This window comes from Mauremys mutica, chromosome 2 (genome assembly GCF_020497125.1).
Source record: "Mauremys mutica isolate MM-2020 ecotype Southern chromosome 2, ASM2049712v1, whole genome shotgun sequence".
Lineage (NCBI taxonomy): Eukaryota > Metazoa > Chordata > Testudines > Geoemydidae > Mauremys > Mauremys mutica.
In genome coordinates, this window is record NC_059073.1 from 166,630,316 (window position 1) to 166,701,793 (window position 71,478).

The following is a 71,478-nucleotide window of genomic DNA, read 5'->3' on the forward strand; positions in this document are numbered from 1 at the left end:
AATGCTTTTAAAGCCTCTGCAGAGATAACTAAAAACAAACCAAGTAACAAACCACTCCAACTCAGGCAAATTAAAAATATTGCAATTAACAAAATTATCATTATGTGCAATGCTCCATTTTTTTAAATGCTGCTTTTGTATGTAGAGGGGAAGTTCCTTTGCAAATCCAACAATTGCTTAAATGGAGACTAAGGGTATGTCTACACTACGGGATTGTTCCGAATTTACATAAACCGGTTTAGCAAAACAGATTGTATAAAATCGAGTGCGCGCGGCCACACTAAACACATTAAATCGGTGGTGTGCGTCCATGGTCCGAGGCTAGCGTCGATTTCTGGAGCGTTGCACTGTGGGTAGCTATTCCGTAGTTATCCCATAGTTCCCACAGCCTCCCCCGCCCCTTGGAATTTCCGGGTTGAGATCCCAGTTCCTGATGGGGCAAAAATCATTGTCGCGGGTGGTTCTGGGTAAATGTCGTCAGTCACTCCTTCCTCTGGGAAAGCAACGGCAGACAAGCATTTCGCGCCTTTTTTCCCTGGATTGCCCTGGCAGACGCCATAGCATGGCAATCATGGAGCCTGTTTTGCCTTTTGTGACTGTCACCGTATGTGTACTAGATGCCGTTGACAGAGGCGATTCAGCAGCGCTACACAGCAGCATGCATTTGCTTTTGCATGACAGCAGAGATGGTTATCAGCCATACTGTACCATCTACCATGCCATAAATTGGCAATAAGATGATCATGGTTACCAGTCCTTTTGCACTGCACCATCTGCTGCTGTCATAAGTGCCCCTTGGCTGAGATCAGCCGGGGGCGCAAAAGCCAAAATTGGGAATGACTCCCTGAGTCAATCCCTCCTTTTTGGTATCTAAAAATAGAATCAGTCCTGCCTAGAATATGGGGCAAGTGTACTAGAGAACCAGTGTATCATAGAACCAGAGAGCACAGCTGCTCTGTGTCAGATCCAGCAGAAATTATGAGCTGTATGCTATTCACCGGGGGTGCTCCTGCAACAACCCCACCTGTTGATTCCGTTCTCCCCCAGCCTTCCTGGGCTACCATAGCAGTGTCCCCCCACTTGTGTGATGAAGTAATAAAGAATGCAGGAATAAGACACAGTGACTTGTTAGTGAGAAATGAGTGGAAGGCAGCCTCCAGCTGCTATGATAGTCCAGACAGGACATTAAGCAGTGTGGGGGAGAGGAGCCCAGCATCCAGCTGCTAGTCCAGGGACAATTGAATCTTTTCTTTACACATGAAGGGCGGGGGCTGATGGAGCTCAGCTCCCTGTTGCTATGATGAAGACGGTTACCAGCCATACTGCACCATCTACCAGGAAAAATCAGGAGTTTTTTACACAGGCGCCCATGGTTGACCTCACTGGATGCTAGTCAGCATGGTTACCAGTCCTTTTGCACTGCACCATGTGCCAAAAGGCTGATGATGACGGTGGATATCAGCCATATTGCACCATCAGCCACCCATGGCAGGAGGGGGGGGAGCGAGAATGTTGGTGTTGACTGCAGCAGCATCGCGTCTATCTGCAGCATTCAGTAAAGATAGGGTGACATGTAAAAGAGTCGAGAGGATTGTTTTCCCTTTCACTTCTCGGGGGGAGGCGTAAATTGCCGAGCTATGCCCTGAACCACCGCGGACACTGTGTTTGACCCTAGAAGCATTTGGAGCTCAGCCAAGAATGCAAATGCTTTTCGGAGACTGCGGGGACTGTGGGATAGCTGGAGTCTTCCAGTCCCTGCTCCCTTCCTCCATGAGCGTCCATTTGATTCTTTGGCTTTCCGTAACGCTTGTCACGCAGCAGTGCGCTGAGTCCCTGCTATGGACTGCTATTCTGTCTGGAGATTTTTTAAAAATGATTTTGAATTTCGTCTTCTGTAACGGAGCACTGATAGAACAGATTTGCCTGCCCTTACAGCAATCACATCCGCATGGTCCATGCTGGAGCTCTTTTTTTATTTTGATTTTTAACTGCCTCGCCACACGTGCTGATCGGAGCTCCACACTGAGCAAACAGGAAATATTCAAAAGTTCGCGGGGCTTTTCCTGTCTACCTGGCCACTGCATCCGAGTTCAGATTGCTGTCCAGAGCGGTCAGTGGTGCACTGTGGGAAACCACCCGGAGGCCAATACCGTCGATCTGCGGCCACACTAACCCTAATCCGATATGGTAATTCTGATACTAGCGCTACTCCTCTCGTTAGGGAGGAGTACAGAAATCGATTTAAAGAGCCCTTTATATCGATATAAAGGACGTCTTAGTGTGGACGGGTGTGGCATTAAATCGGTTTTACGCTCCTAAAACCAGTTTAAACGCGTAGTGTAGACTAGGCCTAAGAAGCAAAAGAAATTCTAAATGATAAAAGTAGATTTCAGTAGTCCCATCATTACTATACGAATGTGGCATATTGTGCATTGACTGTTGTAAACACAACATAATCAGAATATCCAGTAAAACCCTTTTCCTTAATAAAAACTACATGAGCCATACTACATTAAAAGGATTAAAGATATTTGAGATGTCACAATATCATGCTGCACTTAGAAGTGAGCTGAGATTTTTATTTTAAGTATCCATTTTCAGGAATTTACACTGTATTGTAACTTTCGTAAAATTATTATTTTGAGTTAAAATTTCTCATTGTTGTTTTTAGCCTAGAAGTTAAAGGTTTGTTTGAGATATTGTTTGTGAAGGTGATGTTTTTATTGATTATTTATTTGTGGGCAGATGTGTGCCTAGAAAGTTTATGTAAAATTAATTTCACTGTTCTGGAGTTATCCAACAGTGATAAATAACACCTTACAACTGAAGAATCCAGTAAAGCCCTTTTCTTTAACAAAAAGTATATGAAGTATATTAAACACTGAAAGCTCATGTCCAGGTGATTATCCTCGATGACTCCCAAATCTTTTTCAGAGTCACTGCTTCCCAAGACAGAGTCTCCCAACCTGAAAATATCATAGAATCATAGAAGATTAGGGTTGGAAGAGACCTCAGGAGGTCATCTAGTACAATCCCCTGCTCAAAGCAGGACCAACCCTAACTAAATCATCCCAGCCAGGGCTTTGTCAAGCCAGGCCTCTAAGAATGGAGATTCCACCACCTCCTTAGGTAAGCCATTCCAGTACTTTCACCTGGTGAAAAAGTTTTTCCTAACATCCAACCTAAACCTCCCCCACTGCAACTTGAGACCATTACTCCTTGTTCTGTCATCTGCCACCACTGAGAGCAACCAAGCTCCATCCTCTTTAGAACCCCCTTCAGAAGGCTGCTATCAAATCCCCCCTCACTCTTCTCTTCTGCAGACTAAACAAGCTCAATTCCCTCAGCCTCTCTTCAGAAGTCATGTGCCCCAGTCCCCTGATCATTTTTGTTGCCCTCTGCTGGACTCTCTCCAATTTGTCCACAGCCTTCTTGTAGTGGTAGGCCCAAAACTGGATGCAATACTTCAGATGTGGTCTCCCCAGTGCTGAATAGAGGGGAATCACTTCCCTCAATCTGCCGGCAATGCTCCTACTAATGCAGCCCAATATGCCATTAGTCTTCTTGGCAACAAGGGCACACCGTTGTCTCATATCCAGCTTCTCGTCCACTGTAATCCCAAAGTCCTTTTCTGCAGAACTGCTGCCTAGCCAGTCGGTCCCTAGTCTGTAACAGTGAATGGGATTCTTCTGTCCTAAGTGCAGGACTCTGCACTTGTCCTCGTTGAACCTCATCAGGTTTCTTTTGGCCCAATCCTCTAATTTGTCTAGGTCCTCTGTATCCTATCCCTACTCCTCGAGCATATCTACCACTCCTCCCAGTTTAGTGTTATCTGTAAACTTGCTGAGAGTGCAGTCCACACAATCCTCCAGATCATTAATGAAGATATTGAACAAAACCGGTCCCAGGACCGACCCTTGGGGCACTCTGCTTGATACTGGCTGCCAATTAGACATGGAGCCGTTGATCACAGTCCGTTGAGCCCGAGAATCTAGCCAGCTTTCTATCTACCCTATAGTCCATTCATCCAATCCAAGAATACTGTGGGAGACCAAATCAAAAGCTTTGCTAAAGTCAAGATATATCACGTCCACTGCTTTCACCATATCCACAGAGCCAGTTATCTCCTCATAGAAGGCAATCAAGTTGGTCAGGCATGACTTGTCCTTGGTGAATCCATTTCAACTGTTCCTGACCGCATTCTCTTCTCCAAGTGCTTCAAAATGGTTTCCTCAAGGACCTGCTCCATGATTTTGTGAGGGACTGAGGTGACGCTGACTAGTCTGTAGTTCCCTGGGTTCTCCTCCTTCCGTTTTTAAAAGATGGGCACTATATTTGCCTTTTTCCAGTCGTCCAGGATCTCCCCCAATCGCCACGAGTTTTCAAAGATAATGGCCAATGGCTCTGCAATCACATCAGCATTAGATCTGGACCCATGGACTTGTGCATGTCCAGCTTTTCTAAATAGTCCTTAACCTGTTCTTTCAACACTGAGGGCTGCTCACCTCCTCCCCCATACTGTGTTGCTCAGGACAGCAGTGTGGGAGCTGACCTTGTCTGTGAAGACTGAGGCAAAAAAAGCATCGAGTACTTCAGCTTTTTCCACATCATCTGTCACTAGGTTGCCTCCTCCATTCATTAAGGGTCCCACACTTTCCCTGACTTTTTTCTTGTTGCTAACATATCTGTTAGCAACATGAAAAATATTAGCAATGTGGCCTACATTCTTTGTTCTTAGATGTATATGTGATGCTTTATGAAGAGGGAAATGACCATTTATATCACAGTTGCACAGCTGCACCAAAACAGAAACAAAATATGTCATTTAAGGTATCAATGGAAAAGTTGTAATCTGCTAAGTGTGATTATCCTGTTTATATGTATGTATCATCTTTGTATCTGAAGTTATCAGTGTTTGATAATTGGGCTTTGAATCAGGACTCCATGCTATTCAAAAGTTTAAAATTTGATATTCAGAGTTTTAAGGGTTAAAGAATTCTGACAATGGGTGAAGCGCTGTCATATGCAGATTGTGACTCAAAGAAGCTTAAACAATTATGTAAAGAAAGAAAAATAACCCTTAAAATGGGGACATCGCAGATCAGAAAATGAGAGATTTGCTCGTGGACTATGATCAAAGAGCAGAAGCCAATGAAGCTGATAGGACCCTGGATACGTCTACACTATGGGATTATTCTGATTTTACATAAATGGGTTTAGCAAAACAGATTGTATAAAATCGAGTGCGCGCAGCCACACTAAACACATTAAATCGGTGGTGTGCCTCCACGGTCCGAGGCTAGCGTCGATTTCTGGAGCGTTGCCCTGTGGGTAGCTATCCTGTAGCTATCCCATAGTTCCCACAGCCTCCCCCACCCCTTGGAATTTCCGGCTTGAGATCCCAGTGCCTGATGGGGCAAAAATCATTGTCGCGGGTGGTTCTGGGTACAGCCTCACCCCTCCCTCCCTGAAAGCAGCAGACAACCATTTCGCGCCTTTTTTGCTTGGTGAACTGTGCAGACGCCATAACACAGCAAGCATGGACCCTGCTCAGCTCAATACCGCAATCGTGGATGTTTTAAACACCTCGCGCACTCTCGTGCAGTATATGGTGAACCAGGACCTTCAAACCGAGGCGAGGAGGAGGCAGATACGGCAGCGCGGCGATGACAGTGATGAGGACGTAGACACAGAATTCTCTCAAACCGCGGGCCCCTGCGCTTTGGAGATCCTGATGGTAATGGGGCCGATTCTATCCATTGAACGCCGATTTTGGGCCCGGGAAACAAGCACTGACTGGTGGGACTGCATTGTGTTGCAGGTGTGGGATGATTCCCAGTGGCTGCGAAACTTTCGCATGCGTAAGGGCACTTTCATGGAACTTTGTGACTTGCTTGCCCCTGCCCTGAAACGCCATAATTCCAAGATGAGAGCAGCCCTCACAGTAGAGAAGCGAGTGGCGATAGCCCTGTGGAAGCTTGCAATGCCAGACAGCTACCGGTCAGTCGGGAATCAATTTGGAATTGGAAAATCTATTGTGGGGGCTGCTGTGATGCAAGTAGCCAGAGCAATCACTAAGCTGCTGCTACGAAAGGTTGTGACTCTGGGAAACGTGCAGGCCATAGTGGATGGCTTTGCTGCACTGGGATTCCCTAACTGTGGGGGGGGGGCGATAGATGGAACCCATATCCCTATCTTGGCACTGGAGCACCAGGGCACCCAGTACGTAAACCGCAAGGGGTACTTTTCAATGGTGCTGCAAGCACTGGTGGATCACAAGGGACGTTTCACCAACATCCACGTGGGATGACCAGGGAGGGTTCATGACTCTCGCATATTCAGAAGCACTACTCTGTTTAAACGGCTGCAGCAAGGGAATTACTTCCCAGACCAGAAATTAACAGTTGGGGATGTTGAAATGCCTGTCGTTATCCTGGGGGACCCAGCCTACCCCTTGATGCCATGGCTCATGAAGCCATACACAGGCAGCCTGTACAGTGGTCAGGAGCTGTTACACAGGCTGAGCAAGTGCAGAATGGTGGTGGAATGTGCATTTGGCCGTTTAAAGGCGCGCTGGCGCACATTACTGACTCGCTCAGACCTCAGCCAAACCAATGTCCCTTATGTTATTGCTGCTTGCTGTATTCTCCACAATCTCTGTGAGAGTAAGGGTGAGACCTTTATGGCGGGGTGGGAGGCTGAGGCAAATCACCTGGCCGCTGATTACGCGCAGCCAGACACCAGGGAGATTAGAAGAGCACACCTGGAAGCGGTGCGCATCAGAGAAGCTTTGAAAACGAGCTTCATCAATGGCCAGGGTACAGTGTGACTGCTGTGTTTGTTGATGAACACCCCCACCCTTGATTGACTCATTCCCTGTAAGCAACTCACCCTCCCCCTTCGAGTACAGCTTACTTATGCAAATAAAGGCACTATATTTTAAAAATCATGATTTATTTATTAATTCATTATAAAAAGAGGGAGAGAAGTAAGGGTGTGGTTTGGGAGGAGGATAGGAGGGATGGAGAAGGGCAGTAAAAAAATTTCACAGTAACGACAGCCTTCTGGTTGGGCTGTCCATGGGGGTGGAGTGGGCGGCTGCAGGGAGCCTCCCCCCACGCATTCTTACACGTCTGGGTGAGGAGGATGTGGAACATGGTGAGGGTTGAGGGTGGTTATACCGGGGCTGCAGCGGCACTCTGTGATCCTGCTGCCGTGCCTGAAGCTCCACCAGAGGCCGGAGCATGTCAGTTTGATCACGCAGCAGCCCCAGAGTTGCATCCCACCACCTCTGATTTTCCTGCCGGTCTTCCTGCCGTCACCTCTCATCTCGGGTGTCTCTCCTGTCCTCACGTTCACTGGCATCTTTCCTGTAATTTGATACCACGTCCTTCCACTCATTCAGATGAGCTCTTTCCTTGCGTGTAACTTCCATAATATCCGAGAACATTTCATCTCGCGTCTTCTTTTTCCTCCGCCTTATCTGGGCTAGCCTTTGGGATGGAGTAGGGAGGCTTGAAAAATTTGCAGCTGCCTGAGGGAGAGAAGTATTTAAAGAGATACATTTTACAGAACAATGGTTATACTCTTTCACAGTGAACAGCACTATTCACCTTACATAGCACATGTGATTTCCCTACAAGGTCGCATTTTTCATCTTAATACTGAGTGCCTGCAGCTCTGGGGTTACAGATCTCACAGACACAGGTCCAGGCATCAGAATTCAGCTTGCATGCGGCCATGGTAAGCCACTGTCTTTCGGCTTCTGCAGTGATTTACCCCTCCCCCCAACGCATGGCTAATACCATGCTAGCTCCCTGCTAATCAACACCCTTCCCCCCCTCCACTGCCTGTCTGGTAGCTTGGGGAAGATCCCCACTGACCAAACACGAAAAAGATCATCGGCATTTCACTCCTCCCCTCCCCCCGCTTGGCTATGAGCAGGAAAGGGTTTTCTTTTAAGGTGCTGCAGTCCACGAACCCAGTAGGAAAATGGCCATCCCCCTTACTTAAATTCCTGATTTTCAACCAGGTTACCCTGAACGATATCACTTTGCTGAGGATAACACAGCGAGATAAAGAACGGATGCTTCTTGAATGCCAGCAATCACCGGGACCACACGCAGCTATACTTTGCCATGCACTGATACCTGATTACTTGCTACATGCATGGCGTGGTAAAGTGTCCTACCATGGTGGACGGAACAAGGCTGCCTTGCCCAGAAACCTTCTGCAAAGGCTTCTGGAGTACCTCCAAGAGCGCTTCATCGAGATGTCCCTGGAGGATTTCCGCTCAATCCCCAGACATGTTAACAAACTTTTCTAATTAATTATACTGTCAGCGAATGCATCCCAAGTCCTCAGGGCAAATCAATCATTACAAAACGCTTGCTTAAAAAACAATCTTTGATATTTGCAGATACACTCACCAGAGGTCCCTTCCATGGCTTCATTGTCTGGGGTAGTGGGTTGGGAGGGTAATTCCATCAGGGTGAGAAAAAGCTCCTGGCTGTTGGGGCTCACGGAGTGCTGTGTGCTCTCTGCAAGGTCGTCCTCCTCACCTTCTTCATCGTCATCTTCCCCGTCCACATAATCCTCAGCCTCGGCAGAGATTACAACCCCCACCTCAGAATCCACGGACAGGGGTGGGGTACTTGTGGCGCAGCCCCCTAAAATAGCATGCAGCTCAGCGTAGAAGCGGCATGTTTTTGGCCCTGCCCCGGACCTTCCGTTTGCTTCTTTGGTTTTCTGGTAGGCTTGTCTGAGCTCCTTGACTCTCACTCTGCACTGCAGTGAGTCCCTGGTGTGGCCTTTATCTGTCATAGACCTTGCAATTCTTTCAAATACTTTTTCATTTCGTCTTTTTGAACGCAGTTCTATTAGCACTGAATCCTCTCCCCAGATAGCGATCAGATCCTGTACCTCCCGTGCAGTCCATGCTGGGGCTCTTTTTCGATTCTCAGGAGACTGCATTGTTACCTGTGCAGATGAGCTGTGCGTGGTCACCTGTGCTGATGAGCTCTCCACGCTGGGGAAGCAGGAAATGAATTTCAAAACTTCGCGGGGCTTTTCCTGTTTATCTGGCCAGTGCATCAGAGTTCAGAATGCTGTCCAGAGCGGTCACAGTGGTGCACTGTGGGATACCGCCTGGAGGCCAATACCGTCGATTTGTAGCCACACTAACCCTATTCCGATATGTTAATCCCGATATTAGCGCTACTCCTCTCGTCGGATTTAAAGAGCCATTACAATCGATATAAGGGGCCTCTTAGTGTGGACGGGTGTGGCGTTAAATCGGTTTAACGTTCCTAAAACCGGTTTAAATGCGTAGTGTAGACCAGGCCTAAGTGCTATTCGGATGCACTGTTGTACATTTGGTAGAGATCCTTTTGTGAAAATTGCTAAACATGAAGCATTCCTTCAAGATTATTGAGAGGGATTAATTTCTCCAAGGCTCTTCCTCCAACTGTCATTCTGATTCACTACGGACAATTTGAACGAGATTGTGAAAATAGCTAAACATGCGAGATTCATTCCGAATCACTTGTAGGCAGGAATTTATCCTGGGACCATCCTACAATTGCTATTCGGATGCACTTCTGGCCATTTGACAAAGATCTTTTCGTGAAAATAGCTCTATAACTTTTTATAAATTTATAAACTTTATAAGTTTTTGGAGGGGATGGTATGATAAGACTGCGTATAATGGCATGTAGCCAATCTGTGACTGCTAGCAGCAAATGTCTCCAACAGGCGGTAATGGAATACAAGATGGAATACAAGATGGGGAGGGCACTGAGTTATTGCAGAGAATTATTTCCCAGATAGCTGGCTGGTGGGTCTTGCCCATATGCTCAGGGCCATATTTGGGACTGGGAAATAATTTTTCCCTGGGTCAGATTGACAGAGACCCTAAGGGAGTTTTCACCTTTCTTTGCAGCCTGTAGCCTTGGTCCCTTGCAGGTTTAAGCTAGTGGAAATGGTGCCTTCTCTGTAACTGTAAGTCTTTAACCCAATATCTGAGTATTTCACTAACGAACCAGAAATTAGGGGTGTATTTCAGGAGGTCGGGGTGAGGTTCTGTTGCTGGGATGTGCAGGAGGTCAGACTAGATCATCACGATGGTCATTCATGGGCTATGTGACCGTGGTGCCTGGAGGGGCCATGCTCAGTCAGGGCAAACTGCAAACTATGGGGTACACGATTCCCAAAACTGGTAGTTTATTATAATAATTAGCTTCACCAAACCAGCAAGAGCTAAGTCAAATATGTTCATCATATATAAAGTTCTGCCAGTCCCAAGAGATCAGGTGCATCACTCACCAGATCCATGAATATTTCTGATCTTACCCACACTTATGGCCGAGTCTTATAAACTAAATAAAGACTTACCTAAAAAGAGAAGAGAGAGAGTACTGTTGTTAAAAGATTGTTATATATACAGATATGGAGAAAGTGTTTAGGTCAGTTTCACAACAGCAATGGTGAGATTACTTGTAGAAAGTATTAACAGAATCAATTCCATAGGTTATAGTCCAATAGACAATCCATGTGTAGAGTTTGTTGAAATACTTCCACAAGAATTTCCATGGACAGTCCAGGGTACCTGGAGGCCTTGGTCTTGTGACTTAACCTTCCCCTGACTAAGTTTAAGCAGATCTGAGATGAAAAAAGGATCAGGTCCCAAAGTTCTTTTATAGGTTTCTTGGAGATTAGGATTCCCTCTTAACAGCAGGTAACAACAGGTATCACTTGGAGGAAAAATGGGTAATACACAGTATGGCTTTTGAAGCAATATTCCTGTTTCCTGTGTATGCACAGGTTATTAGTTACATCCATTAGCATAAGCCATTTTATCATTCAAATATTCACAGGTATTTTAATATCAACTTCAAAGAGTAACCCAAGTTACACCCAAGTTTCACCTAATTGCTAATATTCCCTTTTTATCTCTGAATCAATAGACTATAGTAATGAAATATTACAGCCAGGAACTGAAGCTTAGCATCTTTTACTGTTTTATCAAGTGGAGTACCCCAAGAGTTGGCCCTGGGGTTTGTTTTGTTCAATATCTTCATTAATGATCTGGAAGATGGCATGGACTGCACCCTCATCAACTTTGCATATGACATTAAACGGGGAGGAGTGGTAGATACGCTAGAGGGTAGGGCTAGAATACAGAAGGACCTAGACAAATTAGAGGACTGGGCCAAAAGAAACCTGATGAGGTTCAACAAGGACAAGTGCAGAGCACTGCACTTAGGACTGAAGAATCCCCTTCACTGCTACAGACTAGGGACCGAATGGCTGGGCAGCAGTTCTGCAGAAAGAGACCTAGGGGTTACGGTGGACGAAAAGCTGAATATGAGTCAACAGTGTGCTCTTGTTGCCAAGAAGACTAACGGCATTTTGGGTTGTATAAGTAATGGCATTTCCAGCAGATCAAGGAATGTGATCATTCCCTATTCCACACTCGTGAGGCCTCATCTGGAGTACTGTGTCCAGTTTTGGGCCCCACACTACAAGAAGGATATGGAAAAATTGGAAAGATTCCAGCGGAGGGCAACAAAAATGATTAGGGGGCTGGAGCACATGACTTATGAGGAGAGGCTGAGGGAACTGGGATTGTTTAGTCTTCAGAAGAGACGAACGAGGGGGGATTTGATAGCTGCTTTCAACTACGTGAAAGGGGGTTCCAAAGAGGATGGATCTAGAGTATTCTCAGTGGTAGAAGATGACAGAACAAGGAGTAATGGTCTCAAGTTTCAGAGGGGGAGGTTTAAGTTGGATATAAGGAAAAAATGTTTTCACTAGAAGGGTGGTGAAGCACTGGAATTGGTTATCTAGGGAGGTGGTGGAATCTCCTTCCTTAGAGGTTTTCAAGGTCAGGCTTGACAAAGCCCTGGCTAGGATGATTTAGTTGGGAATTGGTCCTGCTTTGAGCAGGGGGTTGGACTAGATGACCTCCTGAGGGCCCTTCCAACCCTGATAGTCTATGATTCTATGATCTACATGCTAATTAGATACAGTAGCATAGCTGGCGGGGTTCAGTGGAAGCAGCCGCTTCCCCTCAAGCTGGCAGGCGTGGGGGCGGCAGGCCGGCGTGGAAAATGCACCTCCTGGCTGGCGCTGCCCACCACACAGCCAGAGGAGCCGCGGGGTGGCAGTCTGGCGCGGAAGCTGTGCCTGCCGACCAGTGAAGGCACAGCTGAGCACTGGGACAGGAGCCTGGGACAGGAGGCAGCGCAGAAAGGAAGGTGAGTGGGGGGAGGGAGTCCGGTCTGGGGGCATGGCCAGAGGCAGAGCCAAGGGGGCGCCTTTTTTAAGTTTTTTGCTCCCCCTACACTGAAAACCTAGCTACGCCACTGATTAGATAACATATAGAGAAACATAGAGAAATATAATTAGTATTAACTTCTAATTATCTGATTAGATAGATTTGCATTTCAAAGGATTTAATCTACTTACATGGCTTTGATAACGATCTACAAGAAATGGCCCTGGTGACCATTTCATTACTTCTCCAATATGTTTTCAAAGGTTGATCTTGGGTCACTTAGCCTGCTGGTTGTTTAACTCTGGCTGGCCCAGGGTCACAGGCTATGAAAACAAAATGCCAGAATTGTGTGCACTGGATCTCACCAGCGAACTGGTTTTAATACTTGTTCAATCTAATTAATTACTGTATTTAGTTTCTCTTGCATAGGAATTAAATGATATTCTGTTTCCTTGTCACAACAGAGGTTAGGTGCAAATTTAATTTAGCAATAGATACTGCAAACTTAGAGAGCAACTACAGAGAACCAAACCTTGGCCAACTTTTTATTGCTACTATTTCAATACATTTAGGTACAGTTCTGATTTAGTATAATTTCACATTTACTGGCAAAAAACAAAAAAACAGTTGAATTGTTCCCCAGCAGCATATTGCTCCATTTTGTTCTGCAGTAATGTGGGGAGAATTATTTGAGTGCTTATGTTCCCTGGCTGAGAGAGCTGTGAAGTGAGAATGCTCAACCCCTGCAGGGCAGCGAGGGCTAGATCAAAAATAGGATATTGGCTCAGCATTGCACCACCTAGCTGTTAAGTGCCCTGCTGCCCAGTGGGAACCTCAGCCCTGTGTGAGCTGCCCAGAGTCCCTACTCAATGCAGGGGGAGAGACAGGCACGTAGGAATGGGATCCACAAAAGCCAGCAAGCTGAGTGGGGAGCTAGCTAGGCTACCAGGAGGAAGTGCTGAGGAGAGGGGATGGTCAAAGCCCCTCACTCAAAGGTAGTTAGGTGGCTTAACTCCAGGGTGCAGGGAGGCTCCTATCTCCATTTGGGATGCTGAGTTGTCAACTCTCACCTAGTGCTGGGTCCTTAAGGCAGCTTTTCCACAAAAAAACACAGAGGAGCAGGCCAATAGTCCAATGATTAGAGCACTCAGTGGGGTTGAGGGATGCTAACGTTCAAGTTCCCACCTTGTGTGATTTGTAGTAGAGATGTGAACCCCGGTAACTGCCCCCACCAGTGTTCTACTGCATATTCTAGAGCGGGGCTCTCTTGTTGAAACTGTGCCACTTTGGATGAAACAATTAAATATTCACTGAGCCAGTGAGACACTGACTCTATAGCCTTGTGGTTAGCCCATTCCCCAGGGAGATTCTGAACTGCCTGGCACAATTATATATATGCTCAGTGTGTATTTGTGTGTGTGTGTGTCAAGACACTGTGCCTAATCCTGTTCTTGTGAAGTCAGTAGTAAAGCTCCCTTTAAACTCACTAGGTTCTTTCTATAACATTCTCTTTATGTTCTTGCTAATGTTTGAAGCTGTTATCTAAACTTTGGCCTGGTCTACACTGGGGGGGGGGGTGTCGAACTAAGGTACGCGACTTCAGCTACGCGAATAGCATAGCTGAAGTCGAACTACCTTAGTTCGAACTTCTTACCTGTCCAGACGCTGCGGGATCGAAGTCCGCGGCTCCCCTGTCGACTCCGCCACTGCCGTTAGCGGTGGTGGAGTTCCGGAGTCGACGGGAGCACGTTCGGAGTTCGAACTATCGCGTCTAGATTAGACGCGATAGTTCGAACTCCGAGAAGTCGAACGCTACCCGTCGACCTGGATGGTAAGTATAGACCTACCCTTATTGTTCTCATTTTATGGTTTGCATTTCTGACTGAAGGAGGCCGACCCAAGATCTCACCCTGGAAGTTGCACCCTTGATTTCCCTGCTGGTATTTTGAAAGCCACTTTCCCAGCTCCTGCTCAGTGATGAATTCCTTATTTCCTTCAGTGACAACTATTCAGATACTGATTTTTCTACAAATATGCCACCAACTACAGATAATGAGAATTCTGTGTCAGACAAATATTAAGAGTCAATTAATCATTACATAGGAACAGAGAAAATCACTAGCACCAAAAGATATGGATTTGAGATCTGGAAAACACACCGTACAATGAGTGACTTCAGAAGCTCAATCTATTTCGCTTTATGAAAAAAGGGTTAAGAAGTTACTTGACCATGATCCATAAGTATCTAAGTAGCACAGGGAGATTTGTGATAGCAAGAGGCTTTTTAGTATTCAAAGGCAGCCATAGAGTTTTCATTAATACCTTTAGCTTCCCTTATCAATTGTCTGTGTTTCATAATTGCTGATTAATAGTCTTTACTTCCCCCTTTTTCCTTTCATTGTGTGGGTGTGGGTGTAAAATGTATTTCTTATTGCTGCCTTCACTTCCCTACTTAACCAGGATGGATCAAAGAACCCAACCTTTGTGACTGAAGAATTGTGTTTACTTTTTAATTACCTCCTGCCTCTCTAAAACACCTGCTACAATTTTGATCAGACTTAGGATTCTCTTCACTTGCTGTATTGAATGTCTGTGCCATGTTTCTCTGCCCTCTTAATGAGCTCCAGGGGTTGATGATGTTTCTCTGCCCTCTTAATGAGCTCAGTGGAGGGTGACATGGCCCTACAGATGCCGTAGCAGTAGCTGTATGTGAACCCTTTGGGACTTCACTGTCAGAGAGGCACTGTCATCACTCAGTCATTTGTAGTAAAATGAACTGAAGAGAGTCTCTATTCACATGTTGTGTTGGCAAGTTTATCTATTTCAGAGCCTGCTCAGCTCCAGCTGGTGAATGGCCCACATCGCTGTGCAGGGAGAGTTGAGGTGTTCCTGAGCCAGCAGTGGGGAACCATGTGTGATGATGACTGGGACTTTCTTGATGCCAGAATTGTGTGCCGGCAGCTGGGCTGTGGGATGGCGTCATTAGCACCACGTGACGCTCACTTTGAACAAGGATCTCACCTCATCTGGCTGGACCATGTTAACTGCACAGGGACAGAAGCTGCCCTCTCTGAATGCAGGGCTAGTCCTTGGGGAGTGCATGACTGTAGCCACAGAGAAGATGCCAGTGTTGTGTCACCCGGGCCTCCTGGGTAAGCGGGGGGACGGTGTGCTCAGGTAACCCTCATCCATGACACATATGGCACTGGGTGACAGGTACTGTGCTGCAGGGAATAGAACAGCATGTGTTACTCAACAGGGGTCATTCTCCCCTCTGAAATAGCCCTGACTCTGATGTCCCAGACTGGCCTGAGCTGGGTCTTTCCTGCTAAGAGCTAAAACTGAGGCCCTGCCCATTCTTTCTCTCTTGGCACTTTCCCAGCGGTCCGGGAGTTAATGCTGGGTCTGAATTCCAGGTGGGGTGAATCCATTTGCCTTCATTCAGCCTGAAATCCTGGCATGTGCTTTCAGCTGGACACAGGATTCTCCTCATTTCCTGGCCCAAAGTTCTTTTTTCCTTCATTCCCCAATGTCGAAGGGAATACTAATGCTGAGAGACGCTGAGCAGGTCCTACATGGTGTTGAGATGTGGAAACCCCCGAGGACTCAGCTACCAGGGATGACGGGGGAACCCTCAAGCTCGTGGGCAGCAGTGGTGGGGGAACACCAAAGCTCCAAGCCTCCAGGCACCCCTGAGCTGCGGGTGGCAGGGGTACCCCACAGCCCAACAGCTGCTGCAGGCAGCTCCTAATCCCTGCACAGTTGCCCTGCATCAGGCAGTCAGGGGACCCGCAGATCCCCATTATGTCACAATATTTTTATTAAAAGTCACGGACAGGTCACAGTTCTGTGAATTTTTCTTTTTTCCTGTGACCTGCCTGTGACTTTTACTAAAAATATCCGTGACAAAATCTTAGCCTTAGTTATAACCTATGGCACAGACCTACCTCTGTCTTTCCTCCCACGCCCCAGGGCCTGCTATGTCCCTTGGAGTCTGGCTTCTCCGCACTGCCCTGGTTCTGCTCTTGTTGGGATCTGCCCCGATCATCAACTGCATCCTGGAGAAAGGAGCCCCCGCCCTCCCTGAGCCCCTGAGAACTGGCAATGGCAGCAAGGGGCAGGCTGGAGAGGACCCAGCGATGGGAGAGGAGTCGGTTATATACGCCAGTGAGTAACTGTCATTTATGGGTGGTTCTGCTCAGATATTCAGCTGGTTAATTCTGGCAGCAATGTCTCTGGTCAGCCTGAAAGCATAAGTCTGAGTTCACGCCCCAGAGTCAAGGACACAAACAAAGCTTGGACATCTTTCATTATTTGTATCCACTTCCTTGAAATTGTCAAGATATGTACCGTAACTCTAAGACAGCATGAGCCATTCTCTTCAGACTTTGCACAATACAATCCTTTCTTTCCCTTTGAGGTGAATCTGCCCATTGGCTGGACTCACTGATTTTCCCAGGCAAAGCAATGGGCTGGGGGCATGAGATATATAGTTACATGGAAATAGGATGCCTGGATTGCAGCATGGTTCAGCTGCAAGGAGGGGGTTTTGGAATCTAAAACCAGACCTTAAATCTCCCCTGGCCCAGAGCAGACAGCAGACAGCGTAAAATCTGGCCTGTTTAAACCTGGGTCTACTTTTGTGGCTCTGGCCTGTCGCTCTTCGAGAGCCACTGTCAAACTGTCCCACCTCTGGGAATCAGAAATGATGCTTCTGAAGGCCCTGCTGTTGCTGTAGGATTTGTCCAGTATTTTCAGGGCTGAGATTCCTCTGCCACCCAGATGCTTCCCTGTGCCACAGGGCAAAGTGTACTCCTCAGCTGCTGAGATGTCTGGGGGAATTATCAGAGGAAGTGGTTAGAGGGTGAGCAGGACTCCATGCCTCTGCGGGTGGGGGGGTTGCCAGGAGGATTATTGCTGTAATGATTTAGCTCATTCCATGGTGTCCTTGGCTCAGCTCCATTTGCTTCTCAATCTCTATCCTCACTCCCCTTCATATTGTTTCAGTCACAGATGTCCCAAGTCTTTTGGGCACCCAGAGACCTCAGCAAGAGATGTACTGACTAGGAGGATGCCAGCAACACAGGGCTGCGGGGAAGCCTGGCCTGGATTGGGGAGATGTCAGCTTCACCTCCTAGTGTCCAAACGTTCCACCCTCCATGTCTCTTGCACTAGTGCATGCAAGGGGCACATCCCACATTGCTGCTTCTACCTCCAGCAAGGGGATGGCCATGCTTGCAGCATATGTCCTGACAGGCCTTTAATGGCAGGGCACATTCTGAACAGGACAATGAGCTCATTGTTAATAAATGTAGGAAACACCTGGAATAGCGTCTTTTATGAGCTGCGTCACCCCATTGTGGTATAGTTGTGAGCTGGCCTGTGTGCAACATGGGGAGAGACTCAGGGCATCTCAGCTGTGGGCCTTAAACCCAACCCTGGGAGTGGCTCTTCCTTTAGCTCAGGGAGTTGGGCTGTGATCCTGGGCCAGACTGCTCTGACTTCTGGTCGTCCTGGCTCCATGAAGGCAGAACAGTGCTGGAGTCCCATCGGAGGTGCCTGTTGACATACTCCTGAGCTCTCACATGAGTTTGAGCAATTGGACTGTGGTAAGGGAAGGGAGCACGCTGTCGGGCATCTGGAGCTGTGCGAGGACTGAGGGGTCACCTGGAACGGTTTTTAACCATAACCACCATTAAATTCTGTTGGCTCCTCATGGAGACCACTAGACATATAAAATGATGGGGTCTAAATTAGCTCTTACCACTCAGGAAAGAGATCTTGGAGTCACTGTGAATAGTTCTCTGAAAATATCCACTCAATGTGCAGCGGCAGTCAAAAAAAGCAAACAGAATTTTGGGGACCATTAAGAAAGGGATAGATAATGAGACAGAAAATATCATATTGCCTCTATATACATCCCTGGTACGCCCACATCTTAAATACTGCACGCAAATGTGGCTGCCCCATCTCAAAAATGATATGTTGAAATTGGAAAAGTTTCTGACAAGAACAACAAACATGATTAACGGTATGGAACAGCTTCCATGTGAGGAGAGATTAATAAGACTGGGACTTTTCAGCTTGAAAAAGAGACAACTAAGGGGGGATATGGTAGACATCTATAAAATCATGACTGGTGTGGAAAAAGTAAATAAGGAATTTATATTTACTCCTCATAACACAAGAACTAGGGGTCACCAAATGAAATTACTAGGAAGGAGGTTTAAAACAGCAAAAGGAAGTATTTCTTCACACAACACACAATCAGTCTGAGGAACAATTTTCCAAAGGATGGTGTGAAGGCCAAAAACTATAACAGGGTTCAAAAAAGAACTAGATAAATTCATGGACTATAGGTCCATCAATGGCTATTAGCCAGGATGGGCAGGGATGGCGTCCCTAATCTCTGTTTGCCAGAAGCTGGGAATGGGTGACAGAATCATAGAATCATAGAATCTCAGGGTTGGAAGGGACCTCAGGAGGTCATCCAGTCCAATCCCCTGCTCAAAGCAGGACCAAACCCAACTAAATCATCCCAGCCAGGGCTTTGTCAAGCCTGACCTTAAAGACCTCTAAGGAAGGAGATTCCACCACCTCCCTAGGTAACGCATTCCAGTTCCTCACCACCCTACTAGTGAAAAAGTTTTTCCTAATGTCCAACCTAAACCGCCCCCTCTGCAACTTGAGACCATTACTCCCTGTTCTGTCATCTTCTACCACTGAGAGCAGTCTAGATCCATCCACCTTGGAACCCCCTTTCAGGTAGTTGAAAGCAGCTATCAAATCCCCCCTCATTCTTCTCTTCTGCAGGCTAAACAATCCCAGTTCCCTCAGCCTCTCCTCATAAGTCATGTGCTCCAGCCCCCTAATCATTTTTGTTGCCCTCCGCTGGACTCTCTCCAATTTATCCACATCCTTCTTGTAGTGTGGGGCCCAAAACTGGACACAGTACTCCAAATGAGGCCTCACCAGTGCTGAGTAGAGGGGAATGATCACATCCCTCGATCTGCTGGAAATGCCCCTACTTATACAACTCAAAATGCCATTAGCCTTCTTGGCAACAAGGGCACACTGCTGACTCATATTCAGCTTTTCGTCCACCGTAACCCCTAGGTCCTTTTCTGCAGAACTGCTGCCCAGCCATTCGGTCCCTAGTCTGTAGCAGTACATGGGATTCTGCCGTCCTAAGTGCAGGACTCTGCACTTGTCCTTGTTGAACCTCATCATATTTCTTTTGGCCCAATCCTCTAATTTGTCTAGGTCCCTCTGTATCCTATCCCTACCCTCCAGCGTATCAACCACTCCTCCCAGTTTAGTGTCATCTGCAAACTTGTTAAGGGTGCAGTCCACACCATCCTCCAGATCGTTAATGAAGATATTGAACAAAACCGGCCCCAGCACCGACCCTTGGGGCACTCCACTTGATACCGGCTGCCAACTAGACATGGAACCATTTATCACTACCCATTGAGCCCGACCATCTAGCCAGTTTTCTATCCACCTTACCGTCCATTCATCCAGCCCATACTTCTTTAACTTGCTGGCAAGAATACTGTGGGAGACTGTATCAAAAGCTTTGCTAAAGTCCAGAAATAGCACATCCACTGCTTTCCCCTCATCCACAGAGCCGGTTATCTCATCATAGAAGGCAATTAGGTTAGTCAGGCATGACTTGCCCTTGGTGAATCCATGCTGACTGTTCCTGATCACTTTCCCCTCCTTTAAGTGGTTCAAAATTGATTCCTTGAGGACCTGCTCCATGATTTTTCCAGGGACTGAGGTGAGACTGACTGGCCTGTAGTTCCCTGGATCTTCCTTCTTCCCTTTTTTAAAGATGGGCACTACATTAGCTTTTTTCCAGTCATCCGGGACCTCCCCCGATCGCCATGATTTTTCAAAGATAATGGCCAATGGCTCTGCAATCTCATTGGCCAACTCCTTTAGCACGCTCGGATGCAGTGCATCCGGCCACATGGATTTGTGCTCGTCCAGCTTTTCTAAATAGTCCCGAACTACTTCTTTCTCCACAGAGAGCTGGTCACCTCCTCTCCATACCGTACTGCAGAGTGCAGCTGTCTGGGAGCTGACCTTGTCTGTGAAGACAGAGGCAAAAAAAGCATTGAGTACACTAGCTTTCTCCACATCCTCTGTCACTAGGTTCCCTCCCTCATTCAGCAAGGGGCCCACACTTTCCTTGACTTTCTTCCTATTGCTAACATACCTGAAGAAACCCTTCTTGTTACTCCTAACATCTCTGGCTAGCTGCAACTCGAAGTGTGATTTGGCCTTCCTAATTTCACTCCTGCCTGCCTGAGCAATACTTTTATACTCCTCCCTGGTTATTTGTCCAGTCTTCCACTTCTTGTAAGCTGTTTTTTTGTGTTTAAGACGAGCAAGGATTTCACTGTTAAGCCAAGCTGGGCGCCTGCCATATTTACTTTTCTTCCTACACATCAGGATGGTTTGTTCCTGCAACCTCAATAAGGATTCTTTAAAATACAGCCAGCTTTCCTCGACTCCTTTCCCCATCATGTTATTCTCCCAGGGGACCTTGCCCATCAGTTCCCTGAGGGAGTCGAAGTCTGCTTTTCTGCAGTCCAGAGTCTCTGTTCTACTGCTCTCCTTTCTTCCTTGTGTCAGGATCCTGAACTTGACCATCTCATGGTCCCTGCCTCCCAGGTTCCCATCCACTATTGCTTCCTCTACTATTTCTTCCCTGTTTGTGAGCAGCAGGTCAAGAAGAGCTTTTCCCCTAGTTGGTTCCTCCAGCACTTGCACCAGGAAATTGTCCCCTACACTTTCCAGAAACTTCCTGGATTGTCTGTGCACCGCTGTATTGCTCTTCCAGCAGATATCGGGGTGATTAAAGTCACCCATGAGAACCAGAGCCTGTGATCTAGCAACTTCTGTTAGTTGTCAGAAGAAAGCCTCGTCCACCTCATCCCCCTGGTCTGGTGGTCTGTAGCAGACTCCCACCACGACATTACCCTTGTTGTTCATACTTCTAAATTTAATCCAGAGACTCTCAGGTTTTTCTGTAGTTTCATACTGGAGCTCTGAGCAGTCATACTGCTCTCTTACATACAACGCAGCTCCCCCACCTTTTCTGCCCTGCCTGTCCTTCCTGAACAGTTTATATCCATCCATGACAGTACTCCAATCATGTGAGTTATCCCACCAAGTCTCTGTTATTCCAATTACATCATAATTCCTTGACTGTGCCAGGACTTCTAGTTCACCCTGCTTGTTCCCCAGGCTTCTTGCATGTGTGTATAGGCATGTAAGATAACTCACTGATCGTCCTGGTGTCCCAGTATGGGGCAGGAGCCCTCCTCTCTTGCACTCACCTACTTGTGCTTTCTCCCGATATCCCACTTCCCCATTTACCTCGGGGCTTTGGTCTCCTTCCCCCGGTGAACCTAGTTTAAAGCCCTCCTCACTAGGTTAGCCAGCCTGCTTGCAAAGATGCTCTTCCCTCTCTTCGTGAGGTGGAGCCCGTCTCTGTCTAGCAATCCTTCTTCTTGGAAGACCATCCCATGGTCAAAGAATCCAAACCCTTCTCTCCGACACCATCTGCGTAGCCATTTGTTGATTTCCACGATTCGACGGTCTCTACCCTGGCCTTTTCCTGCCACAGGGAGGACAGACGAGAACACCACTTGCGCCTCAAACTCCTTTATCCTTCTTCCCAGGGGATGGATCACTTGATTATTACCTATTCTGTTAATTCCTTTTGAGGCACCTGGCATTGATCACTGTCGGAAGCCATGATACTGTGCTAGATGGGCCTTTGCTGTGACCCAGTATGGCTGTTCTTGTGTTCTTAGATTGAGCACCCCATTGCCACCCTTACTTCCGTGCTGTTGCTGGCAGCGGTGCTGCCATCAGAGCTGGGTGGCCAGAGAGTGGCGGTTACTGGCCGGGCACCCAGCTCTGAAGGCAGCGCCACTGCCAGCAGCAGTGCAGAACTGCAGAAGTAAGGGTGGCAATGCTACACCAAGCTACCTGCACTTCCGCATAATGTTCGACCTTTGCACTAGAAGGGATGACTATGGAAGGGAGGGCTAAGACAAATTTTGCGGTGGCGATAGCTCCCACCAATGCCTCCCCACTTGGGTGTCTGAATGTGAAATTATAAATTGCTTTTTGGGGGGAGGCAGTCTCAACATTCTGATTTGTCTGCGGTTTAATGCAGCTCTTCAGCTACTGAACGGTCGAGCCATCTAACGTTGTCTCAGTCCCACCTTTTCGATCTCAAGACAACAAACCTGCATGCACAATACTACAATCCCCAATTTCCTTACAGTGGTGATAATACAAATACATATTTCATTTAGGAACAAGGATCACTGCATAATACATCTACAATATGTTTGAAGTAAATGGACTACCTTGCGACGGAAAGGTGTGTGTAATTGTTCTAATATGCTAGATTTAAATAATATATTTTATAGCAGTTGCTCTCTGTTTCGCCCATGTACTCACAACCCCCACAAAATAACCTCATGACCCCTTCAGGAGTTGTGATCCCCAGTTTGAGAACCGCTGGCATAGGCACCCCTAGGGGATCAGCAGACAAACCTGCTCTGCCAAAGGGATCAGTTTTGCCTGGTTTGGGGTTACAATTCACTTTCATATTGAATGTTGAAATGTTCTTTCCTTATTCCATGAGTAACGGGCAGTAAAGGAATTTAGTCTGCCCTGATTAAGCGAGGTCCCCTTACACTCAACATCACTTGCTAACCATGAGGTAGGGATGTCAAATCCCTGTAAAAGGGAGGGGAGGGGTTGTTTTGTGTTGTCTGCAACAGAGCTGATTGGGTTCAGTGGCGAGTTCTTGTTTCTGGTTGCTAGAGCATAAGTCACTGGTGAGTAGGTCGAGGGGTGAGGCCTGAGACCCGGTGTGGGGACAGTGCTGCAGTGAAAGACGATGAAGAGGCTCTTAGTGAAATCATTGAGAGCAGGGCTAGGTGGGTGGGAGCCCTTGGACCGTGGCGCTGTAGACGGGGTAGTAAGCAGCAGCAGTAATAGCAGCAGTAGAGCTGAATGGTGACAGAGAGAACAGCGATTGTAGCAGAGTACGGTGGCAGAGTTAGCAGCAGCCGTGAGGCAGCTGCCGAGGTGCATGGCTGCAGCATGATGCTCAACGACCCCTCCCACACTTTCAGGGGTGGGAGCTGAACCCACGTGAACACATCTCTGAACTCTAGTCCTCCCTGACCAAGGACAGCCAACTGTGAATGGAGTGCAGCAGAGGGCAAGGGCATGAGCATTTTAAAGGGACATTGGCTCCACAGACACTGCAAGGTGGGAAACTGAGGCAAAGGACACTGCCCAATGTACTGTTACTCACACACTCTCTAGAGCACCCATCTTTACCCAGTTCCCAGGGCTCAAGGCATAACCCAGTTTATTTAAGTACCCATCTGTCACAGAGTTCCTAGGTGCTTTGGAACATCTCCCCACAAAGCCAGTCAGGACTCTGGGGAGCCTCCTCTCCTTAAGCAGATTATCTTTACGGCAAGAAGTTCACACGACTTCACCTTCGTGGGTCTGACCTTGGAGCATTCAGCATCCTCTGCCCCTCCGTGCGCTTCCCACAGCGAGTCCCCAACTTTGCAGTCAGATGTGACTCTTAGCCAGCCAGTAAAATAGAGGTTTATTAAATGACAGGAACACCGCCTAAAACAGAGCTTGTAGGTACAGAGAATGGGACCCTTTAGCCGGGTCCATTCTGGGGTCCAGCCTGCCAGACAACCCCGTCTGCACTCACTTCCCATCCCCAGCCAGCTCCAAAACTGAAACTCCCACCAGCCATCTCATTCAGCCTCCTCCCGGCTCTTCCCCCAACCTTTGTCCAGTTTCCCAGGGAGAAGTGTCTCCTGCCCCTCAACCCCATTCCTGGGTTCTCATGTTACATGCTCAGGTATCCTCCCTCAAGGAAAGTCTCCTGTCCCCAAGACAGACAGTCCCAGCAAAACTCCCCTGCAAACTTCACCAGATGAATACTCCCCACTCAGTATTCAGAGGAAATATTAAGAACAGTCCCACTTTGTCACACCACCATTACCCAGTTTCCAGGGCTCGGGGCATACGCTTTTTAAAAAACCACAAGAAGTCTGGTGGCACCTTAAAGACTGTGGAAGAATTAACTGTGGAAAGACTGTGGAAAGAATTAACAAGGATTTGAAGGGGATTTTAATGCATGTCAGTCAGTTAGCAAGAGTCAGGCCACACTGTAACCCTAATGACGTGAGACTTGCAGAAGCGAGGATGGTGTGAGGCGAGAGGCAAAGAACTGTGTAAAAAGTTATTACGACCTTGCAACTTGTAACCAAATATGCAGACTGGTGTCTTCTAGGAGTGAGAAAAATAAGATAACAGGATGGCTTATGTAGAAACAAAATGCAGTTGTTGCTCATTATCGTCTGTATTATTGCTAGTTATTGTCTGTTACAAAGGTATAAATGCTTGCTGTAATTGTTTACCAGTTGAGAGACCTGTCCGGGACTGGGGCGACACTGTGTCCTAGGACACTCCCTCCCTCCATTGTAATTACTGGAGAAATAATAAAGTATTTGATTTTGCTGCACCCAAACAAAAAAGCGAGAACTGAGTTTTTCTCCGACAAGACTAACAGATTTATTTGGGCATAAGCTTTCATGGGTAAAAAAACCTAACTTCTTCAGATGCATGGAGTGCAAGTTACAAATGGAGGCATTATATACTGACACATGAAGAGAAGGGAGTTACTTCACAAGTGGAGAGGTACCCTCACGTCTACTAATGTTATATATGCCATCATGTGCCAGCAATGCCCCTCTGCCACGTACATTGGCCAAACCAAACAGTCCCTATGTAAAAGAATAAATGGACACAAATCGGACATCAGGAATGGTAACATACAAAAGCCAATAGGTGAACACTTCAATCTCCCTTGACATTGTGTAACAGATTTGAAAGTAACTAGTCTTGAACAAAAAATTTTCAGAAAAAGACTTCAAAGAGAAACAGCAGAACTAAAATTCATTTGCAAATTTAACACCATTAATTTGGGCTTGAACAGGGACTGGGAGTGGCTGGCTCATTACAGAAGCAGCTTTGCCTCTCCTGGAATTGACACCTACTCATCTATTATTGGGAGTGGATTACATCCACCCTGACCGAATTGGCCCTGTTAACACAGGTGCTCCACTTTTGATGTAACTCCCTTCTCTTCCTGTGTCAGTATAACAATGCCTGCATCTGTAACTTTCACTCCATGCATCAGAAGTGACGTTTTCTACCCACGAAAGCTTATGCTCAAATAAATCTGTCTTTAAGATGCCACCATGTTCTTTTTGTGGATACAGACTAAAATGGTAACCCCCTGATACTCTTTTACAAGACCTTTTATCAGTGAAAGCGCCTTAACCTCTATTTATTAACAATCACCAAGCAAAATACACACGCTAAGCACACAGGCGGACTTTCCCTGCTGTCCAGGCCAGGTCCATCTCATCTAGGTTCTCGTTGTTAGACACCAGGGTTGTGAGTTCTTCTTCCAGGTCTTTCCTTCTTATTCTTCTTTGCCTTTGCCTTTCTTTTCCCCAGCTGGTCTCCTTCTTGGACCTCAGTTTTTATAGTGAAACTTTGAGTCCCACTTAACCATTTAACTAAAATATTACAAAATAATAATTTGACCAATCCTAACATATTGTGAAACAATTCTTTAATCAATCATACGCCACCATCTTTGTTGATTTAAAACTTACAAAATTAGGTATACAACAGACAGAAACAAAGAACCAGACAGAAGCCACACAGCTAAACAAGTGGGGCCCATAAAAGACAAAACAATAAAGTAGAGACTTGACACCCAGAACCGTTGAGAAGTGTTTCCTTGTCACACAGATGCTGTCAAACAACGATTTCTTTAAACCTCTTAAGATCTATGGGAATCGTCCTCCAAATGCAATTCTGATGCAGAGTTGGCAATTTGACCGAGATAGCGTGTGAAAAGAGATATATATATGAGAAATTCATTCCAAATGACAGGTAGGCACGAATTTCTCCTGCAACCATCTTAAAGATGCGATTCAGATGCACTGCTGGCCATGTGGGGAAGAAACGTTGTGGAAACCGCGAAACATGAGAAATTCATTACGAATTGTTGGTAGACACGAATTTCTACTGGTACCATCCTAAAATTGGTATTCAGATGCACTGCTGGCAATTTGATAGAGCTACGGTTTGAAAACAGCTAAACATGAGAAATTCTCCTAGAACCATCCTACAAATGATATTCGGTTCCACTGCTGGGATTTTGGCAGAGATACGTCCGCAAAAATACCTAAACATGAGCTATTCATTCCACACGAAAGCTAGGCACTTGAAAATAGCTAATGATGAGTTATTAAGATCACATCAGTGCTAGAAACGACTTTCCCCTAGAACCAACCTCCATATACTATTCGAAAGCACTGGTGGCTATTTGGCAGAGATCCTTCAGTGAAAGGGGCTAAAAATGAGACATTCAGTGCTGATCACTGCTAGACAACACTTTCTCCTGGACCCATCTTACAAATGCTATTCGGTTGCAATGCTGGCCATAAGACTAATCTGCGTGTGTGAAAATTGATAAAAATGAGAAATTCATTCCAGTTCATTGCTAGGCACAGATTGCTCTGTGAATCGTCTTTCACAAGCCAATAGCCTCCCCTGCTGGACATTTGGTAGAGAGTCCTTTCCTGAACATTGCTAAACATGAGCAAGTCATTACAGGTCACTGACAGGAACGAATTACTCCTTGAAATAGCCACAAAATAGCATTCGGTTGCACTGTTAGCCATTTGTTAGAGCTACTTCCGTGAAAATAGCAAAACATGACTCTTTCGCGCCTTAGCTCTGCGAGCGACGAATGTCTAATGGAATCGTCCTCCAACTGCAATTCTGAAGCACTGCTGACCATTTGGCAGAGATAAGTTGTGAAAACAGCTAAACATCAGATATTCATTAAAGACGAAAGTTAGGCACTTGAAAACAGCTAATATTGAATTATTAAGCCCTCATCACTGATACAGACGACTTTCCCTCGAATCAAACTTCATATGCTATTTGAAAGCACTGGTGGCTATTTAGAAGATTTCCTTTCGTGAAAATTGCTAAAAAGGAGACGTTCAGTGCAAAGCACTGCTAGGCACCCCTTTCTCCTGGCCCCACCGTAAAAAGGCTATTGGGATCCACAGGTGGCCTTTTGGCAGAGATCCGTTTGTGAAAACAGCTAATCATCAGATATTCATTCAAGACGAAAGAGGCACTTGAAAAGAGCTAATATTGAATTATTAAGACCACTTCAGTGTTACACATGACTTTCCCCTCTAAACAAATTCCATATGCTATTCGAAAGCACTAGTGGCTATTTGGCAGAGTTCCTTTCATGAAAATTACTAAAAGGGATCAGTTCAGTGCAAAGCACTGCTAGGAAACACTTTCTCCTGGACCGGTCTTACAAATGCTATTCCGATGCATTGCTGGCAATTTGGCAGAGATCCGTTTGGGAAAAAAACGAAATCTTAGCAATTCATTGCGGATTATTGGGAGGCACGAATTTCTGCTGGTACCATCCTTAAATTGCTATTAGGATGCATTCCTGGCAATTTGACAGAGCTACGTTTTGAAAGCAGCTATACATGAGAAAGTCATTACACATCATTGGTAAGCAAGAATTCATCCTGTTCTCAATCTAAAGTTGTTATTAGAATGCACAGCTAGCAACTTGAGCGAGATACGCTGTGAAAACAGCAATACATGAGCAATTCATTCCAAATCACTCGTAGGCACGAATTTCTCCTGGAACTACCCTAGAAATGCTATTCGCTTCCACTGCTGGGTTTTGTCAGAGATCCGTTCGTGAAAATAGCTAAACATGAGAAGGTTGATCAGTAGGTTGAAGAGGGGGTGGATTGGTTGGATTGGTTGGATTATTCTGCTTAGTCTTTTCTAATTCCAGTTCTTTGTCTTTTAACTCCATTTTTCTTCTGTGCTCAGCCTCTTTGGCTTTTTGGTCAGCTTCTAGTTTTTCCATCTCCCTCCTGTGGTTAGCTTCCTCCCTCCTTTGGGCAGCTTCCTCTCTTTTTAGGGCAGCTTCCTCTGTCTCTTTTTGTGCCTGCAGGATTTGTAAATTTACTTGAGCAATCTCCAGTTCGGTCTTTGTTTCAGTCATGTCTGTGCCTTCAGGTGCTGGCCACACCCCTCTGTAGTCAGTGAACTGTATGTGGTGCTTGACAGTCCCTAACCCTGTCTATGATAACTTGAGTAAAGAAAGAGAAATCAATCCTTTGTATAGCAAATTGTGGTTTGTGTAATGTTACTGTTTTGTACTGAGAAAGAGGGAAAGATAAAAAAAAATCTCTGTCTTCCTCTCCCTCTGAGCTGTTGTACTAATAAGCCCAGCTGACAGGCTGGTGCTACTAGTACCTGCGAGAAAAGTCTAGTGAATCCTCTCAGGGATCTGTGTTCCCTGCCTCCTGAGTATTTCAAAAGACACAGGAAAAAAAATCTGGCTGGAGGGTTCTTCTCTCCCCCCCCACCAAACCTGTTTTTCCCGTTGGACGGGAATGTGCTCCGACGAGCACTTCCCCCCACCTAAGGAATCCTGAGTGATACCTGATATCACAAAGGAATGACACACCTCTCAGCAGGGGCTGCTGCAGAGTGCTCTAGGTAGAAAAAACCGTGCCTCTATCAATGGGTCCGAAACACCGCTTGCCACCATGTCATAGGTCTCACCCCCACTTGGAGCTGTTGCGTTCCAATGTGGGGACCCGCATGTATCCCCCCACCCTAAAATCCTAGGGTAGGTCCCCTTTTTGCTGCCACCACCCGGTCGAATACGTGGGCCGGGACACCCCTGTTTCCCCCCCCCCTTCTCTTTCCAAAGACGTTCCCTGGGGAAACACAGATCAACTCACAGAGAGAGAGAAACCTCCCCCCTCCCCTCTCTGCCCGGAGATAAGCTTGTCTCACCACCGAGAGAGAGTTTCTTAGCCCCCTCCCCCTGTATCCACAGTAGAGGGATTTAATCAAATCTTTATAGAAAGAATGTATTAAAAGAAAAACAAGAAAATACAGAATCTCTATGAGTCCAATCTGGACACTCATAGGGTATAACCTTGCTAAGTTCTGGAGAGAATCCTCTCTCCTTCTCAGTACAAACAATACAGGCAGAATTAAGAATAATCAATAACAAACACACAGAATTGCAAACATAGGATTATTAGATGAGGACACAAAGTATCTTTCTAATACTCACTAACTTGACTAGAAGAAATTAGTTCAGAAAGGTGGAAACTTGTAGAAGACTTGATTAAAACATCTGGACCCTTGTAACTCCAAACGGCTAAGAACAACACACACAAGAACAGAGAGAAAAAGTTCCCTCCTAGGAATTTTAAATTCTCTTCCCTGATTGGGCCTCAGGTCAAGTGTTCACCAGGTACTATGTGTTAACCCTTTACAGGTGGAAACTTAACCCTTAACTAACTATTTATGACTCGCCCCCCCAAATCGCCAACAGTGGGATCCAGTGGTGGTGATTTCCTTCTAGAACTGTAAAACAAAGAGAGTAATAAAACACATGCACTATTACATAGACTACTAAGCATGAAAACATGTTAAGAACACTTTTTAGCCACTTGATTCTGGGAAACTTTCACGAGAGAGTGCATCAGCAACTTTGTTGGAAGCTCATGAAATGTGTTGAATGGCAAAGTCAAAGTCCTGGAGAGCTAAGCTCCAGCGGAGAAGTTTCTTGTTGTTTCCCTTGTTAGTGTGAAGCCACTTTAGCGCAGCATGGTCAGTTTGTAGCTGGAACCGCCGGCCCCAAACGTATGGGCGTAGCTTTTCCAGGGCATACACAATGGCGTAACATTCTTTTTCACTGATGGACCAGTGGCTTTCCCTCTCAGACAGCTTCTTGCTGAGAAACACGACAGGATGGAAGTTGTGATCCGGTCCTTCCTGCATTAGAACCGCTCCTACCCCACGTTCAGATGCATCGGTGGTAACTAGGAAGGGTTTGTCAAAGTCCGGGGCCCTTAATACAGGGTCAGACATGAGCATCGCCTTAAGCTGGGTAAAGGCTTTCTGACACTCATCAGTCCACTGAACTGCTTTTGGCTGGGTTTTCCTGGTCAGATCAGTTAGTGGGGCAGCGATTTGGCTGTAGTGTGGTACAAATCGCCTGTAATATCCGGCCAAACCTAAGAAGGATTGGACCTGTTTCTTTGACCTTGGGACAGGCCACTGTTGGATAGCCTCCACCTTGGCCTGTAGGGGGTTGATGGTTCCTTGACCCACCTGGTGTCCTAGGTAAGTTACTCTGTTTTGGCCTATTTGACACTTTTTGGCCTTAACAGTTAGTCCTGCCTGCCTGATGTGCTCAAAAACCATTTTCAAATGTTCTAGGTGTTCGGGCCATGAATCAGAAAAAATGGCCACATCATCGAGGTATGCAACTGCACAGTCTCCCAATCCCGCTAGTAGGCCATCCACCAGCCTTTGGAAGGTGGCAGGTGCATTCCGCAGTCCGAACGGAAGCACATTAAATTCATACACCCCTGCATGGGTGATGAAGGCAGATTTTTCCTTGGCGGGTTCATCTAGTGGTACTTGCCAGTACCCCTTGGTTAAGTCAATGGTAGAGATGAACTGGGCACGTCCCAACTTTTCCAATAGCTCATCAGTGCGTGGCATTGGATAGTTGTCTGGACGAGTTACAGCATTTAGCTTACGGTAGTCCACGCAAAAGCGTATTTCCCCATCTGGTTTGGGAACCAGAACCACTGGAGATGCCCATGCACTGGTAGAAGGGTGGATGATACCCATCTCCAACATGTTGTCAATCTCCTGTTTAATAGCAATTTTGGCATGAGGTGACACCCGGTAGGGTGGGGTTCTAATCGGGTGAGCATTACCTGTGTCAATGGAGTGGTAGGTTTGCTCAGTCCGTCCTGGGTTGGCTGAGAACAAGGTGTCGAAGTGAGTGCACAGCTCCTTGATCTGTTGCCACTGTAGACATTGCAGGGTTGTGGAGAGGGTCACTTTTTCCACACCACCATTTCTTTTACCTTCGTAGTAGACACCTTCAGGCCACTCGGTGTCATCTCCTTCCTGGACTGTAAACTGACAGACCTGTAATTCTCTGGGATAAAAGGGCTTTAGAGAGTTAACATGAAACACTTTAGGCTTTAAAGAGGAATCAGGGAATGCTATGAGGTAGTTAACAGCTCCCAGGCGCTCCTGGACCATGTATGGTCCTTCCCAGGACGCTTCCATCTTATGGGCTTGTTGCGCCTTCAAGACCATGACCTGGTCTCCAACCTTTAAGGAACGCTCTCTGGTGTGTCTATCATACCAGACCTTTTGCTCCGCTTGAGCATCCTTTAAGTTCTCACGAGCAAGGGCCCAAGAGTCTCGGAGGGTGTTTTGAAGGTTGCTTACAAAGTCCAGAATGTTAGTTCCTGGAGGAGGCGTAAACCCCTCCCATTGCTGCTTCACCAGCTGTAATGGCCCCTTAACCTCATGGCCATACACCAGCTCAAATGGTGAGAATCCTAAACTGGGATGTGGAACAGCCCTGTAGGCAAACAGCAACTGCTGTAACACTAGATCCCAGTTATTGGAATGTTCATTTACGAATTTACGGATCATGGCCCCCAAAGTTCCATTAAACCTTTCCACTAGACCATTAGTTTGGTGGTGGTACGGGGTGGCCACCAAGTGGTGCACCCCATGAGTTTCCCACAGGTCTTTCATGGTCCCTGATAGGAAATTTGTTCCCGAATCTGTAAGAATTTCAGAGGGCCAACCCACCCTGGTAAAAATGTCAGTTAAGGCCTGGCACACAGTTTTAGCCCTGGTGTTGCCTAGAGCTACTGCTTCCGGCCATCTGGTAGCAAAGTCCACAAAAGTCAGTATGTACTGCTTTCCTCTGGGGGTCTTCTTTGGGAAAGGACTCATAATATCCACAGCTACTCGCTGAAATGGGACCTCCATTATGGGACGTGGTTGGAGAGGGGCCTTGACCTGGTCTTGGGGTTTTCCTACCGTTTGGCACACCTTACAAGACCGGACGTAAGTGGCTACCGCCTTGCCCATCCCCTCCCAGTCAAAGGACCTTCCCAACCTGTCTTTGCTTCGCTTCACCCCAGAATGGCCACTAGGATGATCATGGGCTAAGCTTAAGAGCTTTTTCCGGTACTTGGTCGGAACTAGCAACCGTTTTTGAGGATGCCAGCCCTCCTGGTGTCCACCAGAAAGAAATTCCTTGTATAACAGTCCTTGGTCCACAACGAACCGGGATCAGTTAGTAGAGCTGAGTGGCGGTGGGTTGCTGCGTGCCGCCGCCCATGCTTCCTTGAGTCTGTCATCGGCTTCCTGCTCCGTCTGGAACTGTTCCCTTGAGGCAGGAGACACCAGTTCCTCTGGAAGCGATGTAGGTGATGAGGTTGTTTCCGTTGACTGTGAACCGCTCTCCGCTGGTGCGCAAGGTGATATTTCAGGCTCTGGCTGAGCCTCTTGGGTAGGTGTGTGTGGCTGGATTCATGCATGTGTTTGTGTATGTTTGCAATTGTGTGTGTGTGTGTGTGTGTGTGTGTGCATGCTCTGCTGCCCTCTTCCTGCGCAACAACTGTTTCTCTGTATGTCACAGCCCCCATACCGTCGACCCCGGTGGTGATTTCCCCATGTTACAAGGGCTGGCTGGCCTGACCCTTCTCCCCTCTGCGGAGTGTGGCGGGGGCTGCAGTTCACCCCCTGTGGGGCAGGAGTACCAAGGTGCGGGGCACCGGGCTCCGATGCACCTGGAGAGCAGCTCAGGTGAGGCTGGGCAGGGCATGTGGTGTCTGTTCTGCGTTGCCTGGTGTTGGGCCATTGCACAATCCCCAGCCATGCCGCACAGCGCACCCCAAGAGGGGGTAGGGAACCAAGCAGATGATCCAGTACGAGCGGGAGAGGATGTGTGGTTGGGGGGAGGAAAAGCCTTGGGCTGCACTGGGGGAGTGCAGAGCAGGGGTGACACCCCAAAAACCTGCAGCAAAGGAATGGACAGGTGGGGTGGATGGATCGAAGAGGCAGCGGGACTAAAATCTAAAAGGGGAGTGTGGGGTCTGGTCGTCAGAGCGGGGGGTTGGTGGTCAGAATTCCTGGGTTCTATTTCCAGCCCTGGGAGTGGAGTGGGGTCCAGTGGTTAGGGAGTGTGTCAGGGGGAGAGCCAGGACTCCTGGGTTCTCTCCCTGGCTCTGATTCTCTTGTGCAATCCCTTGGCAGTTACCCAACTCACCAGCGTGTGGGAGCGAGGGGCTAGGGCCGGGTTGTGACACGGCCCAGAGTCCCGTACTGCCCCTTTGTTACCCAACCGGGGCAGGGTGGGGGATGGCCTAGGAGACCCGCTAAGAAAGGCACTTCTGGTGGGTCTGTGTGTGGGTCACGCTGCCCCCGGCTGGATAGACCCCTCTAGGTCAGAACCAGTCTCAGCCCGGGTCAGACCCTGGGAGCTCAGCCCCCTCTGTCGCCACGGACATGTCTATTGGTCTCCTGGAAAGGTCCATTCTCATTGGTAGCTGTCCAGTGGCAGTGAGTTCCACAGGCCTCGGCACACACTGTGTGGGGCAGGAGGTCCTTGTGTTGGGAGTAGTGGGAGTGAACTGTGTGCGGTTGTGTCTCTGAGCACAATTGTGAATATTCTGGTGTGTGTGTGTGTGTGATTGTGAATGTGGCTGGGGGTGTGATTGTTTCTGTCTTTGGGGGCTGGGCTAGCATGCCCCTCTGGGTGTGTTGTGTGTGAGTGTTCTTGGGACTGAGAGTCCCTTTCTGCGTCAATGTGTGTGTATGTGTCAGTTGCTGCAGGATACAAAATCCTGCAAAGCCACCACACACACACACACACACTCACACACACAGAGTGGGACTCAGCCCCACCAGCAGGGGGCAGCAGGGACACACACGTCTCTCCTGGGCCAGCTTGGACAATTTCCCATCACGACCTGGCACAGTGCTGGTGCCCCCACACGGGGGTGGGCAGTGACCGGGCGGAGGGGGGAGCAGATGTCCTGGATTCAGAAGGAAGCACTTTGGGAGAATCAGTCACGGCCCTTAGCAGAGCTGGGACACAGACCCAGTAACCCCTGCACCGCCCTGGGAGGGGAGTGGGGTCGAGTGGTCAGAGCAGGGAGGGGGCTGGGCACCAGGACCCCTGGGTTCTATCCCTGGCCCAGGGAGTGGAGGGGGTCTAGAGCAGGGGGACTGGGAGCCAGGACTCCTGGGTTCCATAGGGGAGACTGTTTTTTTCCTGGGCTCCCCTCCCTAGAGATCCCAGCCCAGGCCCCTAGTGGAGAGTGAGTGGGAGCGGGGGAAGTTGCTCTCCCACTTCAGAAACATGATTCAACCCCCCCCCCCACCATGGGCTGTGACATCATGGACCGCCCCCTCCCCAAGGCAGACAGTAGAAGCCCCGCCCCCCAGAGAAGCGGGGAGGTCTAGTTGCACCCACAACAATCCCACTCATGGTTGCAAAGAAACCCCCACATCCCTACAAACCACTGCTAGGACAGGATCTGCTGCTTTCTTTGCCACCATGAGCTGCTCCCCACCAGGCATCACACCCCAGTCACACACCTTTGGTCACTATGCAGCTCAGTGGCAATCACTGCCCTGAAGTGACTCCGGTGCAGGCACCCACAGCACGAACTCCCCACACCGGATTCTGTCCACACACAGAGAATTCTCTCCGCCGGGCTCCTTCGGCTCATCTCGCTGCTCTCCGTCCTGCCGCCAGACACTGCTCATCTGCATAGCCCCGCCCATGGACACATGACACCTTCTGTCGTTTTGGTCTCGAGTGAATGAGTCGCCTGCAGAGAGTGAACACACGTCACAGCCCCAGCGCACGTCACAGCCGCCGGGCGGGGATTGTCTGTGAGCCCGGCGCTGGGGGCGGGGCTTCAGGGAGAGACCCAGCCCCATAGACAGCCTGGGGCAGGGAGATATTGGGGGAAGGGATGAGGGGATGGGGGGAGAAGGGGGGAGGGAGAGACCCAGCCCCATAGACCTGCAGGGGCAGGGAGATATTGGGGTCAGGAGGGGAGAAGGGGGGTTGGCAGAGACCCAGCCTGGGGTGCAGGAGAAATGGGATGGGGTGGAGGGAGACATGTCGGGCGGGGGTGGGGTGTGTGAAATGTTGGTCCAGGGAAACTGAGTCACTCCCAGGACATTGTGTGAAGGGGGGAGCACAGGGGCAGGGAGAGAGCCCCAGCCCCAGCCCCACAGAGCCCCAGAGGGATATTGGGGGCAGGGGAGGGGATGGAGAGGGGAGAGACCCAGCCTCATAGACCGCTGGAGGCAGCGGGTTATGGGGGGGTAGGAGAGGGGATGGCAGAGGAGACACCCATCTCCATAGACCCCCAGAGGCAGGAAATGAGGGGAGAAGGGGGGAGGGAGGGATCCAGCCCTATAGACCTGTAGGGGCAGGGAGATATTGGGGGCAGGAGGGGAGAAGGGGGGTTGGCAGAGACCCAGCCCGGGGTGCAGGGGAAATGGGGTGGTTTGGAAGGAACTGGGGAAGAGAAGAGACAGTGGCAGGACACATGTTGGGACAGGGAAACTGACTCACTCCCAATACATGCGGAGCAGGGCAGGGCGGAGGCAGATCAAGCTGGTCCCAGGGTAATTTCGGGGGTTCTGATTCCCCACTCAGCCGGGGGGCTCACCTCTGGGCTGAGGAGCCCTGGGGTGGGGCGGGTGCAGGTACAGGTACAGGGGATGGGGGTGTGTGTGTGTCAGGCTGGGGGAGCTGCCTGGGCACAGGGGCTGGAACCAGGGGTGGCTCCAGGCACCAGCACACCAAGCACCTGGTTGGGGTGACAAGCTGCAGGGGGCGCTCTGCTGGTCACCGCGAGGGCAGCAGACACCCCAACCCCTCCACCACTCTACCCCCCCAGCCCCACTCCCCTCCCAGAGCTGAGGGAGAACCCAGGAGTCCTGGCTCCCAGCCCTGCCCCTCCCCCGTATTTCCATATGGCTCCATCCAACAGCCCCGCCCCCGAGTGGGGAGAGAGGAGGCCAAGGGAGAAGCAGGCGGGGGGGGGGCCGGGCCGAGACCCCGGGACACGCGAGTTCGCGTCAGGAGCCGGAGGGGGGCGGGGCGGGGATGAGGAGTTGCGTTGGGGGGGAGGTTTCAGGTGACCCAGGGACCCGCCCTTACCTGGGCTGGAGAGGACGGAGGCGCCCCGGGGCAGGCTGGGAGTTGTAGTTCCTGGCTCGTCTCAGAGCGGAAGTGACGCGTCTGTTGCTCAGACAACGCGCCCCTCTCCCGGTGCACACTGGGAAGCGTAGTTCTCTCTCTCTCACACGCGGCCTCTATTGGAGGAGAGGCCGTAACTCGTCACTTCGCCGCGCCCCTCCCCACTCCCTGATTGGCAGAGAGAGCGCGGGACAGAGAGTCGGCGCGTGGGGGAGGCCCCGGTTCCCTCGCCCGAGGGTTCGCTGCCTCCCCCGCCCACCCCGCCGGGCGCGCGCTTCGGCCGTTGGGATTCGAATCCCGCGTGGGATCCGGGCTGGGGGGGGGGCACAGGGCAGAGGCAGTGCGGAGTGAAAGGGCTTCACCCCCCCCCAGCTGGGCCTGGGGGGCAGCAGCGGGGGGCGGGGGCTGAGCTGCCTGGGAGCAGCCCCACAAGCGGCAGCCTGGGGCCGCGGGGCCCCTCAGCCGCCCCCAACCTGCCCCCGCAGTGTCCCCCCCCACTGTGACCCTCCCGCCAGCCCCGCCCCCGGCGTCCCCTCCCCCACCCTGTCCGCTCTGCTCGGCCTGTCCCTTCCCCCCCCCACACTCCTCCTCCCCCTCAGTGCCCCGCCCTTAATTGATTCCAACCCATTTCTCCATTGCTGAGCCCCACTTTCTCATCCCCCCACTGCCCCAATCCATCCCCAGGGTGTGAGGTTCCTCATCTCCAATCTCTGCCACCCCCCAACCTGCCGGGTTCCTCTTTTCAGCCACTGTGGGGTCCTCCAACCCGCCCACACCCATCCACTCTGGGCTCTCTAAATCCCACATTCCCACGATGCACCTCGGTAACCCCACCCTCCTCTCCCCCTAATCCCCCTAGTCCCTTCCCTTGGGTCCTCCTGGACACCCCAACCCACAGTCCGGCCCCCACATACATCCCAGTCACTCATTCACACGCTGAGCTCGTTCTTCAGGGACCCCCACAGCCCACGAAACTCCTCCATCCATGAGCCCCGTGGGCCTGTGGCCAGGAAGTGGGGGAAGCTCCCACTTTGGCTGGGCTGGGTGCGGGTGTTAATCTTTTCCTGGCTTGTGTTTGCTGAGCTCACAAAGGCTTTTTGCTCCCTCTGGGTGGGGTGTTGTTTTGGCCGAAGGTGACGTGGTTTTTTGGTAGCCCTGTGGATGCTGCGTGGTGTCTGGAATGGGGCGTGTGTGTTCCCATCATGCCCCTTCCCCTCTGCCTGCAGAGCTGAGGATAGACAGGTCTGAGGAGCAGAGCAGGAGCTCTGGGAAGGAGAAGAGCAATATGAAGATGGAGTCTAAGACGAGGCCAGGTGACTTCTGTGGAGGGAGACATGCTGGACAGCGCCAAGGATTGGGGAGACAACCAGGTGTGAGCCCAGGGCTCAGATTTCGAATTGTAGCTGTGATGGCAGAATGGGAGGAGGATTGAAGCCGGAGCCCTGGAGTGCGGGAGTAGCGAGAAGAGGAGCCTCGCCACCATTGCTTTTTCTTTTGTGTTGTGTTTCATACCAAGGGAAAAGAAGTCGCGGGGATGGAGTCCAGCCCCGAGGTGAGATGGAAAGTGAGCGAGAGCAGTGACCTCGTGAATCCTGTTGATGCCAGGGAAGACCTGCCCAGCTGGGATGAGAGTAGCTGTCTCTATCGGTGAGAGAAGTATCTGGTTTGAGAAGGGCTCTGGTCACAGCCCCCCTGGCTCCAGGCAGGGGCGTCCCGTTACCTGGGTGTGGGTTTCTGGACTAGCTGTGGCTTCAAGGGAGATGATGTTGCCATTTGTGAGGGCTGATCATCTCTCTGGCCAGAAGTTGTGTGTGCTCCCTAGCAGAAGGTTGGATCCATGAGGGTGACTCCCTGTTCTGAGTTTCTTTCTTCCTCTGAGGTTTCTCTCTCTGTGTTGGCCAACTTACACTCAAACTCTCTCTCTCCTTTCATGGACACCTGTCATGTTCAGTTGCCTGCATCCTCTTCCTCTGCTCCCCACCCCCAGTCTCCTGTAGGCTCAGCTGGGTCTGTCTGCCCACGGGCAAGGTCTCTGCCATACTGGGAAGGATGTGTCCTGCCTGCCAGGATAAGGGGGTTGCTCCTCCCACCCCCTATCTTCAGGGAGACCTCATTGCTGTAACTGGGTCACGGCGTGAGTGGCCAGTCATGTCTTTGGGGCTGTGGGGGCTGAGACAGAGGGGTGGGCTCGCGGTCATGGCTTTGGGCACAGGAGAAGTGGGGCTGGGATTAGAGATGCCCAGAACCCCCCTTATCACCCGCTAGCTCCATTACTGCATCACCCAAAAGCCTCACTCAGGGTCCACTATGCCTCCTTGTGCTGGGCACTGCAGGGACAATCAGAGGGACAGCAGGATGCATGAGGAAATAGATGAGTGTGTGAGGCAGATGGGTGAAGGGGGGTGTGTGGCATACATTGGGGACAGATGGGAGTTGAGAGTTGGACGGACAGATGGAGAGCTGCAGGGACGGATGGTGACATCACAGGCTGGACTTGTGATTGGTTCAGCTCATGGCCGTTGGCCCTGTCATCTCCTGCCCCCACCTGCCCGTCTGACTCTGCCGCTGTCTCTCACAGGCAGCACTCAGCAGAGTGCCTACATCCAGTGCACACCTGTGTGTTATGTGCTCCTGGAGAGCTCAGGCAGGGACAAGCGTGCGGCTCACGGCTGCTGAACCAGCTATTCCAAAACTGCCACAGATCTCCCCCTCCTTGGGCAGCAAGACCGTGGCCGGGGGGTTCCCTGTCCCTCCTCGCTGCCTGCTCAGCACAGAGACCAAGGTCACCTGCCTTTGCCCAGCCTCTAGCTGGAGCTGCCCCAGCCCCAAATTGCTGGTATCCAGCCTGGCCGGAGTTGGTGCAATGTCCTAACGAAGTCCGTTCTTTCTCCCCTGTAGATGATGATTTTCCCCATTGCAGTTTGTTGCTCTTTCTCTGCTTCCCCATAGCCCCTCCCCAGTGATAGTGACCCCTGCTGGCCAGGCACGGGAGTGTCCTGTAGGTGCCTTCTTGTAGGAGCAGTGACTCCTGGTGGCGAGGGGCAGCGATGCCTGGCATGTATCCCCCTAGCATTGCTGCAGCGACCCCTGGTGGCCACTGAGGGCAGTTGCCTTTGTGACCCCACCACTGCCATTGCGCCTGTGAGCGCTGGTGGGTAGGTGAGGCAGGGCCCTGTATGTATATCAGCCATTGGGGCAGTGCCCTCTGCGTATCCCACTCTCATCTCGGTGACTCATGTTGCCCAGGTGGGGCAGTCCCCTATGTGTATTTACTCCCCCCAACCCCTGCATTGGGCCAGTGAGCACTGGTAGCCAGAGAAGTCAGTGCCTGAGGTGTGTTCTTCACCTCCCCCAAGGTGGCAGGGTGCCTGGGTGGCCGTGTCAGGCAGTGCCCTGGGTATCTTCCAACCCCTTTGTGGCAGTGAGCCCTGCTCCTGGTGTGTGTCACTCCCCCATTAGGGATGTGCACTGGTGGCCAAGCATGGCACTGCCCTGTGTTTAGCCGCCTCCCTCTTCCCCCCCACCCCCGGGTGACCAGATAGAAAGTGTGAAGAATCGGGACGGGATGTAGAGTAATAGGCACCTACATAAGAAAAAGCCCCGAATATCGGGCTGTCCCTATAAAATCAGGACATCTGGTCACCCTATCCCCTCTACCCCTGTGCCAGGTATGGCAGGCACTGGTCCCTGGCATCCCCGTGGGGCAATACCCTTTGTATATCCCCCAATTGGGGCAGTGACCCCTGCTGGTCAGGTGGGGCAGTGCCCTGTGTGCGTGTGTCCCCTGTTTAGGTAGTGACCCCTGGTGGCTAAGTGAGGCAGTGGCCTTTAATTTCCTCTTCTCTCCCCAGCCCCCTCTCTCTCTGGGGTAGGGCCCCCAGTTGGGTCACACTACCCCATGTGTATCTCTACTAATTGGAGCAGTGACCTCCCCGTGGTGCCCTGGTGTGGCAGTGCCCTATTGGTATCTCCCTCCCCCTCTCCCCACACCATTGTGGTAGTGGCCACTTCAGGCAGTGGCCTGTTTATCATCCCCCCCACACCCCCACCACCATTGCAGCAGTGCCCCCTGGTGGCCATGTGCAGCAGTGCCCTGCATGTATCCCCCCCAACCATTGCTGCAGTGACCCCAGGTGCCCAGTTTGAGTAGTAGCCTGTGTGTACCTCACCTCTTGGGGCAGTAACGTGTGGGGCCAGCTAAGACAGTGCACAGTCTGTGACGTCTGGTGGCCATGTAGAGCAGTGGCCTGTATGTACCATCTCCTCTGGAGCAGTGACCACTGGTGTCTTGGTGCTAAGATGCAGCCACCTCTGGGGTACATGGTGGGGCTGTTTACAGGACAATGGGGACAGGCCCCCCGTTCCAGGAAGTAGGGGAATGTCTGGTGTTCGGGGCAGAGCGTTCCACCTTCTATTGAACTGTGATGCTCTGAGCACCTTTCCCCTGCATGAAGAAGACCCTGTGTGGCTCCAAAGCTGGTCCAGTAACAGGTATCACCTCACCTGCCTTGTCTCCCTGGTATTCTGGCCAGTGTCCAACTTCCCCTTCGCTGTTGGTCCTCAAACCTCCTCCAAGCAACTCCCCCGACCCCCCCACAGTCCCTTAAACTGCCAAACCTCCCCTGGAGCCCAACCCCGGGGGGGGGGCATCCCACCTGAAAACCCTACGGCACCATGGGAGTGGTAGTGTCCACTGCCTCCATCTCCCACCAGCCAGGACGGGCCCCCCCTGCACCATGGGAGTGGTCGTGTCTCCTGCTTCCATTTCCTGACAGCCGCTGCCAGGCCCGGCCCAGACTTCCCGTTTCTGGTGCGAGTCCGGTAGCAGATACTGCCATGAGGCGGTGCTGGGAAGGGTGGTGCTGGTGTCAGGAGAAAGCAGGAGGAGTAGGTGGGGTCTGTGCTCCTGCGGGGAGGTGCTGCCCTTGCTGTGAAAAGGCCCCGCTATTAGGGGAGATGTCATCTCCCTGCCCTGCCACACTCTGCACCAGCCCCTGCTTGTCATGGGAGCAGGGCTGGCTCCAGGCACCAGTGTAGCAAGCAGGTGCTTGGAGCGGCCAATTCAAAGGGGCGGCCCGTCCGGTATCGGGGCAGCACGGCTGGGTCTTTGGCGGAAATTCGGCGGCGGGTCCCTCATTCCCTGTCTTAGTCTTTGAGCTGCCGCCGAATTGCTGCCAAAGAGGAAGGGAGGGAGGACTCGCTGCCGAACTGCCGCAGAAGCAGCAGTGTGGTTGAGCTGCCGCCGAAGAGCCACAGCTTGTCCTTTTCCCCCCCTCCTGCTTGGGGCAGCAGAAAAGCTGGAGCTGGCCCTGCACAGGAGGAGCAGGCTCCAGTCTGCGGAGCTGCAGCAGGGAACCCCGCAGCAGGGAGCCCAGCAGCCCAACGCCTGTCAGGCACCCCCGTTCTCCATGCCCCTAATCCCTGCTGCCCCCCCACCCATCAGTTATAGAACAGGAGGCAACTTAACTTCTGCTTACTGTTCCCGGTGGGACTCTAACAGAGCGCGAACCGGAGCCACTTCGCTTCCATTCGCTGTTCCCGTTGTAGACGCACAGTCAAAGCTCTCACAGGCTGGGCAGCAAGGAGCTGATGCAGTTTGTCTCACCCCAGTGGCTATTGCAGCCCTTACTATAGAGGTTTGTTCTTTAAACATGGGGTCAGTCTCCTGTGGGGTTGGGCTACAGGAGAGCCCCATGCCCCTTCCTGTGCTTCTAACCCTGCACTGTTCACCCTGTGTCCCCCCCACGGCCCTAACCCTGTGCCCCCCTCTGCACCCCTAACCCTGTGTTCCCCCCTGCACTCCTAACCCCTACATCCCCAACCTCTGGCACCCCTAACCTCTGCACCCCTAACCCTGTGCTCCCCCTGCACTCCCTCCAGCACCCCTAACCCCTACATCCCCAACCTCTGGCTCCCCTAACCCTGCACCCCCTCCAGAACCCTTACATCCCTAACCCTGTGCCCCCTACACCCCTAACCCTGTGCCCCCAAAACCCTAAACCTGTGACCTCTGGCACCCCTACACCCCAACCCTGCACCCTCACCCTGCACCCCAACCTCTGCACCCCTAACCCCTGTGCCCCCTCCTGTCCCCCTAATCCCTGTGCCCCCCCCTGGCACCCAACCCCTGAACCCCCTCTGGTGCCCCCAAGCTCTGAACCCCTAACCCTGTGTCCCCCTCCAGTGCCCCTAACCCCTGCCTCCTCCCGCACCAGTAATCCCTGCACTGTGCCCCCTTTTCCCCTAACCCCTGCACCCCCTCCTGTGCCCACTTGGGGAAACTGACCTTGATGCACGGAGTAGCTGGCATTGCTGCTCGCTCCCCCCGCCGCCCCTGAACACTGCTCCTCTGCACATCGCTAGGGGGCTGTGAGAGGGGGAGCAAGGAGCAACATCAGGGCTCCCTGCATCCAGGTCACCTTCCCCACCACCTGGGCTGCTGCTCTCTGTCCTCCCCTTATGCAGCCCAAGTGGTGGGGAAGGTATGAAAGGCTGGTAGATGCCAATATTTTCCCATCTTTTTAACCTGCACTAATACCAGGCCAGGCCAGGGCTGGGAAGAGAGAGAGAGCAGCAGGTTTTCCCTATTGTTTCCTACTCGCTTTTTCTTGACTAGCTTCACCTCTGCACCAACTTGCACTTTTCCTATGTGAGCCTGGCTAGCTCAGTTGGCAGAGCATCAGACTTTTAATCTGAGGGTCCAGGGTTCAAGTCTCTGGTCAGGTGATAAACTTCTCACTGTGGTTGGAACAGTCTGAATTTCTGGAGTCTTCTTTGGTGTTACTCTTTCTCTTCAGGATTTTCCTTTCCTAAGAAGGGCCTTTGTGTGGGGGGGATTGAAGGAGCAACTCCTTGACATCACCTCTGTCCTTGCAGCCTGGAGGAATAAAGGCCTCTGGGCATAGAGCATGTTCCTTCCCTGCACACAAACACTCAGAATATCCCTAAGGAATTAGAATCACCTGCTGCCTTCCCCTGTCCTGCTGGATCCTCAAATGAAGATGCTCTTCAGTCCAAACCCATGTCCCCTCTTTTCCCAGTGCCCCTCAGACCCAACCCTCAGTCCCTCCTATGCTCACTGCTCCTCACTCCCAACCAGAGCCTGCTCCTCTTCGCCCTTCTCCTCTGTCCCAACCCACAGCCCCCTCCTATTCCCAGTGCTCCTCAATCCCAACCCACGGCTCCCTCCTTCCCTCCAGCAGCAGGTGCTTCAGACCCCCTCGGGAAGATTTTCTTGCAAGATTTCGTGTATGAGTCTGCATGTGGATTTTACAGTATGTTGGAAATAGGTTGGGTTGCTTGCCAAAATGATCACTTGTGGCTGGTGTTGGATTCCCAGTCTCCTTGTTATTGGGGCAGGAGAAACAAAGGGTTGTTATCCGTGATGTGTGAATCAAGGACTCAACCCTGGGTGCAAACTAAATGAGCTGCCCACAGATTCTGGCAGCCACAATAAGCATTTGGTGCAAGAGCTCAGACCTGTCCTTGTCCCAGAAGGAGGGGGTCATCCGCGTGGGGCTTGGACCACTGACCTATCAGCTCTTAACTCCCAAACTTTCAGTAACTCTATTATCAGTGCCTGCGAGTGTAATTTAAACCATAAGAAAAACCACACTGGGCTAGACCAAAGGTCCATCTAGCTCTGTATTTGTCTTCTGACAGTAGCCAATACCAGGTGCTCTAAAAGCATCTTAACAAGGCACCACTGGGAGTTGAACCCAGCATCTCCTGTTTACAAAACAGGTACTTTAACCAGCTAAACCAGGGTGCCTGTCTTTGACTAAGGTACAGCATCTGCTCACACCTGACTCCCTACCTGGGCCCCACAAAGCAGAGCAGCAGGTGAGGTTTTTCTTGCAAGGTGTGTGTGTGTGTGTGTGTGTGTGTGTGTGTGTGTGTGTGTGTGTGTGTGTGTGTGTGTGTGTGTGTGTGTGTGTGTGTGTGTGTGTGTGTGTGTGTGTGTGTGTGTGTGTGTGTGTGTGTGTGTGAGAGAGAGAGAGAGAGAGAGAGAGAGAGAATATGAATATCTTTGGCCAGGTCTGCACTACAAAGTTATTTCAGCAGAATTATATTGCTCAGGTGTGTGAAAAACACACTATGCTCCCTCAGTTGGCACTGCAATGCCACATCTAGTGACAAAACTGCCCTGTTTTGGTGACCAAATAAAACCACTTCGATGAGCTTTTTGCAGCAAACTTAAAGTGACAGAGTGTCAGTGTAGACGCTGCTGTTCATTATATCACCATAACTGGCCTCCTCCAGTATCCCACAATGCCCTCTGTGAACTCGCCTGCCCTGCATTCCTGCTACAGAGCCATGGGCCCCTCCCCTTTCATCGCTCTGGGAAGTTCTGAGCCTGCTGCTCTGCTGCGGCAGCCAGGAGCAAATCACTGCCGTGGATGCTGCTCTCTCCCGCCCTGCGAACACAGAGCAGGGTAGCGGGAACTTCCTTACATGGGGGGGCACCGGCATCCGAACTGTGACACCCCCAGGACACCCCTTCCCTAGAGGAGGCTCTTACCTTCTAAACAGGGACGGCTGTTTTCTAGTAAAATCACTAAAAGGGAAGGAGAAAACTCGAAAGAGGTTCCTCCTGGCGCTCACGTACCTGAACCCGAATACTCTCTCAGTTCTCAAAGGGAGACCTGGAGAAGGAGACTTGCTGAAGCAAAGCCACAGGGGTCTCTGAGGTTTCCCTGGCCCCTCGCCCCTGTCCTGCCTGGCTGATGTCAGCATCTCTCTGTGAGGTCACCACCTCCCCCCCACCACCTTTGACCAATAGTCTGAGGTCCTGCAAAAGGCCTTTGTGATGTCACTGCCTGTCATGGACTCACAGATCCTGCCCACTCTTGGCCCCGTGCGGTCCGTGGGGGGTGCCCCTTTCAGTGCGACAGCCCTTCTCGGGGGTCCACTCTCTCTCAGGGTCAGGCCCCTCCACCTCCTGGAGCCGCACCTCTCTGAGCCTTAGCACGTCTGTCTCTCGCCGTGGGCCCCATGAGGAAGTCCACACGCTCTGGATCCCCTGGGCCTCCTCACCCCCGAAGGGGATGATGCCCCCTGTTCTCTAGACCGGAGTGACTCTCAGACAGCATAAAACAGGAGGGTTTATTAAGAGTTGAACACAGCACAGGAAACTCTCAGGGCCTCAGGCCTGGCCTCTCACAGTAACAGCACATCCCAGTCCCCCTGCAGCCAGGTGGGCTCTGCCGGCTTCCCCTCGCCAGCCTCGAGCCCCCCTGCTTCCCAGCTGGGCCTCTGATATCCCTGGCCCCAAGCCCCACCTCTGTCCATTGTCTTTTCTCCAGGTAAACAGGGTTGCCTGGGCCTCCTCTCCTCTCTGCCCTCCTCTGGCTGGAACAGGTTGGTCACGGGGTCCTCTCTCTGCAGCCCATTGTCCTCTCACTGGCCAGAACTGGCTGTGACTCCTGAGCTGGGTCTCCGGGTCACCAGGTCACCAGTCGCTGGGGTCTCCATCCTCCAGGCCATCAGCCGGGGTCCCAAGTCCCTCTCCGGTCCTCTGTAACAACAAACTCCCTTTCCCCTCACCTCGTTAAACCAGTAACACCTGGGGACACTGAGTCCCACTCCCTGTGCATGCAACCCACTGGAAAACACAGAAAACCCTAAGAAAATCCCCCACTTCGTCAAAGAGCCCAGCACACCTCTCCTCCTCTGGGCACCTAGAGCAGAGGCGGCTGGTGCTGATGGCTCCAAGGGAAGGCTTAAAAGCAACTGATGTCAGGGCAAGAGGAGGGCAGGACCATGCCTATGTGCGGCCTTCAGACAGACACAAAAACACCCAGCCAGGCTGCTCCCTGCCATGCCGAACCCCCACTGAAGGCCACCCGCAGAGGAGCATGCGGGGTGAATGCTGATGCTCTGTGGCCAACATCAGAAGACAGTAGGAAAGCAGGGCCAGCCCCCCTGGTGGCGCCTCTTACTGTTCCCACTCTCTGTGCTCACTTTTTCATTGGGGCAGGAGATTCTACCCCAAGAGGCTTTTCCCGAGCTGGCGACAAGCAGAGAAACACCCAGGCTCCCAAGGTGCTATGTAGCAACCCCCTCAAGCACAGGGACAGGCGCACCCTTGGAAGAGGGAAACTGCTCCACATGCTAACCCGGGCAGCCGCCCAGTTTCTTTGGCAAGTCAGGAATGGCAAAGGCGAGACTGGAAGCAACTGGGGCTCATGTCCCAGCCTTTGTGACACCCAACCCCCAACTCCTTCCCGGGGCTCTAGCTGAAGCCAGAGCATTGGCCTGAGCGGCCAAGAAGAGGTTCCAGCCCTGAAGGGAGCAGGACTTTCAGCACAAAGGTAAAACTGCACAAGCACAACCACGAAGGGACTCGAACCCTCAATCGCCTGATGCGAAGTCAGATGCCTTATCCATTAGGCCACGTGGTCACATGAGAAAAGGCCCTCCAGGCACTTCTTTGGAAAAGGCAGACACTGACGCATCCAACGAAGGGGGGATTCACCCACGAAAGCTCATGCTCCAATACGTCTGTTAGTCTATAAGGTGCCACACGACTCTTTGCTGCTTTTACAGACACTGTGTTACTCAGGTCAGCTACTAAGGGGGGCCGAGACTCTCTGGGCACAAGAAGTCGAGTTCCCAGTGAGATGTGAGACTTAATTCTCTGGAGCAAGGTGCAGGGTTTTGGCAGGGAGGCTCAGGCATGGGGGACTGGGGTGCAGCGGATGGACTGGCTGTCTAGGTGAGGAGATTTAGTCGCACTGAGGAGGAGGAGGAGGAATCCTGCTGATAGGCAGTGGCCAGGGCCGGTGCAACCACTAGGCGAACTAGTCGGCCGCCTAGTGTGCCAAGTGGTTGGGGGCACCAAAAATCGCACTCAGGGGAGGCAGTGGAGTGGAGGTGAGCTGGGGCAGGGGGCTGGGAGGTGCGGGGGGAGGGCTGCCTGCAGCAAGTGACGGGGGGGAGGGCGTGCAGCCAGCAATGGGGGGGTGCATGCAGGGGAACCACTCCCTGTCCCAGCTCACCTCTGCTCCGTCTTCTCCCCTGAGCACGCTGCCCCCGCTCTAATTCTCCTCCCCTCCCAGGCTTGCGGCACTAAACAGCTGATTGGCACCGCAAGCCTGGGAGGCGGGAGAAGTGGAGCTGCGCCGGTGTGCTCAGGGGAGAAGGCAGAGTGGAGGTGAGCTGGGGTGGGGAGCTGCTGCAGGGGGGGCTGCCCAGCTCTTCCCCATGGCCCCTGCCCCTGCTCCACCCCAGCCCCCCCCCCGCCCCTGCACTCACTGCATGGTAAGTGGAGTGACCCAGCCCCAGCCTGGTCCACTCCCCTGGCTCCCAGCCACGCCTCCGGCGAGTGCTGTGGGGCGGTTCCCCCCTCCCCCCAAGCTTGGGAACCAGGGGAGCAGAGCAGGCTGGCGCCCCAGGCCTCCGTGGGGAGAAGCAGAGGGGGGCTGGTCCCAGGCCTCCGTGGGACCAGGGGGGCTGGCTAATTCCTGCGGGAAGTGGAGTGACCCAGCCCCAGCCTGCTCTGCTCCTCTGGCTCCCAGGCTTGTGTTGGTGTTGGCTGGATTTGTGCGGGTGTTTGTGTACATTAGCAATTGTGTGTGTGTGGCTGGATTCATGCATGTGTTCGTGTATGTTTGCAATTGTGTGTGTGTGCGTGCTCTGCTGCCCTCTGCCGGCACGACAACTATTTCTCTGTATGTCACAGCCCCCATACCACCGACCCCAGTGGAGATTTCCCCATCTTACAAGGGCTGGCTGGCCTGACCCTTCTCCCCTCTGTGGAGTGTGGTGGGGGCTGCAGCTTACCGCCTGTGGGGTGGGAGTGCCACGGTGTGGGGTGCTGGTCTCCAATGCACCTGGAGAGCAGCTCAGGTGAGGCAGGGCAGGGTGTGTGGTGTCCGTTCTGCATTGCCTGGTGCTGGGCCATTGCACAATCCCCAGCCACGCCGCACAGCGCATCCTGAGAGGGAGTGGGGGACCAAGCACATGATCCTGCATGAGGGGATCATTCTCATTGGTAGCCGTCCAGTGGCAGTGAGTTCCACAGGCCTTGGCACATGCTGTGTGGGGAAGGAGGTCCTTGTATTTGGAGCAGTGGGAGTGAACTGCATGCAGTTGTGTCTCTGAGCATGATTGTGAATATTATGGTGTGTGGGGGGGTGATTGTGAGTGTGGCTGGGGGAGTGATTGTTGATGTCTTTGGGGGTTGGGCTAGCATGTCCCTCTGGGTGTGTGGTGTGTGAGTTCTTGGGATTGTGTGACTCCCTTTGTGAGTGTGTGTGTGTGTGTGTCACTTGCTGCAGGGTACAAAATCCTGCAAAGCCATTTCCTACTGGTTAGCCCAGAAACACACTGATACAAAGTGTCACAGATGCACACACACATACAGAGTAGGGCTCAGCCCCACCAGCAGGGGGCACCAGGGACACACACGTCTCTCCTGGGCCAGCTTGGACAATTTCCCATCACGACCCGGCACAGTGCTGGTGCCCCCACACGGGGGTGGGCAGTGACTGAGCAGGGGGGGCAGATGTGCTGGATTCAGAAGGAAGCACTTTGGGAAAATCAGCCAAGGCCCTTAGCAGAGCTGGGACACAGACCCAGTGACCCCTGCACCACCCTGGGAGGGGAGTGGGGTCGAGTGGTCAGAGCAGGGAGGGGGCTGGGCACCAGGACCCCTGGGTTCTATCCCTGACCCAGGCAGTGGAGGGGGTCTAGAGCAGGGGGACTGGGAGCCAGGACTCCTGGGTTCCATAGGGGAGACTGTTTTTTCCTGGGCTCCCCTCCCTAGAGATCCCAGCCCAGCCTCCTAGTGGAGAGTGAGTGGGAGCAGGGGAAGTTGCTCTCCCACTTCAGAAACATGATTCAAAACCCTGCCCCATTGGCTGTGACATCAAGGACCTCCCCCTCCCCAAGGCAGACAGTAGAAGCCCCGCCCCACCAGAGAAGGGGGGGGTCCTAGTTGCACCCACAAAACACCCACTCACGGTTGCACAGAAACCCCACCCAGCCCCCTGCTAGGACAGGATCTGCTGCTCCCCTCTGTTTCCTTATCACCAGGAGCTGCTCCCGGCCAGGCACCACACCCCATTCACACGCCCTTGGTCACTATGTAGCTAGCAATCACTGCCCCGAAGTGACTCCGGTGCAGGCACCCACAGCACGAACTCCCCACACCGGATTCTGGCCACACGTAGAGAATTCTCTCCGCCGGGCTCCTTCGGTTCCTCTCGCTGCTCTCCGTCCTGCCGCCAGACACTGCTCATCTGCATAACCCCGCCCATGGACACGCGACACCTTATGTCGTTTTGGTCGCAAGTGAATGAGTTGCCTGCGGGGAGTGAATACGTCACCTCACGTCACAGCTGCCGGGCGGGGATTGTCTGTGAGCCCCGCGCTGGGGGCGGGGCTTCAGGGAGAGACCCAGCCCCATAGACAGCCTGGGGCAGGGAGATATTGGGGGAAGGGATGAGGGGATGGGGGAAGGGAGAGACCCAGCCCCATAGACCCCCAGAGGCAGGAAATGAGGGGAGAAGGGGGGAGGGAGGGATCCAGCCCTATAGACCTGTAGGGGCAGGGAGATATTGGGGGCAGGAGGGGAGAAGGGGGGTTGGCAGAGACCCAGCCCGGGGTGCAGGGAAATGGGGTGGTTTGGAAGGAACTGGGGAGGAGAAGATACACAGGGCAGGACACATGTTGGGACAGGGAAACTGACTCACTCCGAATACATGCGGGGCAGGGCAGGGCGGAGGCAGATCATGCTGGTCCCAGGGTAATTTTGGGGGGTTCTGATGCCCCACTCAGCCGGGGGGCTCCCCTCTGGGCTGAGGAGACCTGGGGTGGGGCGGGTGCAGGGGCTGTGTGTGTGTGTGTGTCAGGCTTACACACAGGGTTACAGTTGGTTCGGAGGCTCAGCGCCCCCCACTATACAGATTGTTCTGGCACCACTGGCCTAGGGTCACTGTCTAGTGCCCTTTGCCGCCCCGCTCAGGGCCTGCCTGGCTCTCCTAGAGCAGGGCGAGCGCCCAGCTCTCCTGGGTCAGGGCTGGCGAGAGCTCTGGACAGATACTAACAGTGCTGGGGAGCCTGGATGAATATTAGTTGGACAGAGGAGCCTGGGGCAGTTTTATCAGAGAGCAGAAATGAATCCTGAACACAGCACTGGAGCTGCAGTGCTCGGGGTGTGGGCCTGGGTCTCCTGCACAGTCTCCCTGCACCCCCTCGTGGCATAACAAGTTCCCTGCAGAGAAGCAGAGGGGCGGGAACGAGGGCTGCGGCGGGGGCTGCAGCACCCCCATGTCTCACTGTGCAAAGCTCCAGGTGCTGTGGGAACAAAGCCAGCATTATTGTGCGATTCCAGAGAACCCCGGAGCTGTGCTGCCCCTGTGCAGTGTGAGCGGGAATTGCACATTTTCACACTGCTTGTGAACACCAGGGCCCGTGCAACCATTTGGGCAAACTAGGCGGCCGCCTAGTGGTTGGTGGCGCCTAATAGCCCCCTCAGGAGAGGAGGTGGAGCAGAGATGAGCTGGGGGGCGCGCGGGGAGGGCTGTCCCCAGTAACGGGGGATTGAGGGCGCACAGGGGAACCGCTGCCCACCCCAGCTCACCTCCACTCTGCCTCCTCCGCCGAGAACACAGCCCAGCTCTAATTCTCCTCCAGTCGGCGTCGCAAGCCTGAGCGGGGAGGAGAATTAGAGCGATGCCGGCGTGCTCAGTGGAGGGGGTGGAGCAGAGGTGAGCTGGGGCGGGTTCCCCAGGCAGGCTTAGCTTCCGCAGGCAGGGGCGGCAGGTTATATCTGTGTGCGGTGCCCGGGCTCCAGGAATATTCAGGGCTGGGGGCCCTGCTCCAGCAATATTTCGAGCTGGGTCTCTCCCCCGGCCCTGAGCCTCCCCAATGCCCCAAACCCTCATCCCCAGCAAGAGCCCTCATCCCCCCGCACCCTAATCCTCTGCCCCAGCCCTGAGCCCCCGTGCAGCATGAACCCCTCATCCCCCCGCACCCTAATCCTCTGCCCCAGCCCTGAGCCCCCCTGCAGCATGAACCCCTCATCCCCCCGCACCCTAATCCTCTGCCCCAGCCAGAGCCCTCACCCCTGCACCCTAATCCTCAGCCCCAGCCCTGAGCCCCCCCGTGCAGCATGAACCCCTCATCCCCCCGCACCCTATTCCTCAGCCCCAGCCCTGAGCCCCCCCGCACAGCATGAACCCCTCATCCCCCCGCACCCTAATCCTCTGCCCCAGCCAGAGCCCTCACCCCTGCACCCTAATCCTCAGCCCCAGCCCTGAGCCCCCGTGCAGCATATACCCCTCATCCCCCCGCACCCTAATCCTCAGCCCCAGAGTCCCCTCCTGCATCATGAATCCCTCATCGTCAGCCCCACAGCCCTCACCCCTGTATTCCCTCCTATCCCCAAACTCCCTCCCCACAAGGTGCACCGCCTCCCCCTTCCCACATACCCCTTCCCAACCCCAAACTCCATCCCAAAGCCTGTACCCTTCACCCCCTCCTGCACACCCACCCCCTGCCCCAGCCCCGAGCCTGCACCCAAACTCCATCCCAAAGCCTGCACCCCTCCTGCACCCTAATCCCCAGCCCAGGATCTGCACCCCAGACCTCCCCCTCCCGAGCCCCCTCCCAGAGCATTAGGCAGGTGGGAGCAGAGTTTGGGGGTGCAGAGTTGGGGGGCGGGTTCTGGGCACCACCAAAATTTCTACAAACTTGCCACCCATGTCTGCAGGAGGTCTCCCCAGGCAGGGTAAGCTGCCGTGGCAGGGGGTGGGGTGGGGAGGAAGTCTCCCCAGGCAGGGTTAGCTGCCACGGGGGGATGGGGGGAGTAGTTGCTGCAGGGGGGCTCCCCGGGTTGGGGGCTGAGTTAGCTGCGGGAGGTGGGGGAACGGACAGACGAGGTTAGCTGGGTGGGAGGGTGCAAGGTGGAAGTTTCACCTAGGGCCCAAAACTTCCTTGCACCCGCCCTAGGGCTTTCCGCACCCTGACAGGCTGATTAGGGCACCTGCAGCCAATCAAGGCAGAGCTAATCAGGGCACCTGGGTTTAAAAAGGAGCTCACTTCAATTTGTGGTGTGCGTGTGAGGAGCTGGGAGTAAGAGGTGCAAGGAGCTGAGAGGAAGAGGGTGTGCTGTGCTGCTGGAGGACTGAGGAGTACAAGCGTTATCAGACACCAGGAGGAAGGTCCTGTGGTGAGGATAAAGAAGGTGTTTGGAGGAGGCCAGGGGGGAAGTAGCCCAGGGAGTTGTAGTTGTCAAGCAGCTGTTACAGGAGGCACTATAGACAGCTGCAATCCACAGGGCCCTGGGCTGGAACCCGGAGTAGAGGGCAGGCCTGGGTTCCCCCCAAACCTCCCAACTCCTGATCAGACACAGGAGGAGTTGACCCAGACTGTGGGTTCTACCAGAGGGGAAGATCACTGAGGTGAGCAAATCTGCCAATAAGTGTAGGACCCACTAAGGTAGAGGAGGAACTTTGTCGCAGCCTCTAATTGCAGCATTTTTAAACGGTCTGCATGTTGCTTGCAGGCTCCTAACACTTGTGACAGCAGCTCCTTTTAATTTTCATCCAACCATCTGTACTTATGCCGATAGGTCGACTTTAGGTTTAACTTTGATTGGTAGCTGAGAAGATGGTATATCGGACAGAAACCCGTTCGACAAACCTCTTGTTATTTCCTGACTTCTTTATTCATCACCTTTTCCTTATTTCCCAGCAGATTGACTAGATCTGGGTGCTATCAGGGGGACCTGACGGGCTCCTTATTTTCTGATTTCTTTCAGAAGCATTGAACTTGCCAGGGCACAGTCAGAACCTGGATGCTCATGTAAATGTAACACCTCGTGCTCAGCTTTAGTTCTGTTTCTCAGCTCTTTTGGAAAATCGATCTTTAGTCTGTCATGTAGCATCCTTGCATTAGGAGATGGCTAATTAATAAGACCATAAACCTTGGCAATCAAATGGAACCTGAAGTCCACAGAAGAGCCCGAAAGGCCCTTGGGGAGTGGAGTGCAAGTTGAGGAAGACTTCCCTGCACAGCTTCTCTCTCAATTCTCGTTTTCCTGTATTGAGCGCAAAAGTTGGGAATCAGCTCAGGGTAGGGTTATACCATATGTGTGCAGTGGTTAGACAAGGAACTGGACTGGTATGGAGCAAAACTATCTTATGTGTGCCTGATGACTGTACGTTTGAGAAGGAGCAGAAAAGAGCATTGGGGCTGCGGTATAGCGCTTGCATAGGCTTTCTTTGGCCTGTTTTGCTGTAAGAGTTAACAGTGAGAGATTGTTAGTCACAGGTCAGTGGGTGGGTTTATGCAAATTAGGAGTGTACAGGGAAACCAGCAAGAGGAAGGAGGGTGAAAGACTTCTCTGTCTTTGAACAGAATTGTGTGTTAAGGGCTCTTGCTTTGAATTCTTCCAGTGGAGTCTGTAGCCCTGAGGATTAATCTGTTGGTCTGTATAAAATGTCTTTTTGATAAAAGTGTGTAGGCTGCATAGATTAATAGAATTATTTGCAATAGCTGTAATGCAAGATACCTAGAAACTTCTAGGCCAGACATACTGGCCCATTTCCTCTGTGACGCTGAAAGCAACCTTTAAGACCCTTACTCAGAAAAGTAATAATAGGAGACAAACCTACGCAAATTGTCTAGGGACTTTTTGAATGTCTGCTAACCTTTCACCTAGTTAGGGTTGTTGGAAAACCATAGTGCTAATGAAGCCTTTTCGTATTAGGCCTGAGTGAACCAAAGTTATGCTATGCTTGCCCAAACCGTGTTGGAAAGCTTACAGAACTTATTAGACTGAAGGCCGTGTATTTACCTATGTCAGCTATTTTGCTTATCAGCTTGTTTGGCTCCCCAAGTGTATGCAGCTGCGTTCACATGTATGCATCCAAAGTATCTAGTACAAAGGGTCAACGGATGTATCTTGTGTCCCCTTCAGAATGACAAATGTATCCTCAACAGATGTATCTTGTAGCCCCCACAAAATGATATATGTATCCTGCGTATCCAATTATCCCCTAACAGATGCATGTACAGGTTCTACAGGTCAACCAAATGACATAGACAAACGTAGGCTAAGTTGTTTGTTACTGATTATAAAAAGGCCCGTTCGGGCTTGTGGGGTGTGTTTCTCTTCTGGCACTAGCCGATCAGAGCACCCGCTCAGCTGACCGATCAATAAAGGGTGTGGTACTCGTCTTACTGTCTCCGTGCCTCCTTGGTGTAATTAGGTAAGCTCCAGGGGGAAATGAGCCCTTTTGGCTAACAGGGTGAAAAGGAGGGTATTTCTGCCCACAAATCTAACACGTACACCACAAGATACGTACATGGCTGTCATTAATACGTACACAAAAGGTCAGCCTATGAAAACAGGTACCCTCACCTTTCCATGGGGGGAAAGACAAATTTGGGCATAGGAGGAAGGATTTCTCCCTATAAAAAGGGTGACAATCCACCATTAGGCGGGCGATACATCTTTCTATTCTTATCGTCTCAACCTACTTCGAAGCCTCTTTCTCCTACGAAAGCTGTCAATACTAAGTCGTAGTATTAAGTCTTTTCACAGCTGTAAGTATGAAATAAGTCTTATTTCTGTTTTACTTTAAAACATCTAGTTTAAAAAAGGGTTTAACTCATAACCAGTTTCTTTATAACTTCCTCTATCAAAGGTGTGAAATTCACTCTAGTGCTACTGCTGCAGAGTGCATTTAGAACTGTGATATTTGTAACTTTGTAATCTCATACTGCTTTTAACATTTTACATTTACTTGTTGTTTTATTGATTTTAAATAAAAGGTCTTAATTGACTAATTTTGTCTCAGTGTAAGTTTCCCCTCAAATACCCCAATCTCCTTGTATAAATTCTGTGAAGCCTGATTCAAGACGAACTTTATCTTCTGATCACACATATTGGTGAGCCATACCCATATTATTAATATCTATTAATTTTTATTAATATTATTAATTAGAAAATTAATTATTAAATAAAACTAAATTAAGTGGATAAATTCCACTGTCCCTACTAACCCTCCCCAAATCAGGCTACAAGTCATTTCAGGGAAGTGATCATTACTTTGAGTTACCTAGTTATCAAAGCCTTGTGAATGGTGTTTGGTGCGTGTCTGGGTGCTCCTCGTGCTGAAGTAGAAAGCAGTGGGGGAAGAGTGGCTGCCTAACATCCGAAACTCACAGCATTGCTTCTCGGCTCCTTAGAGCTCAGATCAAGCGCAGTGTCTGTTCTTATCAGTTTAATATCTGATAAGTCCTTTATTTAAGGACTGTATGTTAAATTGATTTTTGAAACAAGGGGATGGAATAGGAGCTTGCTCTGTCCACCCCATGCATTGACCTGGTATTGCACTATCTCCAGGACCAGTGCCTCTCCTTCTGGGGAGAATTGTCTAGTTAAAAAAGCAGAAAAAGTTTCACTCTAAAGATGCTGATTTGAGAAGATTTTTTTGAAAGTAGTTGAAAAATCAGGTCTCTTTAGCACTTAGGTTCTTCATAACATATTGTTAAAATTCCTTGGGAGTGTTTTCTGAGTCTGCAGATGTGAGTTTTTTGTTTTAAAAGCTGGGATTCTTCTGTTTGCTGTGAGTCTTTTCAACAATATGAGGGATGAATGCTTTTTGGACTGAGGGTCTGTTTGGGAGATGGTTGGTTGTGGGGGGGTTGTGTGTGTGTGGGGGGGGGAACACAGATTGGTAATATTCAAGGTCACATGTATATCACTAACTGGATGAGTTACAATGACTTCTCCCCACCCAGCCTACGTTCCATGTATCTTGACTGAGCCTGGTGCCCACCATCCCAGAGCAGAAGCCTGAGCCCCACCGCACGTGGGAAGGTCGGGAACTCCCACTGGTTGCCTGCTCCTGCAGTGTTTATGACTCCAGAAGGGGGTAGGGACCAGCCCCTGCAGGCAGCCCGGGGGAAGAGCCGCTGCTTTGCTGCCCCCGACTCCCCCTCAGTTACAGCCCAGGAGGCTGTGGCCACAATAAAAGCCCCTGGTGGCCACATTTGAGAAATGCTGGAGCCTCACAGTAAACAAATCCCAGCAGGTTTGTCACTCCCTGTCCCCCACCCTTCCCCCACCCTGGGGATTTCCTGCCCTCTCCCACATAGACCAACCTTCCTGGAAGTTCCCACCCTCTATGTATTTACTGCCCTTTCTCCCCGCCAAGGGAACCCGCCAGCAACTCCCTGATCATCCCTCCCTCAACTGGCTCCACTGCAGCCATTTCCCTTCCCCGGCCCCTGGAAGGACGGAATGAGCTGGAGCAAAACATGGATGTTGCGCTGCAGCCTGTTAGGGCAAAAAGGGCAACTGGGGACATGCCAGAACAGGAAATAATTTCCCAGCACAATTCCCCCCAGGCTCATTCCCTGCACACGGATATTCTAGCTTGTCCTGCATGTGACAGAAACATTCAAATCTAGGGCTGTCAATTAATTGCAGTTAACTTACGCAATTAACTTTAAAAAAAAACATGATTAATCTGTTTTAATCACACCATTAAACAATAGAATACCAATTGAAATTTATTATATTTTGTTTTTCTATATATTCAAATATATTGATTTCAATTACAACATAGAATACGAAGTGTACAGTGCTCACTATATATAGTTTTATTACAAATATTTACACTATAAAATATAAAGTACTGTACTGAAATCTCTTTATTATTGAAGTGCAACTTGCATATGTAGATTTTGTTGTTGTTGTTGCAGAAGTGCACTCAAAAAGAAAACAATGTAAAATTTTAGAGTCCAGTCAGTCCTACTTCTTGTTCAGCCAATCGCTAAGCCAAACAAGTTTGTTTACATTTACTGGAGATAATGCTGCCCGTGTCTTATATACGTCACCTAAAAGTGAGAACAGGCTCTCTCATGGCACTTTTGTAGCCAGCGTTGCAAGGTATTAACGTGCCAGATATGCTAACATCCATATGCCTTCATACTTCAACCACCATTCCAGAGGACATGCTTCCATGCTGATAACGCTCATTAAAAAAATAATGCATTAATTTGTGACTGAAGACCTTGATGAAGAACTGTATGTCTCCTGCTCCATGGTTTTATCTGCATTCTGCCATATATTTCGTTTTATGGCAGTCTTGGGTGATGACCCAGCACATGTTGTTCACTTTAAGAACACTTTCACTGCAAATTTGACAAAATGCAAAGAAGGTATAATGTGAGATTTCTAGAGATAGCTACAGCGCTCAACCCAAGGTTTAAGAATCTGAAGAGCCTTCCAAAATCCAAGAGGGACGAGGTGTGAAACATGTTGTCAGAAGTCCTTAAAGAGCAACACGCTGATGCAGACACTACAGAACCTGAACCACTAGACAGGAAAATCAATCTTCGGTGGGTGGCATCTGACTCAGATGAGGAATATGAAGGTACTTTGGATCGTTATGGAGCAGTACCTGTCATCAGCATGGAAGCATGTCCCTGGCCTCTGATTGCTAGAAGCTGGGAGGGGAGAACAGGGGCTGGACCTCTCCATGACTGCCTGGTCTGGTCACTCCCTCTGAAGCCCATAGCCAGGGCCAGCCTTAGGGGTGGGTGACACCAGGGAATTGCCCAGGGGTACCATGGTCAAGGGCAGTGCTGTACGGTAGCAGAGAGGTGTGTGCTGCAGGTGTAAAGTCAGAAACTGCTCCCGGCTGGCAGGCGAGTGCTGCTTGGGGTGGTGCCCAGATTTCTCCCTGCTCAGGAACATGAGGGGAGGGAGGGGAAGAGAAGGGGGAGATAGCGGTGATGAGCAGATACTGCTCCCCCCAATGTTCCTCCGTGCCCCCCTAGGGGGCTGTGAGGGGTGAGCAAGGAGCGACATCAGGGCTCCCTGCCTCCAGGTCACCTTCCCCACCTGGGCTGCATAAGGGGAGGACAGAGAGCAGCAGCCCAGGTGGGGAAGGTAACCTGGAGGCAGGGAGCCCTGATGTCGCTCCTTGCTCCCCCCTCACAGCCCCCTAGCGATGTGCGGAGGAGCAGTGTTCAGGGGCGGCGGGGGGAGCGAGCAGCAATGCCAGCTACTCCGTGCATCCAGGTCAGTTTCCCCAAGTGGGCACAGGAGGGGGTGCAGGGGTTAGGGGAAAAGGGGGCACAGTGCAGGGATTACGGGTGTGGGAGGAGGCAGGGGTTAGGGGTGCAGGGGTTAGGGGCACTGGAGGGGGCACAGGGTTAGGGGGCAGAGCTTGGGGGCACCAGAGGAGGTTCAGGGTTGGGTGCCAGAGGGAGGAAGCAGGGATTAGGGGGACAGTAGCACAGACCACATCTACTCCTCCTGCTTTCTCCTGACACCAGCATCACCCTTCCCAGCATCGCCTCATGGCAGCATCTGCTTCCGGACTCACACCAGAAATGGGAAGTCTGGGCCCTGCCTGGCAGCGGCTGTCAGGAAATGGAAGCAGGAGACACTCCCACTCCCATGGTGCTGTGGGGCCCGTCCTGGGTGGTGGGAGATGGAGGCAGTGGACACTACCACTCCCATGGTGCTGTGGGGCCCGTCCTGGGTGGTGGGAGATGGAGGCAGTGGACACTACCACTCCAATGGTGCCGTAGGGTTTTCAGGTGGGGTGCCCCCCACCGGGTTGGGCTCCAGGGGAGGTTTGGCATCTTAAGGGACTGGGGGGGGGTTGCTTGGAGGAGGTTTGAGGACCAACGGCGAAGGGGAAGTTGGACACTGGCCAGAATACCAGGAGACAAGGCAGGTGAGGTGATACCTGTTACTGGACCAGCTTTGGAGCCACACAGGGTCTTCTTCATGCAGGGGAAAGGTGCTCAGAGCATCACAGTTCAATAGAAGGTGGAACGCTTTACCCCGAACACCAGACATTCCCCTACTTCCTGGAACGGGGGGGGGCTGTCCCCATTGTCCTGTAAACAGCCCCACCATGTAACCCAGAGGTGGCTGCATCTTAGCACCAAGACACCAGTGGTCACTGCTCCAGAGGAGATGGTACATACAGGCCACTGCTCTACGTGGCCCCACAAGTTACTGCCCCAAGAGGTGAGGTACACACAGGCTACTACTCAAACTGGGCACCTGGGGTCACTGCAGCAATGGTTGGGGGGATACATGCAGGGCACTGCTGCACGTGGCCACCAGGGGGCACTGCTGCAATGGTGGTGGTGTGGGGGGATGATAAACAGGCCACTGCCTGAATTGGCCACTACCACAATGGTGTCAAGTATCAGAGGGGTAGCCGTGTTAGTCTGGTTCTGTAAAAGCAGCAAAGAATCCTGTGGCACCTTATAGACTAACAGACGTTTTGCAGCATGAGCTTTCTTGCATCTGAAGAAGTGGGTATTCACCCAGGAAAGCTCATGCTGCAAAACGTCTGTTAGTCTATAAGGTGCCACAGGATTCTTTGCTACCACAATGGTGTGGGGAGTGGGGGAGGGAGATACCAATAGGGCACTGCCACACCAGGGCACCACATGGAGGTCACTGCTCCAATCAGTGGAGATACACATCGGGTTGTGCCCCAACTGGGGGCCCTATCCCAGAGAGAGAGGGGGCTGGGGAGAGAAGAGGAAATCAAAGGCCACTGCCTCACTTAGCCACCAGGGGTCACTACCTAAATAGGGGGGGACAAACACACAGGGCACTGCCCCACCTGACCAGCAGGGGTCACTGCCCCAATAGGGGGATATACAGAGGGTATTGCCCCACGGAGATGCCAGGGATCAGTGCCTGCCATACCTGGCTCAGGGGTAGAAGGGATAGGGGGACCAGATGTCCCGATTTTATAGGGACAGTCCCAATATTCGGGGCTTTTTCTTATGTAGGTGCCTATTACCCTCCACCCCATCCCGATTCTTCACACTTTCTATCTGGTCACCCTGGGGGGCGGGGGCAGGGAGAGAGGGGGCTACACACAGGGCACTGCCATACTTGGCCACCAGTGCACATCCCTAGTGGGGGAGTGACACACACCAGGAACAGGGCTCACTGCCACAGAGGGGTTGGAAGATACCCAGGGCACTGCCTGACACGGCCACCCAGGCACCCTGCCACCTTGGGGGAGGTGAAGAACACACCTCAGGCACTGACTCCTCTGGCTACCAGTGCTCACTGGCCCAATGCAGGGGTTGGGGGGAGTAAATACACATAGGGGACTGCCCCACCTGGGCAACACGAGTCACCGAGATGAGAGTGGGATACGCAGAGGGCACTGCCCCAATGGCTGATATACATACAGGGCCCTGCCTCACCTACTCACCAGCACTCACAGGCGCAATGGCAGTGGTGGGGTCACAAAGGCAACTGCCCTCAGTGGCCACCAGGGGTCGCTGCAGCAATGCTAGGGGGGATACATGCCAGGTATTGCTGCCTGCCGCCACCAGGAGTCACTCCTCCTACAAGAAGGCACCTACAGGACACTCCCGTGCCTGGCCAGCAGGGGTCACTATCAGTGGGGAGGGGCTATGGGGAAGCAGAGAAAGAGCAACTAACTGCAGTGGGGAAAATCATCATCTACAGGGGAGAAAGAATGGCCTCCGCTAGGACATCGCACCAACTCCGGCCAGACTGGATACCAGCAATTCAGGGCTGGAGCAGCTCCAGCTAGAGGCTGGACGGAGGCAGGTGACCTTGGTCTCTGTGCTGAGCAGGCAGCGAGGAGGGAACCCCCCGGCCACAGTCTTGCTGCCCAAGGAGGGGGAGATCTGTGGCAGTTTTGGAGTAGCTGGTTCAGCAGCCGTGAGCCGCACGCTTGTCCCTGCCTGAGCTCTCCAGGAGCACATAACACACAGGTGTGCACTGGATGTAGGCACCAGTGTAACGACAAGGCCAGACTCTGCTGAGTGCTGCCTGTGAGAGACAGCGGCAGAGTCAGACGGGCAGATGCAGGCAGGAGATGACAGGGCCAGCGGCCATGAGCTGAACCCCCATCAAAAGTCCAGCCTGTGATGTCACCATCCGTCCCTGCAGCTCTCCATCTGTCCCGCTGTCCGTCAAACTCTCAACCTCCCATCCATCCCCAATGTATGCCACCCCCCCACACCCATCTGCCTCACACACTCATCTATTTCCTCATGCATCCTGCTGTCCCTCTGATTGTCCCTGCAGTGCCCAGCACAAGGAGGCATAGTGGACCCTGAGCGAGGCTTTTGGGTGATGCAGTAATGGAGCTAGCGGGTGATAAGGGGGGTTCTGGGCATCTCTAATCCTGTGCCCAAAGCCATGACCGCGAGCCCACTCCTCTCAGTCTCAGACCCCACAGCCCCAAAGACATGACTGGCCACTCACACTGTGACCCAATTACAGCAATGAGGTCTCCCTGAAGATAGGGGGTGGGAGGAGCAACCCCCTTATCCTGGCAGGCAGGACACATCCTTCCCAGTATGGCAGAGACCTTGCCCGTGGGCAGACAGACCCAGCTGAGCCCATAGGAGACTGGGGGAGGAGGAGCAGAGGAAGAGGATGAAGGCAACTGAACATGACAGGTGTCCATGAAAGGAGAGAGAGAGTTTGAGTGTAAGTTGGCCAACACAGAGAGAGAAACCTCAGAGAAAAAAAGAAACTCAGAACAGGGAGTCACCCTCATGGATCCAACCTTCTGCTAGGGAGCACACACCACTCCTGGCCAGAGAGATGATCAGCCCCCACAAATGGCAACATCATCTCCCTTGAAGCCACAGCTAGTCCAGAAACCCACACCCAGGTAACGGGACGTCCCTGCCTGGAGCCAGGGGGGCTGTGACCAGAGCCCTTCCCAAACCAGATACTTCTCTCACCGACAGAGACAGCTACTCTCATCCCAGCTGGGCAGGTCTTGCCTGGCATCAACAGGATTCACCCTGTCACTGCTCTCGCTCACTTTCCATCTCACCTCGGGGCTGGACTCCGTCCCCGCGACTTCTTTTCCTTTGGTATGAAACACAACACAAGAGGAAAAGAAAAAGCAATGGTGGCGAGGCTCCTCTCCTTGCTACTGCCGCACCCCAGGGCTCCGGCTTCAACCCTCCTTCCATTCTGCCATCACAGCTACAATTCGAAATCTGAGCCCGGGGCTCACACCTGGTTGTCTCCCCAATCCTTGGCGCTGTCCAGCATGTCTCCCACCACAGAAGTCACCTGGCCTCGTCTTAGACTCCATCTTCATATTGCTCTTCTCCTTCCCAGAGCTCCTGCTCTGCTCCTCAGACCTGTCTGTCCTGAGCTCTGCAGGCAGAGGGGAAGGGGCATGATGGGAACACTCACGCCCCATTCCAGACACCACGCAGCATCCACAGGGCTACCAAACCACGTCACCTTCGGCCAAAACCACCCCCCACCCCGAGGGAGCAAAAACCCTTTGTGAGCTCAGCACACACAAGCCAGGAAAAGATTAACACCCATAACCAGCCCAGCAAAAGTGGGAGCTTCCCCACCTTCCCGGCCACAGGTCCACGGGGCTCATGGATGGAGGAGTTTGGTGGGCTGTGGGGGCCCCTGAAGAACTAGCTCAGCGTGTGAATGAGTGACTGGGATGTATGTGGGGGCCGGACTGTGGGTTGGGGTGTCCAGGGGGACCCAAGGGAAGGGACTAGGGGGATTAGGGGGAGAGGAGGGTGGGGTTACCAAGGTGCATTGTGGGAATGTGGGATTTAGAACCCAGAGTGGATGGGTGTGGGCGGGTTGGAGGACCCCACAGTGGCTGAAAAGGGGAACCCAGCAGGTTGGGGGGCAGCAGAGATTGGAGATGAGGAACCTCACACCCTGGGGATGGACTGGGGGAGTGGGGGGGATGGGAAAGTGGGGCCCAGCAATGGATTAAAGGGCTGGAGGCAATTAGGGGCTGGGGGAGGAGGGGGCAAAGGGAAAGGCCAGGCAGAGCGGACAGGATGGGGGAGGGGACGCCGGGGGCTGAGGGATCCCCACAGATGGGGGAGGGGCTGGCGAGAGGATCACAACAGACGGGGAGACGCTGGGGGGCCTGAAGGGGCTGTCAGGGCCCTACAGAGGGAGAGGAGGGGCTGGGGCTGATGGCACCTGGAACTGGGGGTCTGAGCCCCCGGCCCCCCCGTGTGGAGCCACCACTCGCCGCCCTGCCTCAGCGCCCCTCGGACCGGCCCCACCCCGACGGCTGCCCCCGAGCCGCGTCCCCCCCCCCGCTCCAGGACCCCCAGCAGAGCCCGGGCGGGTCCCACTGGTGCCCCCGCGGGGACTGAGCCTTGCAGCCCCCCCGGCCGCCAGCGGGATTCGAATCCCAACGGCCACAGCGCGCGCCCGGGGACGGGGGGGCGGGAGCAATGAAGCCTCGGGACGAGAGAACCGGGGCCTCCCCACCACGCCCCGACTCTCTGTCCCGCGCTCTCTCCGCCAATCAGGGAGAGGCGCGGCGAAGTGACGAAAAACGGCCCCTCCTCCAATAGAGGCCGCGTGTGAGAGAACTACGCTTCCCAGTGTGCACCGGGAGGGAGCGCGTTGTCTGAGCAACCTTCATGTCACTTCCGCTCTGAGACGAGCCAGGAACTACAACTCCCAGCCTGCCCCGGGGCGCCTCCGTCCTCTCCAGCCCAGGTAAGGGCGGGTCCCTGAGTCAACCTGACACCTCCCCCCCCCAACGCAACCCCTCATCCCCGCCCCGCCTCCCAGAGAGCCCCGGCCCCGCCCCCCTCCGGCTCCTGACGGGAACTCGCGTGTCCAGGGGTCTCGGCCCGGCCCCCCACCTGCTTCTCCCTGGGGTGGGGGAGCTGTTGGATGGAGCCATATGGAAATACGGGAGAGGGGCAGGGCTGGGAGCCAGGACTCCTGGGTTCTCCCCCAGCTCTGGAAGGGGAGTGGGGGAGGGGCAGGGCTGGGAGCCAGGACTCCTGGGTTCTCCCCCAGCTCTGGGAGGGGAGTGGGGGAGGGGCAGGGCTGGGAGCCAGGACTCCTCGGTTCTCCCCCAGCTCTGGGAGGGGAGTGGGGCTAGGGGGGTAGAGTGGGGGAGGGGTTGAGTTGCCTGCTGCCCTCATTGCGACCAGCAGAGCGCCCCCTGCAGCTTGCCGCCCGCAGCCGCGCCTGGTTCCAGCCCCTCTGCCCAGGCAGCTCCCCCAGCCTGACACACACACACACACAGCCCCTGCACCCGCCCCACCCCAGGGCTCCTCAGCCCAGAGGGGAGCCCCCCGGCTGAGTGGGGAATCAGAACCCCCCGAAATTACCCTAGGACCAGCATGATCTGCCTCCTCCCTGCCCTGCTCCGCATGTATTGGGAGTGAGTCAGTTTCTCTGTCCCAACGTGTGTCCTGCCCTGTGTCTCTTCTCCTCCCCAGTTCCTTCCAAACCAGCCCGTTTCCCCTGCACCCCGGGCTGGGTCTCTGCCAACCCCCCTTCTCCCCTCCTGCCCCCAATATCTCCCTGCCCCTACAGGTCTATAGGGCTGGATCCCTCCCTCCCCCGTTCTCCCCGCATTTCCTGCCCCTATGGGTCTATGGGGCTGGGTCTCTCCCTCCAAGCTTCTCCCCTCATTTCCTGCCTCTGGGGGTCTATGGAGATGGGTCTCTCCTCCCTCCATCCCCTCCCCTGCCCCCAATATCCCTCTGGGGCTCTGTGGGGCTGGGGCTGCCCCTGTGCTCTCCCATGCACACGATGTCCTGGGAGTGACTCAGTTTCCCTGGACCAACATTTCACACACCCCACCCCCACCCGACATGTCTCCCTCCACCCCACCCCATTTCTCCTGCACCCCAGGCTGGGTCTCTGCCAATCCCCCTTCTCCCCTCCTGACCCCAAAATCCCCTGCAGGTCTATGGGGGTGGGTCTCTCCCTTCCCCCTTCTCCCCCCATCCCCTCATCCCTTCCCCCAATAGCTCCCTGCCCCAGGCTGTCTATGGGGCTGGGTTTCTCCCTGAAGCCCCGCCCCCAGCGCGGGGCTCACAGACAATCCCCGCCCGGCGGCTGTGACGTGCGCTGGGGTTGTGACGTGCGCTGACGTGTTCACTCTCTGCAGGCGACTCATTCACTCGAGACCTAAACGACAGAAGGTGTCACGTGTCCATGGGCGGGGTTATGCAGATGAGCAGTGTCTGGCGGAGAGCAGCGAGAGGAACCGAAGGAGCCCGGCGGAGAGAATTCTCTGCGTGTGGCCAGAATCCGGTGTGGGGAGTTCGTGCTGTGGGTGCCTGCACCGGAGTCACTTTGGGGCAGTGGTTGCCACTGAGCTACATAGTGACCAAAGGCGTGTGAATGGGGTGTGGTGACTGGTGGGGAGCAGCTCCTGGTGATAATGAAAGCAGTAGGAGCAGGAGATCCTGTCCTAGCAGGGGGCTTGGTGGGGTTTATTTGCAATCATGAGTGGGCGTGTTGTCAGTGCAACTAGATCCCCACTTCTCTAGTGGGCGGGGCTTCTACTGTCTGTCTTGGGGAGGGGGAGGTCCATGATGTCACAGCCTATGGGGGATGGGGGAGTTGAATCATGTGGGGGAGCAACTTCCCCTGCTCCTACTCACTCTCCACTAGGGGGCTGGGCTGGGATCTCTAGGGAGGGGAGCCCAGGAAAAAACAGTCTCCCCTATGGAACCCAGGAGTCCTGACTCCCAGTCTCCCTGCTCTAGGCCCCCTCCACTCCCTGGGCCAGGGATAGAACCCAGGGGTCCTGGTGCCCAGCCCCCTCCTGCTCTGACCACTCGACCCCACTCCCCTCCCAGGGTGGTGCAGGGTCACTGGGTCTGTGTCCCAGCTCTGCTAAGGGCCGTGACTGATTTTCCCAAAGTGCTTCCTTCTGAATCCAGCACATCTGCTCCCCCCCCGCCCGGTCACTGCCCACCCCCGTGTGGGGGCACCAGCACTGTGCCGGGTCGTGATGGGAAATTGTCCAAGCTGGCCCAGGAGAGACATGTGTGTCCCTGCTGCCCCCTGCTGGTGGTGCTGAGCCCCGCTCTGTGTGTGAGTGTGTGTGGTGGCTTTGCAGGATTTTGTATCCTGCAGCAAGTGACACACACATGCACATTGACGCACAAAGGGACTCTCAGTCCCAAGAACACTCACACACAACACACCCAGAGGGGCATGCTAGCCCAACCCCCAAAGAGAGAAACAATCACACCCCCAGCCACACTCACAATCACACACACACACCAGAATATTTGCAATTGTTCTCAGAGACACAACCGCACACAGTTCACTCCCACTGCTCCCAACACAAGGACCTCCTGCCCCACACAGCGTGTGCCGAGGCCTGTGGAACTCACTGCCACTGGACAGCTACCCATGAGAATGGACCTTTCCAGGAGACCAATAGACATGGCAATGGCGACCGAGGGGGCTGGGCTCCCAGGGTCTGACCCGGGCTGAGACTGGTTCTGACCTAGAGGGGTCTATCCAGCAGGGGGCAGCGTGACCCACACACAAACCCACCAGAAGCGCCTTTCTTAGCGGGTCTCCCAGGCCATCCCCCACCCTGCCCCGGTTGGGTAACAAAGGGGCAGTACGGGACTCTGGGCTGTGTCACAACCCGGCCCCAGCCCCTCGCTCCCACACGCTGATGAGTTGGGTAACTGCCGAGGGATTGCACAAGAGGATCAGAGCCAGGGAGAGAACCCAGGAGTCCTGGCTCTCCCCCTGACACACACTCTAACCACTGGACCCCACTCCCCTCCCAGGGCTGAAGATAGAACCCAGGAATTCTGACCACCAAACCCGCCCCCTCCCCCCGCTCTGACGACCAGACCCCACACTCCCCTTTTAGATTTTAGTCCCGCTGCCTCTTCTATCCACCCACCCACCTGTCCATCCCTTTGCTGCAGGTTTCTGGGGTGTCACCCCTGCTCTGCACTCCCCCAGTGCAGCCCAAGGCTTTTTGTCCCCCCAACCACACATCCTCTCCCCCTCGTGCTGGATCATCTGCTTGGCCCCCTGCCCCCTCCCGGGGTGCGCTGTGCGGCGTGGCTGGGGATTGTGCAATGGCCCAGCACCAGGCAACGCAGAACGGACACCACATGCCCTGCCCTGCCTCACCTGAGCTGCTCTCCAGGTGCATCGGAGCCCAGTGCCCCACACCTGGGCCCTCCTGCCCCACAGGGGGTGAGCTGCAGCCCCCGCCACACTCCGCAGAGGGGAGAAGTGTCAGGCCAGCCAGCCCTTGTAAGATGGGGAAATCACCACTGGGGTCGACGGTATGGGGGCTGTGACATACAGAGAAACAGTTGTTGCGCAGAAAGAGGGCAGCAGAGCACACACACACACACACACACACAATTGCAAACATACACGAACACATGCATGAATCCAGCCACACACACACACACTTGCTAATATACACAAACACCCGCACAAATCCAGCCAACATCAACACAACTGCTAACAGATGCAAACACATGCACAAATCCAGCCACATGAACACACACACTTGCACAGCCACAAACACAACCCCCACAGCTGTAATAACACCCCCCCCCACAAAACCCTTACAGAAAACCACACAAACACATGCAGAAATCCATCCATCCACCCACACACACATACTCCATCCCCATTCTGTGCACACACCTTGGGTCACTGCGACACTGAATACTTCAATTGGATGGGGGCCCAGCACCATGGCTATTCCCTGCCCCCCAGGGCTCACAGGGGGTGGATTGGGGGGCGCAGGGGGCATGATCCAGTGCCAGCCAAGGGGGGGTTAGAGATGGGATCGGGGCCGTGGTTTCTGTACCACCCGGTTCCTGGCACAGGCTCCTTCCAGGATTTGCATTTCTTGGTAGTTTTCACCCCATCACCACTTCCTGCCCAGCTCCCTCCTGCTGTGCAAGGTGGTTCAGGGGGAGATGGGAAGAACCCAGGAGTCCTGGCTCCCAGCCCCACCTGTGCTAATGTACGAGACTCCACTCTAACCCCAGCGCTGGGACTGGAACCCAGGAGTCCTGACACCCATCTTCCTTTCCTCTAACCACTAGACCCCACTCCCGCCCTTTTGGGGAGCCAGGACTCCTGGGTTCTGTCCCCAACTCTGGGAGCAAAGGGGGGTCTAGTGGTTAGAGCAGGAGGAGCCAGGACTCCTGGGTTCTACTCTCAGTGCTGCTGTGTGACACTGAGTCTGTTTCTCCTCCCACTTTTTGGGTGTGGAGCCTGTAAACTCTCTGGGGCATGGCCTGTCTCTCGCTGTGTCTGGGCGGTGCCTGGCCCAATGGGGCCTGATCTCAGCTGGGGCAGGGACTGTCTCTGTGTCTGTGCAGCCTCCGGCACAACGGGGGCCTTGATTCTGCCCTGGTCTCTGTCGGTGCTGCTGTTGTACAGATAAATAAGCATGGTACTAGAAGCTGTGGCAGTGCGTGAGTGCACCACCATTGCCGTGCAAGTGCTAAATGTGATTCTTATCCTTGTGACACACACACCCCCCGTGCACCCTTTCTCCCCCCGTCCCCCGGCTCCCTGATTCTCTGCCCTGAGCCCCTTGTGCCGCTGCCCTTGTCAACGGCAGCGCAGAAAGACCTAGTGCCAAAAGAAGATGGGCACTAATTTTGCAAAAATCGGTCACACCAATAGGAAACCAGCCCCAGCAGTTTGTGACTTCACTTCCCAAAATTAGATACACACACACACACAAACACACACACACAGAACCCTGCTCAAACCACCCCCTTTGCCAATGCATCACCTCACATCGTCCAGGGATGTCTAGGTGGGAAGCTCCATGTGGGAGCAGTGATGGACGGCACCATCAAGGTAGGTTCTGGAGATGGTCCTCCAGGTATGGGCGTCTTGGCTCCAACTGGCACTGGGCTCACACTGGGCTGCGTTCAGTTCCTCTCTCTGGTGTGAGCCCCGGCTCCACAAATGCCCCCACCCCCTGCTCTTTCCTTCTGGTACAAAAAATATCCTCTTCCTTCGCCCCAGAGAGAGACACCCACGGTGCTGCTCAGCACACGCCTTCTCCCCACCTTCCCCCATTCCCAGGAGCATGTGGGAAGAGGGTCGGGATTGGGGAGAGCCCGTGTCCCGAGGGGAGGGTATGAGGGGGCTTGTCCCCTCCTTGGAGCATGGAGGTGCCAGTAGGCACCTATGGATGGTCCCCCCAAGCAGGGCCAGGATGGAAATGGGAGGCCTGTGCCCCCAACATGGAGAATCTGGGGTGCAACCTTACTTAACGGGTCAGTCTGTCCTTTCTCTGACTCTCCCATTCCAGTTTCAACTAGCGCTTGTGGTTCATTCATTCTTTTTCATTCCTTTCCTTCTCTAGCTTGTATGTTCTTGCTTTCTTTTTTCCCCTCTACCTTTCACGCTCTTCCTTTCTTTCCTTCTTTTTCTAATGTTTTTTTCTCTCCCTTTATTTCTTTCTCTGCCTTTCACGTTCTTTTCGCTCTCTCGCTGGTTATTTTTTTCACTCGCTCTTTTTCCTCGCTCCTTCCAAGCCAAGTGTGTTCTCCTCGCACACAGATTTTGACAGGTTTTCCTTCTGATCAGCAAGTGGATTAAGCACGTCTTCAGTGGGGGGTTGGCATGGCAGGGAGCAGGCTGGCCAGGTGTCTTTGTGGCCGTCTGCTGGTTCTCCCCTCCTCTGGCCCTGACCTTGGTTGCTCTGTAGCTTTTAAGCCTTCCCTTGGAGCTGTCAGCACCAGCCGCCTCTGCTCTAGGTGCCCAAAGGAGGAGAGGTGCTGGGCTCCAGCCTGGGACTCTGCCTCCTTCCTGCCTAGCCCTGACATGCCTTACTTCAAGTGCCATGTGGACAAGAGGTAACATGTGGCTGCAAGTAAAATGGCCAGACTTCTGGGCATCAGGTGAAGCTGTGAGAATCCCAAGCATCTGGTCAAACCACAGGAATCAGCAACCAGGGAAGCAAGTTTTAGAGCCTCAACCCTAGTGGGCAAGTCACCCAGCAGAAGGGGAAAGATTTGCTCTTGCACAACTGGAGACAGGGAAGTTGAGCACTGGAAGCTCCAGGGCTTTACCACAAGCCAACACAAGGTCCCACTGAGATTTGAACTCAGATTGCAGGAGTCAGAGTCCTGAGTGCCACCTATTACACCATGGGACCAGCTCGTGCTGCTGTTTCTGGACATTGGTGACTCTCACGGGGCTGGCACGTGTAAGGGGCTGTTGGCCCCTTACTAAAACTTAGTTGGGTTTTTGGTTGGCTAGTTCCCAGTCCCAATAGAAGGGGGAAGGGCCAATGGGAAATCAGGACCCTGAGACTGACAATCCCCAGGGGCAATGGGGAGAGGCCAAAGCTCCAAGTTAGCCGCACTGACAGGCCAGGCAGTGTAATGAGGGAGTCACCAGGCCAGGGGGTCCCATCCTCCGTGGGAGCTGGAACTGCCTGGGCCAGAGTGGGGCAGAGCTAAGGAGAGAGCAGGAGCCCGAGAAGAGCCAGGGAGCAGAGCTGCACCAGCCGGGGAGAACCAGAGCAGATCTGTGCTGGGAGCCGAGCCGCAGCAGCACAAGCCGTAGAAGCTGCCCAGGGAGCAGATCTGTGCGGGGAGAAGAGCTGCAGCAAGCGGAGCCAGACTATTGGTCAAAGGTGGTGGGGAGGTGGTGACCTCACAGAGAGATGCTGACATCAGCCAGGCAGGACAGGGGCAAGGGGCCAGGGAAACCTCAGAAACCCCTGTGGCTTTGCTTCAGCAAGTCTCCTTCTCCAGGTCTCTCATTGAGGACTGAGAGAGTATTTGGGTTCACGGACGTGAGCGCCAGGAGGAACCTCTTTTGAGTTTTCTCCTTCCCTTTTCTTGATTTTGAAATTAACCATCAGATCTTGAATTTCACACATTGAATGACCTGAATAAAGTGCTCTCACATGAGCTCCAGACCAACAGCAGTGCACAGTTTCAGCAAGTATTTGAGGAGAACTGCAATGTTAGAGAGAATCATGAACTGCTCAGAGACAATTAATGCAGAGAAGCAGCAAAATTCATCAAACATATGACTGGTTATGACTTATTTACTTGGTCTTAAAAGAGAACAACAAGGACCTGAGTCTCCTCCCTGTCAATAACCCGCTGCTCAGCC

General features: G+C 52.5%; 2 non-coding genes across 2 annotated transcripts; both read left to right on the forward strand.

Annotated features, from left to right (window-relative positions):
- Window positions 1–43,213: 43,213 nt before the first annotated feature.
- Window positions 43,214–43,286, forward strand: TRNAK-UUU. The gene has a single exon. It is a non-coding gene; the product is annotated as a tRNA-Lys (tRNA).
- Window positions 43,287–55,743: 12,457 nt separating this feature from the next.
- Window positions 55,744–55,936, forward strand: LOC123365513. The gene has a single exon (XR_006577640.1). It is a non-coding gene; the product is annotated as a U2 spliceosomal RNA (small nuclear RNA).
- Window positions 55,937–71,478: the final 15,542 nt, after the last annotated feature.